Here is a 67495-nt window from a genome sequence, read left to right on the forward strand (position 1 = left end):
TCCCATCTGGTATCACTGGCAGGGAGCAGGGGCCCGCACAGAGAGACAAGCCGCAGGATGGAATCGCGAGGGTCCTGCGATGGCGGCGCCCTTGCCAGCAGAGCTGGGCTGGGGATGGACCCACGGCCAGCGCTCACAGGACAGGCACTGGCCCCAGCGTGGGGAAGGAACGGGCTCCTGCCCCGCAGGTGCCGAATCCCTCCAGAAGGGCTTGTGGCAGTAGGACTCTGCCCCAACGCATTCCTGTGTTTAAGCACAAAGGTCCGTTGAATTTGCCTCAAGGGGCACAGGAAAAACTCCCACACGCTGGTCCCCCCTGTAGCTGGTTTTGAGGACACACACCGTTCCCGCCCCACTGGCTAGAGGCCCGGGCCCCCCCTGGGTCCAGTAGCAGCACTGGGACCCCCACTGGCTCCAGGACCTGACACCACAGAGCCCACGGTGCCCACACCCCTGCTCTCATTCCCGTTGCGGCCCCCAAATCCACGCACACTGCTCTTGGCAGCAGCTGACACTTAATCCTTGCAAAACAAATGCACGCACTCCCCTCCCCACAGCCCCCAAGAGAGTGAGTTACACGGAGCGAGCGTTAAGAGAGGATCTGTTACACTACTATTATTATTATTACTATGACTCGTATTATTATTAGGGTTTATTTCCGTATTCTTAGGAAGGTTAATGGGATCGCCAGGAGTGGTTAACACAATGGCCACGAGGTGACTGTCGGTACCTCCTGGAGCTTGTGCTTGCAAAGGACCCAAGGCCTTTGCCAGGCCAGGCCAAGGGCTCCCTTCCCCCGCCACTCCTCCACCAGTTTGCACAGTCCCACCCACCCCCTCCTACATCCCAGACCCTCCAGTCTGCATCCTGACTAAACCTGACCAGTTGCCAAGTCTGGCTTTGCCTGCAGCCCCTTGACAGCCCATCAGTCAGTGCCACTGCTGAGGTGTGGCCTCCTTACTGCCTCCCTCACCACTTGTGCTCAGGGCAGTGGCTCCGCACCTTCTTCCTGATGACTTCTTACTTTCCCTATTACCTGCTTCTGCATCTGGGCAGATGCCCTTAAAGGAACAGGCACTCTCTCCTTCCACGTGCCCCTACACGCACCACCAAGGAGGACAAACGGGACAGCGACAGGAGGGTCTCTGCAGAGACCCTGTGGAGGGGAGACCCCTTCCCCTGTGGCGCAGGACAGGAGGTGCAGCTGGAGACCACTCCCAGAGGAGCACTGGACCCACGGCAAGCCCCCCAGCCCCGGAGGGAGGGGATGGAAACTGGTGACTTCTGGCACAGGAGGAAGGCTCCTTTTGCTCCTGCAAAGCTGCGGGTACATGGGAAGCGCAGCCCCTGGAAAGAGGCGAGGAGGAGCCAGGCCCACCACGGAGACACGGGCGCCAGCTGAGCCTGAAGACCCATGGCACAGGACAGGCTGGGGGTGACTGTGCCGCAGAAGCAGCTTTGCTGAAAAGGACCTGGAGGCCTGGGATGGTTCTGGCTGAGAAGGGGTTAATTCTCTTCACTGCGGTGCCTGTGGCGGTCGGGGACCTTTCCAGCTTCCCGCGCTCTGCCGCATGGCGGGAGGCTGGGTGGGGCGGGGCCACGCCCGGGGCACCTGACCCCGACTGGCCAATGGCATGTTCATTCCTTACCACGTGACACCCCTCCCCCCCGGGTTTCGCGCCTCTCGTCGTTTTCCTTTCCATTGCATTTTTGTTGTTGCTGATTTTTTAATTTTAAATTACTAAACTGTTCTTATCCCAACCCACGAGCGTCACCCTTCTGATTCTCTCCCCCATCTACCGGTGGCAGAGTGAGCGAGCGACTGCGTGGGGCTGAGTTTCCGGCTAAACCACCACACCCTCACTTTCAGCATCCAAAATCCTCTTTTAACTCTCAAAGCCTCATTTTTATGTTCCAAACCTTCACTTTCAGGGTCCAAACTCCTCTGTTAAGGCACAAAGCCTCCTTTAGAGGTCCCAAACCCTCACTGTTAGGGTTCAAGCCTGTCTTTTTTACTGTCTAACCCTCATTTATATGTTGCAAATCCTCATGTTCAGGGCCTAAACCCGTTCTTTAAAGCTCAAAGCCTCATTTTTAGGTCGCAAACCCTCACTTTTAGATTGAATCCGATCTTTTAATCACCAAACCATCATTTTCTCATTCCAAACAGTGACGTTATAATACATATTATTTTAATATAGTAGTATTATAGTATTATATTTCAAAGTATAGATCGGCGACCAATGATTACAATATTCAGTTAACTGCTTCCTTGTGAGGGGATCGAACCCACCCCCAGCCCCCTTCCAATGCTTCAGTCAACGCCCTAGAGGTGACCTCTTTAAGACGGTGCCTTTAGACGATTCCCCACCCATATTAAATGTGACTTCCAAAACAACTATCTGATCCAAACATGCAAAAATAAATCCATATTCTGATAACCACGCCAAAATTCAGAGACCAGTCAAGACAAGTGGCCAAAGTGGGGACTCAAACCCCATTCAGTGGGACTCTAACCCGCTTGGTCAGCTTCGGGGACTCGAAGCCCTTTCCAAACCGGGCAGGGGACTCGGACCCCCCCAACAAGAAAACATCCTTGGCAAAATTCTTCTTCTCTTAATAACTGACCAAAAGAGCTATGACAAGCACCCGTACTTCAAACCCAATTAGCACTACAATTTCCCATTAAACCAGCTTTCCCCTCCTGCGCGGGCAGCCCTGTGGCTGGTACGTGAGGCATTCACGCCAGCAAGCGCCTCATTCCTTGACCTCGCCGGGCCTCGAAGCCAGCGGCGGGACTCGAACCCGCGGCCCTGGCTGGCGCTCCGGGCGCGCCCGTAGCAACGTGCTCGTCCGCTGGCACGCGGCCGCAGCGGGGCGGGGCCAGAGAAGGGGCGCTGCGGTGGTTGGCGGGGGGCCCTGCCTGTCCCCGCCTGGCGGGCGCCATTGGCTGAGAAGCCGGGAAGAGGGTGGGCGGGCGCCTGGGGGAGCTCCTGCAGAGCCCGCGCGGGCCGGCGGGCGGGGCCAGCCTCCCTCTTGTGAACTGAAGCCGGGCCCTTCGGCCTGCCCTGGGCTGGGGCCGCTTGCGGAGCCTCCGGGGGCGGCGGGAGGAGCGCTGACAGGCTGGGCCTCCCCTCTCTAGGTTCAGTCTTGGCAATGCTTCCCATCTTCCTCGTTTTTAAGAAAAAAATTGCATACAAGCTCTAACATTTTCCACACGCTCCCGAATTCCCCTCCCGCAGTGTGGAACGTCTTGAGCACCCCGCTTTGGAGACAAATCTTCTACAGTTCTACAGCCATCTCAATTGCCACATCTTTTAGATTTATTTGTTCTTCCTCCCCTTCTTCTTCTTTCTCATGTTGGACTTTTTTTCCTCTCTGGTTTCACCTGGGGCTCTCTGGTTGCGCCATCTTCCCATGAACCTGCACTCGATAAATGCAGGTGTACGCTGGGTTTCCCCAGTTGCTCTCCACAAGCAGTTTGACAGACGGAAAGGCTCTGGGAAGCGGCGCGTTCTGTGAAGAAGAGTGGGAAAAGGAAACGGGGGTGTTAAGAGCGGCAGTGCCATCACCCCGTCTTTGCACGCCGGCCCGGCTGGGGCTCGGTCTCCCTTCCCTCCGCCCCTTCCCGCTGCCCCTTGCTCTGTGCTGACAGTGAGGCCGGGGAGGCGCCCCTGCGCGTGGGGCACCTGGTGTGCAACCCCGCCGAGCTGCCGCTGCCTGCTGTGCCTGCTCTCCCCCTGGCAGGCGTGAGAGCGCCGCGGGAGAAGGGCCGTGCTGTGGTGGGAGGAGAGGACACTGTCCAGCCTGCCAGCAGGCCGCAGCATGGAGCGACGCTGCTGCCCGACGCCTCTCGCCACCAGGCCGCCCTGTTTCTCCACGGCACAAAGACGCTGCTTGCGTGGAGTGGGCGCGTGTGCAGCTGCCTCTGCTGAAGGCACCGGGCGCAGCCAGGGATCTCTCGGGACTCGTGCTCCTACGGGCCTGACCCTGCCCTTGCTACCCTCTTGCTACCACCACCGCGTGCTACTCAGCCCTCCCAAGCCCGCAGGTCTCTCTCTCGTGACGGTGGCCCGGGCCCCTCTGCCCAGGGAGAAAGCACGTGCCCTTCCTCCATGGACCTCCAGGCAAACCTGCTGTGCTCCCTGGCATCTCGTCCCCGTGCGTGGAGCGTACCTTCAGAGGGAAGGTCTGAATAGACTCTTTTGCCACGTCGTACGTGAACGTCCCAAGGAGAGTTTCCTCTTCTCCGTCCGCATCCACTCCCTCAGGGGCAAAGCACAAGGAGAGCCGCTCAGAGTCATCCCGACAGAGAGGCAAGGTACGCGCTGGCTCAGCCCTGTTATCCACCCACCCTCTCCTGGGGCTCGAGCAGCAGCCTAGCACCGGCTATGGCGGAGCTCAGTCTCCGCTTTGAGATTTGGTCAAGAACCCAGAGGTGCTTGGCCAGAACAAACCTCAAGAGGGATGAAACCTCTCGAGCCCCTGAAGCGTCCCGCGAGGGCACTGCAGTGCTCGCGAGAGATCAGGACACAAGCCCCAGAAGATGCACAAAAGCAAGCAGGGCCCTGTCCTGGCTTTGCCCCAGGGCCAGATGCCCGCCAGAAGCGCCCAGCAGAGACTTACAAAGACAGCGACGTCTCTGGGGGCGCTGAGGACGGTCCCAGATGGAGACACGTCTTTGGAGATGTGCTGCACAGTTATGGCAGTCAGATGGACTCGTGCTGGCAACCTGATGACCACCTGGCCCTGATGCCCTTGGAAAGGCCAGCAGTTTCCTGGGGAAACATCCGCCTGCAACCAGAACGCGACAGCAATGAAGTGTGAGAGAGCACTGGGGCCAACACCACTGCCCACGTAGCTCGAAGCATAGGCGCCGGCGTGTCTGTGGGGCCTATTTCAGCTTGAAAATGAGGCGCCTGTGAGGAAGTGGAGAGAAGCAGGAGGCCCCCTGCCCTGCCTGACAAAGGGGGTCTCGGTATTAGGGAGCAGAGGAGAAGAGCGGTTACGAAAGCATCCTAGTCAGGCCCGTGCAGAAACACGTCCCTGCCCAGCGGCTCTGCAGGGCACCCGCCACCTCCCGCCTCCCGCCCGCAAAAAGGCACCGTTAGGGGTGAGTGTGGAACCAGGGTCGCCAGGGAGGAAGGCTTTCACCCAGCTGTGGCAGAGGACTGCGGGCAAGATGCAGCAGTTCACCTCTGTTCACCTCCCCAGGGCAACCACGGATCTCTAGCAAGCCCAGCCCTGTGTGAGAGCTTTGGTGTCCGGAACCTGAGCAGCACGGTGGGCTTGACCAGTACCACTGGCCTGAGGGGAGAGCCCCTGAGGTCAGTCCCCAACTTCTCGGGAAGGAAGGACACCTTCCCTGAAGATTTCTGCTACGATACCTGCAAAATAGTCTCAGGAGGCTTGGCAGCGCGGAAGAACCATAAAACCCTGCAGCCCCAATTCTCTTGGCAGTCGTAGGTCTCGGAAGTTCTCTGCGTGTCAATGGTGGCACCTGTAAGGAAGGGAGAGCAGATGACTGCTAGAGGCCGCAGACTAGGAGGGAGCTGGTGCTCAGGCAGTATTTGTGACGCCGCCGTCCAGCTCCACGTCTGTCAGTCCTGTCCTCATCACCACACTGGGGGCGGGGGGGTGCCCAGCTGCACAGAGCAATGACGGCAGCCCCATCCCTGGTGAGTGCTTCTCCCACAGCACCACGAGGAGAAGGTGGGAGGGCTCTGGGAGCCTGCAGGCGCCCACGAGCATGACAGCAGACCAAAGCTGAGGGCTCGGAGCATGAGCAGCAAAGGACAGCCCAGCCATTCCCTTTGCAAATGCAGCGCAGAGGAGCAGAGCCCCTCCATCAGCACAGGAAGACGTGCGGGGGCAGCGCCAGGGGCACCTGTGTGGAGGCCGAGGGCTTGAGTGGGAGGGAGTCTGAGCGACCCGCTCTGCCACAGCCTTGCTCTTGGACCCCGTGAAGGATTTAAGCTGCCCCATTTTGGAGAGCAGCGCCTGGAGCACGGGCTGCTTTGGGGAGTGCTAGGGGCAAGCGCAGGGCAAGGACTGGGCTGCTTGTGTCCATACCAGAGCTTTCCAGGGCCCAGTCAGACATCTCGATGTAGGCACCCAAAGCCTTCTTGGACGCTGCCTGGTTCACTTCCTGAGCTTCCTGGGAACGCCAGAAATCAACACAGAAAAGGACCACATCAGCAGGCAGTGCAGCGTGGCTCCTAGCGCCCGCAGAGGCAAAGGGTCAGTGTCAGGAAGGCAAGGCAAGGCAAGCCTTGTCCACAGAGCTGCAAGACTCTCTGCTGCTGGCGTGAGCCGTGAGGACTAGGAAGATTATTATCTGTGGCCATAGCCACGGCCATGACCCCAAGGTGTGCTGATGTGGGTCCCCACACCACCGTCCACACCCTCTGTGCTCTCCATGTCAGCTGGGAGAGAGGCTCAGGCCCTGTAAGCCATGGCTGGCGCTGTACGTGTGCCTGGGTCCCACCACTGCCTCAGGAGCCCGCTCAGAGGAGCCAGAGGCACCGGCGCGCCTAGGAAAGGCTCTCAGGAGTCCTCTGCTGCCTGAAGCGGCCTTGTTACACTGGGGCTGGAGAGGGGCCTGTGCAGTGCAGAAGCTCACCCAGCAAGCCCCTGGGGCAAAGGCTGGGTTGCTGCAGTCAGCAGTCTGACCCCACCAAGAACCCTGAAGAAAATGTCCTCAGGGGTTCTGCCCAGCCAAGCCTCCCTCCCCAAAATGCAGGATCACCTTCAAACTGCGGATCTGTGCCCTCAGCTGAGCCACCTCCTCCAGCAGAGAGCGTGTCTTTTGGGTTTCCTCCGCCACCAAAACGGGCAAGTTCCTGCACGACAGGAAAGCCGATCCGGTCAGAGAGTGGCCCATCGCCTCTGGGGAGCGTCTGAGCTCAGCAAGAGGAGAGAGAGACACGTGTGCTTCCCCTGCTTTGCCAGTGCTTCCCTTCCGCACCAGGCTGAGCAAAAGGCAAAGGCAGGAGGGAAGTACGGGAGCCCTGGCTGTTAGGAAAGTGAGCGCAGGTAGCACGAGGTCGGCTGACGCTTCTGCACAGAACCAGTTCCAGCTCAGGAAACCTCTCTTACCACAGCATCTTCAGGTTTGCCGACGACACGCGTGTCAGCTCCTGGCAGGGAAAAATGGTCCATTATGGCATTCACTACCAGAGTTGCCGGGGCTTCCCAGGAGAGGCTTCCCTAGGAAGGCACAAGCTGCCGCTTCTTTGGGTCAGCCTGCGTGGCAGCAGCGCAGCCTCTGATTCCTCCAGCCACTGCCAGCAACGAGTCACTGACCTCTATCAGTCCCTTTGCCTGCGTTGTCCACACCGGCAGCGAGGTCGCGCAGTAAGCACCAGCTGCAATTCACATCACCGAGAGACAGCTATTTTAGCGGAGTTGCTAGCCATCCCTGCAGCTGCGTTGCCTCCTGCCTGGTGCCCTGGGGCTGGGCAGCAGGTGAGCCGAGGAGGTGGGGAACGTGGGGTGCAGAGAGAGGACGCGCCTCTGACCGGGAGCCATCAGCCCAGGCTGGAGGGGACTGCGTAGCCGTGGCCTTCAGGTGTGCTCGGTGCCCCAGAGCTACTCCCCATTTCCCCTCACTGCTTCGGTGAGCACCGAGGCTGGGCTGCATGGGCTAGGAGAGGTACCTCTCCATGGGTCCCCCTGCACGGCCCCTCCCGTCTGGGAATCCCCAGCTCAGGCTTGCAAAGAGCTACGCCCTTCTCTCGCAGACTTGCAGACTAAGCAAGCCATTTGGCCCAGTGGCCAGAGCAGCAGCACGGCTGGGAGGCTACCAGTCTTACCGGTAGTCCAAATGCCAGTGCCAGTCAAGGACCTCCTCAGGACGCACCCGCACCACGGGCGTTTCACACATACTGGCCCAAAAGGAAAGCTGGCATCCAGCACAGCCAGGCTGTGTTTGCTCATGAAAACTCACCCAGAGCCACTGGGAGCCACAGGAAGACGACTTTCAAGAACCTCTTGCTCTGCGGGCCCATCTTTTGCCTGGAAAAGAGGGAGTCCTGTGGCTGTCAGTGCTGCAAGTCTTGGGCAAACCCCCTCACCCGTGGATTTCCCTCTTCAGGCCCTAAAGCCATTGCTTTGCAAGCCTGCTACTGACAGAGAGCTGACAGATTGGCGCCCAGCACAAACACGATTTCTGTCCACGCCGTTCAACGCTGCCGGCAGATCTTCCCCAAACGAAGGGCTCCAGGAGCACCTTCCGAAAGGGAATGAAAATCGTGCAGGGAAGTAGAGAGGTTGAGCAGATGAGGACTGCTTTTCAGTAGTCCTTCTGGTGTGGACCTTGCTCCCTCTCTTTGGCTGAGAGAGCAGGCCTGTTCTCACTTGCAGGCACACACATTGCTCTTAGGGGTGTTTCTCCGCGCAGCTGGGAAGCGCAGGGGCCTTGTCTGGCTTTCCTCCCAGACCTGTGTGGTCTCTTGCCAGAGCTGGGGAAGACCCTTGCCCTGCGGAGGCTTGGCTGTGCTCCTGAGCTTCTGGCTACACGGCGGTTTGTCCTACCACAGCTCTGGGAGGGTTCTGGGGCTCCGGTAAATGCGTGGGAGTGGGGCTGCCGAGGGGCTTTGCTCTTGGCTCTCCCCGAGAACGGGCACCGCACAAGCTTTGGTGCACGAGCGGGAGCCCCGGGCTGCTGGGTGGGGAACACCCTCTGCTCTCCCCCTTGCTTGGGGGAAGGGACATCCCCCTTCTCCCCCCGCCCCCCACCACGGCAGAAACAGGTAGTACGTACCTGGCAAAGATGCGTGTGCTCAGCAGGTGTCTCCACAGGGAGACAAGGGCACCTGCCAGATGCCAAGCCAGGCTGAGGACCGCCCCTGGGCAAAAAAGCCAGAGAAAAGTTAGGCCTGTCTCTTGAGGTCTCTTCTCTAGGATGCCCAGCCACACGTGTTTGAGCTCCCTGCGGGAAGGCGGGCACCCAGTCCTACGCACTCCCTCCCTCCCTGGGGCAGCCTGCACTTCTCCTGCCCCTCGTGACATTTGGCCAGAGCTCTGGCACAGCGCAGCTCTCCAAGTTCACCCCAGGGGACTTCACAGCAAGCAGCAGTGCTGAGCTTACTTGCAATTCCTGTGGCCTTGCTGCGCCACTTGGCAGGCCCTTGCGTGGCAGAGCAGGGAGCCGAGGTGGAAGGGACCATCACCAGCTCCACCTCCACGCACGGGTTCCTGTGGGAGGAAAAAGACAAATGCCGGTTGCCCACCATCCCCACGCCACGGGAGCCGAGGCGGGCAGGAGCAGCCTGAGCAGAGGCCCTCGACAGAGGACGGGCTGTCCCAGCAGCAGCGAGAGAGGGCAGCACAGCCGGGCTACTTCCAGGCCCTCGTCCCTCTCCTTTCCCCATCCTTTGCTTCACAGGCCTGCAGTGGGAGAAGAGGAAGCAAGCTGGCTGCAGCAGTCCCCGCCTCGGGACGCCCACCCGGCAGGACAGCCCTATTCTGAGCCTGTCACTCCCTGCTCCCTGGCACCAACTGCCCCTTCGCAGACACCTCTCGGTGGCTGTTTGGGGAGAGGGCACAGGCTGCTGTCCCCCATCGTGGGCCACCCCCCTCCTCCCTGGTCACTGGCGTTCTCCCGACCCCTCTCCTCCCCACACAGCTGCCCCACCTCAGCCAGGCAGGACCCCGCCTCAGCATCCCAAGGGGGGGCAGTGTCAGGTCCCAGGGGCTTGGCCTCCCTGTGCAGCAACATCTCCCTGCGCAGCAGGGCTGGGCTCTGGACCCTGCAGCATGAGGCTACCCCCTCCCCAAAGGCCCCTGCTGCACACTGGCTTCTGACGCCACTGACTATATTGGGCCACTGCCCTGCTCCCCCCCACAACCTGACGCCCCAGGCAGGAGCAGCCCACTTCGTACCCGCTGGCCTGGCAGCAGCTCGGCCCCGCTGCCTCCCCTGCCAGCTCTTGTCTGGCATTAATCCCAACGGAGCCTTTGGAGGCCCCTTGGTGTCTTCCCTGGGGGGCCTTTCTCCTCGCCATCTCTGGGCCAAGGCAGGCTCCCCGCTCAGCTCTTCCCCCTCAGCCCCAGCAAGCGTGGCCTGCCCAGGCAAAACCAGCTCCAGCAGCAGCCACGCGCCGCCTCTCAGCAGGAGCGCACCTGCCCGGGCAACAGCCACACGCATCTGTGGGCTCCTGCCCCACGCGCCACAGGGCTGTGCGGGTGGCCAGCTCTGAGCTCACAGTGGCGGCTCTGACGTCACACTGGGGCTCCCCAGGGCTGAGCCGGGAGGGGCAGAGCGGCTGCTGCCGTCCCAGGCGCTGGGAGCCCGTGCCTGCGGGCGCGCTGAACCCTGCCACGCTCCCGTGCCAGGCGGCTGCCTGGCCTGGCCTGGCCTGCCGGGCAGGGTTCCATCTCTCCTGGGCACCCCCGGGAAACCAGGAAGGGTGCTGGAAAGGGGGCTTTGCTCTTGCCCCACGAGACAGCCGCTTCCAGCAGCGGTTCTCCTCTCGGAACCCTTTTGTGGGCCAAGAAGAAAAAGGGCCAGTAGACCAGAATGTGCTGTCAGGCGCCCAGCGGTACATCTGGTTAACAAGGACTGTTTGTTTCCTTGCCCCTGCTGGTTCTGCCTGGGACATCCCAAATCCAACAAAAGTGGGACAAGGCTGCTGATGACCTTGTCAGCTCCACAGCCACTGCCAGGATGGCTAGCCCTGCTTTCAGCCTGGGCAGCTCTTCCTTCTTTACCGTGGTAAAGGCCTGTGGCAGTGACCTGCTCCCAGCACAGACCAGTCCCTCAGCAGGCCCCGTGCTCCACCAGACTCACTCTGGCCAGCCCTCGAAGGTGGAGACAGTGAAAAGCGACATCATGGCTGAGAAGACGTTGTCGAAGTGGAAGTTGCTGTGCAACCAGACACGCTTCTGTAGCTCAGTCTGTGTGGGGTCCCCGTCCACGTAGCTGATGAAATAACCCCTGCGGCAGAAGCGATGCAGTGGTCACCAGGCAGGGCCACCGTCAGCCCACCCGCTGCCGCACTGGCCCAGGGCTCCTTGGTCCCTGGGAGTGGGAGATTGCCCTGTGCTTGTTTCTGATTTGGTGAGGGAGAACAGCATGAGGCCTCGGCTCCACTTTCTGGATGCAGCATCCCCATGCAGGAACACAAATGGCCCCCTCCCATCCCTGGCCACTGCTCTGCTGGGGCTGAGCTGCAGACAGCTCTTACCTGCACTCCTTCTCCGTCACCTTGGATGGATCTGTGCATCTATAGAACTTGCCCTGCATTTACCAGAGATCAGAAGAGGCTACGATTTTGCTGTGACTTGAGAAGCCCTGGGGAGTTCTGACTTTTTCACAGCCCACAGTCAGTCCCTACGCTGCCTCTGTGCCAACTCTGGCCCCTGCCTCTCACCACCGCTGGCTTCCCTGCTTTGCATGCCAATGCAACCCAGTTCACAGGGTGTTGCAGGAGCCATGGCAGACCTTGGGGTCAATCCCAGGCTGAGACAAGTAAATGTTGCCTAGTGTTGGGAACAAATCTTCCAGAGCCCTGAGCTGAGACCTACCTAGTTCATCCTATCTGGGAGCCAACTATTTGGAAAATAGGGAAGAAAGCGGTAACCCTAGAATTAACTAAAAATTAAGGTATGCTGACAAGTCTGCTCAGTCTGCAGGGTGTCCTGAAAGCTCTCCCCATGCCAGCCGGGAATTTAAGCTCAATTATTAGAACAAAGCTGAGCTCAGCCAGAGCCAGCTCTGCCTTGGAACAGCCAAGGCCCCGAGAGCAAGAGCGGTGCTGTGAAAAAAGGAAACAGTTTGCATCCAAAGCGCAGGGGAAGTCAGAAGCACTTGCTGCCTTCAAAAGGGGAAACTGAGGCACTAAGTGGGCTGAGGCAGCCAGACCCCTTACATGTGCTGTCTGGACCTGACAGTATCCTGGGTGTTTCCTGCCCTCCTCCCACTGCAGGGTCTTCTGCCAGGAGGTCTAGTGCAGGCAGGTCTTCTTGCGGAGCACAGATAGTACAGCCTGTGCTGACCTCAACACTGGGAGACACCATCCCCAAGGGCTATGTCTAGGATACACCTGAGCAGAACATCTCTCCTGCCCTCCTTAGACACGTCTCACCTTGAAGAGCTGGACCCCGATGCAGGCAAACATGAACTGCAGCAACGTTGTGACGACCACAACGTTACCGATAGTCTTGATGGCCACGAACACGCACTGGACCACGTGCTGCAGAGGTCGATGATAGTGCACACATGAGCGTGCCTGCTGCAAGCCCCTGCTGCGTGTCCCACACCCTATCACCGCACAGATGGGCCCCAGGAAGAGCGGAAGCCTGCTGCGAGCAGTGGGATGGGGCGGACCCCTTCCACGGATGGGGAGTGGGAATTGGTTTCCTGGCACCGCAAACCCCACAGGGCATGATTCATGCCACATAACCTCTCATGAGGACTCCCACGGACCGAGGACCCTAGCCTCAGGCTCCCTCTTACCTTCAGCCCCTTTGCCCTGTTAATGGCTCGCAGAGGCCTCAGTACCCTCAGCACCCGGAGAATCTTCACCACTGAGATGGCACTGGACCTGAGGAGGAAGGTAGAGCTGCGATGGGGCGGTTCCCCTGCCCAGGCCAGCCTGGCACAGCCCCACCAAGCAGCCATGGAGGCCAGGCCGGGACCAGGGGGTGAGGCGCAAGGGATGGCAGAGACACGCGTAAATCACTAAGCCACCACCCCACATAAGGCCAAGGGACACAGGCAGCTGGAGAAAGCAGCTCCAAGTTGAATTCCTACCCAGATCTTCCCTTTTGACACTCAAGAAGTTTGCCTCCCTGCCTCCCAGTTGTCCGTGCCCTGTCCCCCTAAGCATGACCTCATGGACACTAACACATGGGCTAATGTCCAGCCCGTGGGCTGGCTGCTCCTGCTCTATCCAGCACAGAGAGCTGCAGCACCCCAGCTGCCCTGCCAGGCTAAACAGGCCAGTGCCCACCCTGCGAAGTGTGGAGGTGCTTACTCGATTCCCATGGAGATGAGGGAGACAGCGACCACCAGCAAATCGAGGATATTGAAAGAGTTCCTGCAGAAGGAGCCTTTGTGCAGGAAAGCACCATAGGCTGTCATCTGGGGAGCAGAAGGAGTTAGGAGAGAGGCCAGGCAGGGCTTGGGGACATGGTCCCTCCACAGCCCTGGGGCGGACAAGGCATGAGGGGCTTCTCACAGCTCCATGGCCTGAGCGCCCTATCCTGCTCAGGCCTCTGCCTCTGCGGCCAGGCAGGAAGCTGAATCCTCTATACCGTACTGGCCGGAGACAAAACACTTCCCAGTCATTCAGAGGTCATAAAGAGGAGAAGAGTAAAGAGCCTTGGAGCGGGAGCAACATGCAGCAGCTGCTTGAATTACTGTTTTACTCCACAGACTTCCATTGCTTCCTCTTTCTCAAAGTTTTTGTTAAGGGCATGTCAGAACTGAAATGCTGGTGCCATGGCCCATCTGTCCCTGTGCCACAGCACAGCTGACTTGGCTGCCTGACCTCACTGGAGGGGACACGTGGCCGCTGGGGCAGGTGATGCACCACCTAGACTGCATGAACTCTGGGGACGCGAGGATCAGCCAGCACGTTCGCCTCACTGGGACCTCAAGCTTGTGCTGAAAGAGCATGAATGCCCATGGCCAGACCAGTCTATACCCATGTGCTGGGTCACGCACACAGCCAGGACCACGGGGCAGAGGGACTCACCTTCAAGATTTTTTCAACTGTGAAGACAGAGGTGAAACCAATGTCAAAGTATCCAAGAATCTGGGGACAGAAGCACCAGAGCCAGATGAGATTTGGGTGACATGAAATGCTCCAGTGTGTTCAAACAACCTGGCACTGTGGTTTTGCCCCCACTCTGTGGACTGGGGAGCCCATCTAGCTCAACAGAGCCTGCAAACCCAGTGCCAAGAAGAATCCTGAACTTTCCTCAGCTTTGCTGATTCTCCCCAGCGCCTGACCCAGCCTGCAGCCTGCGACCACGCTCTCCGTTTCCAAGTGAGCGAGGCTTGACCTGATTCACTCGAAAGCATCTGATGCCCCAAAACAATGAGTGCCCTGGGAAGACCCCCCAGTCCCTGCCAGACACTGCACGGGTGCAGAACCATTTGTGCCTTGTGTGGCTAGACCTGTGGCTCCCACTGCTCCATGCCAGCAGCATTTCAGGGTGCTGCACACACCAGCGGTCCAGACTGGAATCTCACACGACATCCCTATCCCCAGTAAGCCTTGAACCAAGGTAATCTCGCACTCCCTGTCAGGTGGATCTCTTCACCCAGAAGTAAACCGAGACATGGAGGAGTAAAAACTTGTCCCAGCTGTGCCCTGAACGGACAACAGAACCAGGCTCTCCTCCCAGAGTGTATTGCCCTCGCAGAGGCAGGCGTGAAATCACAGCTACCTGCCTAGGCAAGACATCTGGCAAGCGGATCTCTGCCTACCAGGGAGCTGGGTGTCTCCATGAGGTCTCCCCCACCCATCCCAGCCCTTCACAGCTACTTGGGCACCTGGTTGCGGAAGGACTCGGCCCGGATGGGATCCTCAGCTGCCAGCGAGATGCTGCTGAGCAGAATGAAGAGCAGAATGAAGTTGGTGAACCAGGTGGCATTGACAATTCTGTGGCACAGCATCCGAAACCTGCCAGGGACAGAAACGGCATGAGATGTTGTGAGGGGCCAGAGGGCCATGGGAGCCTGGAAGAGGGTTATGGCTAAACCTTGAGGACAGGAAGGCCCAAGGCATGAAGGGCTGTCTGTGCCAGCCCTTCCACAGAGAAGACCTTTCCCAGTGAGCTGGCTCCCTTCAGAGCCAGCTGTTACACACCAGCAGGACCCCACTGGGAAGGGTTGGTGCCAGAAGTACCTGGGCCAGGCCTGGCTCCACAAGGCAGGGAGAAGGGTCAGTGCCTACTTATTGGTTGGGCTGAAGATGAAGAAGGAGCTGGCTTCAGGCATGGGCACGGCCTTCTCTTTCAGCTGTAGTTCTGCGAGTGGACGTGGCCGAGGACTCAGGGGGATTTCAGGCTCATCTTCCTCATCATCACCTGCAGGGTGGCCACGAGGAGGGAAAAGGAAAGAACCCCCCAGAGACAGAGAGGGAATGTGACCTTATGGACAATCCTCTGATCCTGTGATCCTTATTTGGCATCTGTGCCAGAAGGACCTCAGTACCCCGAGGCAGGCAGAGGGTCACCACATCCTTTGCTCCTCACACAGCCAGGGTGCTGGAACCGTCCCTCCCTAGTGCCTCCCCAGCTTTCCCTGACAGGGACACATCTTACCTGGGAAGTCTGCAGAAGGGTAGGGGTCTTTGATCTCATTGACATTGGATTCAAATTCGTCCACTTTCAACTGAAACAAGGGAGAGACAGAGAGGAGGACATGCAACCGCCTGTGCCAGTATTGCTGCCAAACGTTGCATGTTGGCCAGACCCTGTCATCTTGGAAGTCATGTGGGCAAGCAGCGTCTCTGCATTTGCCCTGTACAGCACCCAGCACATGGAGTCCTGGCAGGGTGAGGGGAAACACCTCAGGGATGCTGCAATCTGAGCAAAGAGCAATACCGAGAGGATGGGACAGGGGAATGTGTGCTGGCCAAGAACCTGGGGCCAGGCACCTATACCATGGGTGGAATAAGACATGGGGTGACTCCTGGGTGAGTTCCCATGGGCATCTCTGGAAAATGAACAGGGAAGTAGCTGCTGGCCAGATGCTTATAAGAGGCAGCTCAGCGCACAGTCAGCACAGCTGTATAGAGGGTTTTGCATTCAGGGGCTGCTGGTGTGGACGTAACGGAGGTATGGGGTGCTGCTGACCTGCTCTGCTCCCCTCCACACTGGTGTGCACCAGTGCCCGTCTCAACCACTGACAACTGGCTGTGGCCAAGGAAATGAGTCAGAGGAAGAGAATCCCCAGCAATGGACCTTTTTTACCAGGCAACATGTCCTGCCTGGGCCCAGAGAACCCCCATCACCAGAGGATGCTAGAGTGAGGAGCGATTCTGGCCCAGAAGAGTCCAGACGCAGGCTGGCTCCAGGCCTTTGTCAGTTCTGGATGGGGGGAGGAGGAGCCTGGTCCCCCACCAGGAGCTCCCCAAGGCTCAGCCCCACCAGCACTGACCTTGGCTGTTGTGGGAATCCCTTCTCCCTTCATTTTCTGCTCAAGCTTCTTTGCCAGCATCTGCTTGTCATCTTCAGATTTCTCTGGGTAACCTCTGAATGGAGAGGAGGGGAGAGCAGGAACTGAACTCTGGGCAGGGTCACGGGTAATGCCGTTCTGTGCCCTTGCACCAAAGCACCTGATCTGGGAGCTCCTGCTGCCAGGGACGGCAGCACTCACCTGGACATCTTCCGCCGCTTGCGTTCCTCTGCTTTGGCCTTCTGGGCTAAGGTCAGGCTCTCGGCCTCAGCCAGGTTATCAACTGCAATGGCCAGGAAGACATTGAGGAGGATATCTGGAGGGACAGCGCTAAGGGCATTAACTCTGTTCATGTTTGGAGGATGTGGCCAGAGCTGCCCATGGTCTCCAGGGTGCCCTGAGAAACCTTCCTGGAGTTGAGCCCTTGAGACAACCCTGGCTGGTGATCCCTAACCCTGCACCCACCCTTGCGAGTACCGAGCTCTGGGCTGGCCGCCCTCTCTCTGCCTTAGCTCAGTCCATCCAGCTCAGTCCTGTTACTGCATCGACCGATGGCTGAATCTATGCCTGACAGTCATCCAGACCTGCCCCGTGGGGTGCTTTCCTCCAGACCCCGGACCTCAGCCACTACCAGTGCCAGCCCCGAAGCCTGTGGTACGATCCCCTGCTGTTCAGGACTGAAAAGCTTAAGGCAAGCACTGAAAAGCTTAAGGAGGCTCCCCTTCCCTCCCTGCATAGCCCCATTTAGCTGATGCTATGGGGCTGGGTACAGGGAGCCTGGGCCTGGCTTCGCAGGCAGAGGATACAGTTCCCACAAACAAAGAGGATGATAAAGTAGATGCAGACCAGCATGCCGGGAAAGGATGGGCCCCCGTAGGCCATGATCCCATCGTACATGATTGAATTCCAGTCCTCTCCAGTCAGGATCTGTGATCAGAGCACAAACAGGGACCCAAGAGCCCCTGCAGCAGAGCACGGCAGAAGCCCACAGCTCAATCCTGCCCTCGCGGCTCCAGCCCCAAACCCTCACGGCCCCTAGAGCCCCCTGGCCAAAACCCACCTCCCTGCTCCAGCCCTGCACCTGCACTAGTGTTCGTGACCCCCGTTGCACTTACCTGCTCCTGCCTCAAAGCCATATCACCTCTCACAGCCCCACATCCCTCTGAGCCCCAGCTCGTGCCAGGAGACCCACAGCGCAGGCGAGACTCCCCGCACGCCGTCCCCCAGCCCCCTGCTGCACTTCCCACAGCCCCATACCTGGAACACACTGATGAGGGCCTGGGGGAAGTTGTCGAACGTGCTGCGCCGCACTTCCATGTCCTCAAAGTCAAACTTGCCCCCAAAAAGCTGCATGCCCAGCAGTGCAAAGACAATGATGAAGAGGAAGAGGAGGAGGAGCAGCGAGGCAATGGAGCGGACTGAGTTGAGCAGGGAGGCCACCAGGTTGCTCAGGGACGTCCAATACCTGGGGAGAAGAAAGTCAGGAGTGTGTGGGAGGTGAAGGGAGGGTGAAGGCTGTGGGCAGCATCAGGTAGGGGTAGGTAGGTGCAGGGAACAGACTGTCTGGTCCAGGGGAACGTGCCAGCAACCCAGCAACGGGGGCTCTGAACCAGCACCGCTCACAGGCTGGGCACTTGGACTGCTCCAGGCAGGCCCCAGGAGGTAGAAATGAAGATCCAGGAGTGGTGTGACAGGCAAGACACCCTGCTGCCTGCACGGGGCACCAGCAGGCAGGATGGGGAAGGGGCATGAGCACACAGCAGGTTGGTGCCGGAAAGAGAAACCGGGAGTACTGGCCCACAGCACCTCTGTTTACAACACCCCGGAACCCAGAGCAAGAGAGGGACCCCAGGAGACTTCCAGCAAGCCCTGCTCTGTCCCCCTTACCATCCCAGACCATGTCCTGGAGACAGAAATCCCCAGCTTGGCCTTGTTTCTCCATCCAGGAGAAACCAGCTCTGCTCACGCTGCAGCCCTCCCCAGGGACACGGCCAGGGATGCCTAGGGACCGCAAGCCCCCAGTACCCACAGAGCTCCGTCCCCAACCTGGTGATCTTGAAGATGCGGAGGAGACGGATGCAACGCAGCACGGAGATGCCCAGGGGTGACAGGCTGCCGAGCTCCACCAGGATGGCCTCCAAGATCCCCGCGCACACCACAAAGCAGTCGAAGCGGTTGAAGAGCGACATGAAGTACTGGCGCAGGCCCAGTGCGTACATCTTCAGCAGCATCTCAGCCACAAAGAGTGCTAGCAGCACCCAGTTGGCATTGTCTGGGGTGGGAGATCCAGTCCATCAGAGCATGGACCTCTTAATCTCAGCACGGCACAGCAGGAGGGGAAGGAGGGCAGTGCTGCTCACCTCCCTTCTCTGCCCACCACCGAGCACTGAGCTGCAGCTGCAGCAAATGCTGTTTTTCAGGGAGCATCACAGGAGAGGAAGATGAGGAGAAGGGTGATGTGCAACTGTGTGCTTGTACGTGTGAGAGTGCGGCTGTACTGTGCGTGTGACTCCATGCAGTGCGTGCATGTATACGGTGCATAGCTGTACTCCGTGTGTCTGCGGGTAGTGTGGCTGCACGCATAAATACGTGTGGCTGTACCGCGTGAGTGCAGGCAATGTGCGTTTGTGTGCGCTATGCACGTTCAGGTGTGAATGTACACACTCTACCTCTGTTCACCGTGCTCACCCATGTGCCTAAGAATCTATATGCTGTGCTTATATTATTATCATCATTATTATTTTTATATATAATAATAAACATGATTTATTATTATACACACGTACTATGTACATAATAACAAAAACTGTATGCACCACACGCTCAGTGTGCAGCTGTGTGACAGTGCAGTGGGGATGGTGTACACACACTTGTGTGCAGGCTGTGTTTGTGTGCGTGAGCAAGCCTGCATGTGTCTAACAGCTCCGGCACCATGTCTGTGTGGCTGCGCACGCACAGTAAGCGTTCACGCATGTCTCCAGGGCAGCAAGGTGTCCCGGGCCCTCCTGCTCCCTCAGCCTCTTTGCTCACCTTGCACCCGTGTCAGCCATTCTGGCTGGAAGTGGTGCTCAGAAGCGATGGAGAGGGTGTTCAGGGCCACCAGCAGGATGACAAGCCAGTAGAAGAACTTGGACTTCACCACGTCCCTGCACTTCCTACGAAACATTCGGTTCCAACGCCTCCACTGACGGCTGGAGAGATGGCCAAAGGGTCAGCAGAGCCAGCCAGTGGGTCCTGCCCGGCCCAGGGCTGTGCCTGCAGACTGCAGAGCAAAGCCACCCCTGCTCCCTGCTCCCTGCTCCAGGGGCCTTTCCTGGAAAGGGCTGAGGAACGTAACCCTGCCCCTGCCGCTTGGTGCATTCACTCAGGCGTTGCTGTTCACAAACCCCTCCTGGCTCCTTTTTGGCCTACAGTCACCTCTGGCTGGCTGCTACAGGCCCAGCTCCTAAAGCACAAGACATGCTGCGTGGGCCACGAGAGGATGCTCGGAGCCTCGTCCCAAAGTGAAGGGGTTGTTCACCTTGACGTGGCTTTTTGCCAGCACCAGAGCAAAATTCCCTGTTTGCTGCCCGCAATGTTTGCACCTCCTCCTCAGCACACAGCCCCTGGCTCTCCCCCAGAAACCAGTGGCTGACAAGAAAGCCTGGCCCAGCCAGGACGGCAAGTGAGAGACTGGGCAAGCCCACGTGCAGAGCAGCAGATGGTTCAGCCAGTACATACTCACAAGTAGAGAATCCACTTGTTCATGCCTTCAATTTCATACAAGCTCTCCGTCTCTGACCCTCCTTCATCCGATGGCATCATACCTATGGAGGGGACAAGATCCTGGGCTTTCCTTGGAGCCCTTGGGAGGAACATGTGGGAGGGAACCTCTCCCTGGAGCACATCGTGAAGAGCTTCCCCATCAGAGATGGAATCAAGAAATGCCACCCCAGGGAGAGAGCAGTGAGAGGTTGGGCAGAAGGTTTTAAGTGTCAGGTGCAAACCAAGTAGGAGGCACCAGGAACACCTGCCCTGCAGCAAGAGCAGCAGCAACCCAGAGAGGCAGCCTGAACAGACAGCGGTGTGCACGTAGGCTCCCCCAGCGCAAGGCACTCCCAGCACGGAGGAAACTGGGGTCAGTTGTGACCTGAGCAAATGCTGAACCGCAGGAGGTTTGTAAGAGCACTGCTCACAGGTGTGGAAGAGGCGTTTTGTCTTTCCACTGTTTCCCAAGGCTCTTTGCACACATGTATCGGCTCAGCTTGAGGCATCAAAAGTTATTTCACTGGGCAGGGTGGCCTAGCACATACAGCGGCTCAGTGGCAGAGCATCCCAGGCCTTGCTGAGCCTTTGGCTAGACGCTTGCATATTCGCCTCCCTCCCTGAGCCACTTCTCATCCCTCAAAACGGTCAAACAATGGCAAGAAATTCATGCATCTGTCAGTGTGCGAGCTAGTAACCCTGCACTCTGCCCCTACACACAAAAGTGCACGTTCCTCATGGATTCTCACGGCCATTTCAAATGTATTTTGCCAAAGGAGTCCTAGGCCTTGCTAGCAGTCTGCAAATTTTAAAGACAGTGGTTGAGGTGGAGATTTAGCATGAGGGCCAAGTTACAGCTAGTTTGGGTGAGAGTCAATAAAATGATTCAGGAAAGAAAAAAAAAAAGAGGAAGGTAGCTGTTCTGCAGAAGTCAAAGCTTTTTGTTTCATAGGTTTCCAAGCAAAAGAAGTCTTTGTGACTTCTCCAAAGGTCTCCACCCTGCCTCTCTAGGATGCTCAGTGTTAGGAACCCAACCCTGATACTAAGGGTCTTTGACCAAGCAGAGCTGGTACCTTCTCCCCTGGTCCGGTCACTGTCCATGACCTCCGCGTGGGTGATCCAGTCCATGTAGCCCTTCAGATCCTCCTCCAGCTGCTGCTTCTCCCTCAGCTTCTGAAACGTGCCCCGTGACTTGGCCTTCTCACGCTCTTTGGTGAACTCGCTGGGACAAGGCAAGCAGCAGAGTGAGACTCAGGAGGGGGATGGCGCAGGGGTCAGGTGCCACAGCCCTGTGCCAGGCCAGTCCTTGTAGAAAGACAAAAGCCTGAAATACCTTATCACTCAGTGCTACCACTAGATTGCTCCAGTGAATTTCTTCTTTCTTGGCCCTGTTCCGTGACGCAAGACCATGGGGACCATCCCCCGATGCCTGATGGCAGGCAGGGTTTCTTCCCCACCACTGGCTGCTCACTGGGAGCTCCTTGCTGCAGGGTGCTGTGGTTGGACAGGCCAACTAACACCAGAAGTTGGAGGCTGTGGGAGTTCTCTAGCCCTGCTAAGGATCAGGGCAAGTGGGGTCTCACCCATCTGAGGGGCAGAAGGCTGACCCAGCCTCTGCAGCTCTCCCTGTGGGGCAGGTGAGCTCCTCACATGGCAAGCGAACAGGACACTCTTTTCACGGTAACATGGAAAAGACAGGTCTGCCAGTGCAGGGGGTCCCGCTCTTCTCAGTCTTTTTTAATGAATTTCTTTTCTCTCCTGGTATCTGGCTGGACTGTAGATCTGCTGCCCAGCCAGTCTGGCGTTGCCATGTGTTCGTAATAGGTCTCAGGCATTATAACAATAATTAGACATACTGAGCCTCAGGAATTGTCAGGCCTTGTCTGGATTTTCCTTACCTCAAGCATATTTTAGCTATATTTGCAAAAATATTTCAGAAACTTTTGCTGTGCCTGCAACTCACTCTACGATCAGATGACTACAGTCCTGCTGTTACTTCAGCCAACTTCATGCAAGGGTCGGGTGCCTGTGAGCTGTCTCGCGGTTTTGAGCTTGTTCTAGTTATATTAATACCCAGTTTGGTTTAACCTTGTGCAGGTGTATGGTTCTCGCCACAGAAGGCGGCTAACAAATCCAAGTAATACAGGGTATAACTAACCCTGTGAACCAACAGAGACGATGAGTGTGAGCCACTTCACACGCACAGGACTGAAACATATAAAAACCACCCTGAGCCTACACAGAACTGAGGAGAAAAGCTACCCTCACTCACCAGAACAACGCACGCTTCCCAGCACCAAAACCAGGATGCTGGCACCCCACCACAGCAATGCACAGTAGGCTGAGCGTGGCACCAGGGATTTTGCACGTGGCAGCTTCAACTGCACTACTATGGGAACTAGCACCGACTGAGTCATTTGGCACAGAAGTGTCAGGATCACTGTAACCAGACTGATGATAGCTCGTTGTGGTACTTGGGTAAGACTGTTGAAGCATTAATTAGAGTAACTGAAATTCTCTTGGATCCCCTGCATTCTTAACAAAGGTGGTTTCCTTAGGTTGGCCATGAGGAAATCATGTGTGCTCACAAGAGGACAGCAGTGCTGTGGGTACCCGTGAGAATGAGTGTCTCGACCCACAGCCATGGTGTAAAGACTGCTGCTTTGAGCTCCCTGCTCAGCTTCTTTTGCTGTGAGTGCTGGCAGACCACACTACAAACACCTAATATCGTGCTCCACGGCTGTGTTTGCTGACCGCTGCTTGTGCTACAGGGAAGAGATTTCTGTGTTAGGCGTTGAGCTAAAACCTCAGAGAGTCATGGACACTAGCACAAAAAGTAACTCAAGGCTCAGGGCTTCCAAGCATGCAAAAGCAGGGGAGAGGAACAGCAGAGGAAAAGGAACAGAAACTTTTCCAGGCCTCCTTCTTGTATAATTAAAACCAGCCAATGTCCACGCTCTGGTAACGCTCACTGATCTGCCGGCAAAGAGAAAGGACGGCGTGGCACTTACCCACTGAGCACCCCCAGCACCAGGTTGAGGACGAAGAAGGAGCCAAGCAAGATAAGGCTGACAAAGTAGATCCAGGGCCATTCATTCCCAATGGCATCATTCACCTGGCAAGGAGAGAGGCAGATGAAGCATCCTGAACACAGTGTCTGCTGTCTGTCTCCCCTTAGGGCTCCCTCAACAGCCTCTGGGAGCTTTGCTCCCCCCTAAAATGAGTGCTTGGGATGGTAGCAGCTAAACCTGGCTCTGAGCTCTGCCGCCTTATGACTTTGCATCAGGTTTTTGTGGAGGTAAAGCGAGACCCAAGCATTTTGGGGGCAGATATAAACATCAGCCCCATGCCTAAGCCTCAGCAAGACAGTCTCCCAAGGACTGCAAAACACGGGGTTTTGCCGAAGCACCCACCAGCCAGCCGTTGTTGTGCTCGGCCTGTACCCCTTCACAAAGGTGGGAGCTGGAGCACCCTCCTGTCTACCTGGAGAGCAAGGACAGCTTGAGCAGTGCCTGCAAAGATGCAGAAGAGGTGCCTGGTGCACCATGGGATGTGCATCACCGCATGAAGCTTGGTGGGGGCAGGATGTCTTTCACCGGCTGGGAGGCCTGGCCCTGCTATGGGGACCTGTGTCCTGGAGGGAATTCCTCGCTCTTTAGAGGGGTTCAGATTGGCTATGAGGGAAAAAGTCTTCACTGCAAGAGCGGTCAGGCATGGGCACAGGCTGCCCAGAGAGGTGGGGGAGTCACCGTCCCTGGGGCGGTTCAAAAAAACGTGTAGAAGTGACGCTTGGGGACATGGCTTAGGAGGCCTGGGGGTGTTGGGTTTGGGGTTGGACTAGATGATCTCAGAGGTCTTTTCCAACCTTAATGATTCTATCATTTTATGATTCTCTGAGGCAGGACCAGCAGTGACCTCTGCGAGCTGGGCACCAAGCCGAAGCTGCTGGAGCCTACCCAGTAGAGGACTTCGGTCCAGCCCTCCATGGTGATGCACTGATAGACAGTCAGCATGGCAAAGCCGAAGTTGTCGAAGTGAGTAATGCCGTCGTTGGGCCCCGGCCAGCCGCTTCGGCATTCAGTGCCATTGATGGTGCAGTGTCGCCCGTGGCCAGAGCTGGTGCATGGGGCTGGCTTCTCTGATGCCACCGTGGCAATCACATCTGAGGGGGAAAGCCGTGGTGTGAGCAGCAGGTCAGGCCAAGTAGGGCAGGTTCCAGCACTTCCCAGCCTCCTGCAGCAGCTTTCCAAAAGGGGCTTTTCCTTTCACCACCTCCTCACACCACGTACATCACCAAGCTGTGTGCTGTACCAAACATCCTCCAGGCCTGCCACGCTCCCAGGCCTGACGCTGGCAAGACCAGACATTCTGCCACCCGCAGAACCTCTGTGGTCCCCACAGCAGCCACACAGAGCCATCTCTGCCGTATCACCCCCCCGCCACAGCCCCACCTGTCCCGAGATAGTAGCAGGTCTTGTGCATCTTGCCCTTGAAGAGCTCTTGCCCAACTATGGCATAGATGATGATCATGAAGAGGACCAGCAGGGCGATGTGGAGCAGGGGCACCATGGCCTTGATGATGGAGTTCAGGACGACCTGAAGGCCTGCACCCAGGAGAAGGGAGAGGAGGTCAACCACTTCATAAACAGCTTTGGGTGCACCTTGCGTTCCTGTCAGCCCCTCTGACAAGCAGCCTCTGAAATGCCCCGTGCCAAGGGAAGAGGGGCACAGGTTGGTTGGGAATGAAATCGCTGAAGCAAAAGTTCCTTTCTCTACCCACCATAGAGCATGTGGAAGGCCCCAGCAGAGCCACGCACCAGGCAGTGCTGGAGGCTGCTTCACGCCCCTCCATTTGTTCTGGTGCCCTCATCCTGAGCTCTGGGAGAAGGAGATCCCTGCCCTGAGAAACCAGAGCGAGGTCCCAGCCCCTTTCACCCTGGCCACCCACAGGTGCTGACACTGACCCACGCAGGGAGCTACATTTGCGCTGACCTGCAGATCCCCAGTGCTGACAGTTGCAAGCTGTGGGGATGAGCAAGAACCTGTGGCTCCTCCACGCCCACCCTGTGGCTGGGCTTGACCCAGCAGCACCAAGAAACCTGCCCCATGGCCCCCCACCCTGGCCAGGCACAGGGGTTCAATCCACCCGTCAACTCTTCACGGTGGCAGGGTGCCCAGCACCCACTCGGCACTCCGGACACCAGGCGCAGGGGTCTCAGCACACGAAACGCTCGCAGGGCCTTCACGTCAAAGCCGCCTTTTCCCCCTGAAGTCCCTCCCTGCTTCGCATTGACCTGCTCCAAGGTCATGGTGATAAGCCTGAAAGAGCCGGGGCACAGAGCAGGGAAGAAAGGGGGAGAAGCAGAAGGAAGGACAGGGAGAAAGAGAAGGGCGTGAGGATGGAGACCAAGAAACCTGTGCTAAGGACTCAGTGCTCTGCAGGCAGGGAAGAGAGGGACAGGACTCTGCCAGCCACGCTCAGCCTGACCCAGGGAACAGCTCTTGCTAAGTCCAACTCCTGGGCGCACTCGTGGCTGGGCACCCCTCTGCGCACTCACTGCTGACCAGCCGGGGGCCCTCCCACCCCTCGTGCCCAGTGGACCCTCTCCCCGTGTGCCAAACCCCAGATGACTCCATGGCACTCCCGTTCTCCAGGGCAAGGAGACCTGAAAGGCGTTAAGGAGTCAGACAGGAAGAAACAGGAGTGAGGGAGGATCCCCGGGGATATCAGGGCATGAGAAAGGGGCCCGTGGGAGCAGGGCATGAACTGAGACCGCAGGTTGCCCCCAAACCCACTGCAGTCGCTAGAAAAATCAATGTAGCTGATAGGCTGTGGACCAGGCCTTGGCACAAGCTGGGCACCAGCAGCTTCCCATCCTTGCGTTACCCCAGGGACACGATGGAGAAGTCGAGCACGTTCCAGCCGTTTCGGAGATAGGCATCCGTGTGGAAAAGAAACCCGTAGGCAATTATCTTGAGCATTGCCTCAATGGCAAAGAAGATCAGGAAGGCGTATTCGATCTTCTCCTGGGGATTGGAAAGGCAAGCAGGAGAGGATGCTCCGTTAGAGCAGACTGTCACCTCCCTTGGCATCACCACCATGCACGGCTGCCCCCCCGTGTGTCTCTGGGTTCGGCCCCAGCTGCCAACCCATCTGTGATCTCCCACGCGCATCGGGCAGCGCTGAGGCTACCCTGGGCAGGAAGGGGTGGCATGCTGAGCCGCCACATGCCACCCTCTGGCCCGCGGCGTGATCCCCTGCGTCCCTTCAATGGCACGCTGCCAGGACCACGTCCCCGGGCTACGGGAACCCGCTCTTACAAACTACACCAGCAAAGCCACCACTCACTTCCCAACCCAGCGCCCAAAAGTGCCTGGCCCAGGGCACTGCACATCTCTGGCTCTCCTCCCTGCTGCCCCACCCTCCCATACTCCCATAGCCTTCCTCCCGCAGGCAGCACTGATGCCTCCTCCTCATCCTCTCCAGCTGAGGCTTGCTGGGTTTGTCCTGGAGACACCACACAGTCACCATGGGACAAGCCAGCTGCACTGTGGCTTCCCGCTGCCCTGGGCTCCCAGGGAAGTGAGGCTTTGGGCTCAAGACCTTCTGCCTAATGCCATATGTCCGCCTGGCAGAGTGAGCTGCTAGAAGCTGGCCTGCCTGGGGTCTCTGCTAGGCAGAGGTGTTGTGCCCACTCCCAGGTGGGACCTGGCACCCCACTGCAAGGGCTTGGCACAGCCCTGCAGCCACATGGCCCAGAATAGCTCATCTTTCTCCAGAGCACATCCAAGAGCCCACCTGGTTCTGCCTGTCACTGTGATCACTGCCCTTGCTGCTGACACCCTGTTCCAGACTGGGATTAAAATCCCTCCGAGGCACCCAGATGGATTGGGGTATTTACATTTCTGCTCTTCCATGGCCCCTCTCCTCCATCTGCACCCCATGAAGGGCAAAGAGCATCCCTGCTTGGGCTCTGCAAGGAATTGCACCCAGAAAGGCAGAAACGTCTCTCTGAGGCCAAACTGGGGAAGGCTGCAGTGCTGCAAGCATACCTTCCTCCCAGGGTCCCTCAAGCAACCAGGGCCAGGGCTCAGACAGAAGCATTGCTTGCTCAATTACCGTGTCCAGCAGCAGTGGCTGTGCCAAGTCTCCCTGTATGTCTGTCACCCATACAAGTGCCAGTTCCTTGTTGGATCTGAGGGCAGCAATGGTAAGAGCAGAGACCTAAGCATTGTGTTTACTGGTGTTATCAGGGTTCTGTCTTCAAGGTTTTAGCTAAGGCAACTCGATGCCACTCACCTTCCTGTCTTATCAGTGACAGATCCCCCCTAGTCTGTCCCCAAAAGCCTGTCCTTGGAATCCCAGACATACAGATACAACTATCCTGAGGATTATTTCAGGTATGGAGGGACTGCAGAGTTGCACCAGCAGCCAGTGGTGTGGTGGGGGATCTTCCCTGCTGCAAATGGAGGAGAAATGGGGAGCCCACTGCAAGCTACAGCAGCTCTGCAGCTGCCAAGGCTGGTGAGGGTCAGGATCCAATCTGGAACCCCAGCACTGCAAAAGCTAATCTCTTGCCCTGCTTCATCCAACAGGACAGAGTCAGGCTCCAGGGTCTCTGGCTGGCAGGGATGCCCCTCTAAAAGCACTTGCCCAGAATCAAAAGGTGACTTGCTGTTCCCTGGAGGTCCCTTTCAGAAGCCCAGACCAGGTGAGTGCTTTGGCCGGCTCCAATGGTGTTTGCCCACCATGCGCAGTCAGTGAGCAGCAGGTTTCAAACCTGGCCCATGGCAGGAGGCTGCTTAGGAGAGGGTGGCCGGGCTGCCTGGCAGAGCTGGGATTGGGTGTATGAAGAGCCCAGCCTTCAAAAAGCCACTATAAAAAGATAGAGGTCTTTATAACACACCAGGCTGCTACGCACACACATGCTTCAACCATGTTAGGGGACACAGAGTAACCCGACCTGCGGCTGCCGAATGAGCCACAGAGCAGCAGGAATAACAGCGTGCACCACGCCGATGCAGTGCAACATGACACAGCTCCAGCCTGCTCAGCAATGTCGGCTCCCGGCCCCTACGGCCACGCAGGGCTCTCCAGAATGAGCACCAGCCCCTTGTCCCTGGTGTCTCCTCCCAGGGAACGGGGGGGCAGGGCTTGGCACCTGGCTGGTCAAAGTGGGGGATAGATGGTGAGGGGACAGCGTGACCGTAACAAATCCAGATAGCTACCTCTGCTTCCCTGCAGAGACATCCGTGTGGAGCAGGACTCCCAGCAGTCACATTCCTCCCTGACCCCTCCAAACCGTCCCCAGCCTCCTGCCCTCCTCCGTGCCCTCTGTTCCTGCTCCTGCACCATCAGCCCCTGCACCTCCCCCTGAGCCTCTCAGTCCCAGCCAGGCCCTTGCTCCGCTTTGCCCTGCAGCCCCAGCCCCCGTCACCTCTGCTGCCAGGCTGAGGGGTGGCCCCTGCTCTGGCTGAGGCAGTTGTCACAGATCACAGGTTTGAGGCTGGCCAGGATGTCTGGAGATCACCTAGTCTAAGCCCTCGCTGCTCAAAGCAGGGCCAGCTTGTAACGGGGTGCTCAGAAATTAGTCCTTGCAGGTTTTGAATGACTCCAAAGATCCCACACCCAGCCTGGACAACCTATGCCAGTGTTTGACCACCCTCCCCAGTAGAAATGGTCTTTGTACGTGCACCAGTGGGTTGACCGGGATGCGTGCGTGGACTGCCTGCACCAGTACATGCAGGGCACGTAGCTGTGCTGCTGAAGTCTTTCATAAGGGCTTTTTAAACACAAAACACCCTTGCAGCAACCATGCTTTGCAGAAGAGAGTAGCTGTGCCTTTCTTCCATTCCCCTGAATGTAGTGAGACAAGCCCTGCAGCTCTGAGAGGGAAAAGGGGACAGGACAGTTAATGAATGCATGGGAACACAGTTACAGCAATCTCATAGGCTCCCCTTCCTTTGGAAATCAAGATAAAAATGAGGGCTGGAGCAGAGGAAGGCTCCTTTGAGTACATGGTGGGAACCCCTGGTACCCTGCATGTCCGGGAAGAGACATTGAGAGAAACGCTTCTGTTTCTCACAGTGGCCTCTGTCAGAGCGTGGGGAGTGCTTGGGATGGCAAGAGGTGCAGGAAAGAATTTGGCAGAGTTTTTGAATCGTCTGCAAAAAAATTTTAGAGCAAGGGATTGGACTAGATGATCTCCAGAGGCCTCTCCACCCTCAGCTACTCTGTGATGCTGTGATTTTCTTGCCATGGCCCCCAGCCACCGCTCCTTCTTCCCCATAAACACGTGACAGACCTGGGCTTGACAAACCCCAGGGCCGCAGAGATAGGGACCGAAAAAGCAATAAACCATTCCAGCAGCTCTGCAAGCATGGAGGAGCCAGGCCCTACGAGTTGTTCCCCATTGCGTCTCCCTCACTCACTGTCCAGAGCTCCTCGTTGCTCCATGTCCCTTCCCCGCACACCAGCTGCACCACGGCTGGTCGGGTGTCTGTGGGACTCATTGGTGGCATTCCTGAGGGTTGTCCCTGGACTAGATGCCCTAGATCTGCTCAGTTTGAAAAGGCTTTGCTGGATGCTGCCACCTCAGCCAGCAAAACCATGGACAGGAGAATGATTTGGAGACAGCACAGACAGGGGCTCAGCTGCTGCCTGTCAGACCCAGGGTGTAGAGAACCCAACTAGAGGAAAAGAAATCCAGGGGAGCTGCCGCTGTTCCGCCCTTCTCCAGGGCTGGGAGCAGATGGTCAGCAAGGTCCCTTCAGAGGAAGCCTTGCTGCAGAGCTGGAGACCACGGGGCATCCTGCTTGATGGGGCAGGCTTTGGAAGCTGCTGTATTTTTTACTGGCATTCAGGACAAGTGGTCAGCTCTGCTGGCCAAACTGGAGGGTGAGAGCTGTGTATCGGTAACGTGCAGCAAAAGTCACAGCTGGGCTCTGTGCAAAGGGGAGGTGAAATCCTCTCGCCAGCTCTGTCCACGGGGGAAGGAGCCTGAAAGAAGGCAACCTTGTGATGGCAGGTCTGTATGTGAAAAGGCTGCTGGGGTGGCCGAGTGCCCGTGAGTAGGGCCAGGACGGGACAGCAAGAGGGACATCAGAGGGGCCTGGCTTAGCTGCCTACCCAAAACCCCAGGCTGAGCCATGGAGGCCGCTAGGCCAGCCAAGCCACAAGCTGGGCAGGGTGCCGGTCCTTGACAGCAGCCCCAGCCCAGAGCAAAGGGGAGGATTGAGGCAGGGGACACTTGTACAGCTGCATCTTTATGTGCCTCTCTCAAGATGCTGGGTAAAAGCAGCTGCAGTTTCTGAAGTCCCATGCACCGAGTCTGTGCGTGGAGATGTGCGGGCGTGTGGTCTATTCTCACAGCTATTAGAGGACCCCAGGAGATCAAGGGTGACCCAAGGCTCTAGGAAAACCCCATGCAGAGGCCTTTCCTGCAGTGAGTGACCCATGCCAGCCTCAGGGGACACCCAACTGCAGGTACTCACGCTTCAAAACCAGCACTGGATCAGCAATCTCTGCTCAAGGACTGCTAGACACAGGTCAGCTGCCTGAACACAGCTGTTTTCAGTGCTACTGGAGATTCCCTGGGCTACATGAGACAATCCTCGAGCAGATGACGTTACACAGGACCCACAAGCAAGTCACAGGCCTCCAGAGCCACAGATGGAGGTCTGGGACACCTGCAACAGCATCAGACACCCATATTCCTGTAACCGAATTGTGCCTGGAGCTGTGTTCAGGTCACTGACCCCTGTGGCTGAGGTACAACCCAATGCAACCCAAAATGGCAGGATTTTTGGAAGCATATTCCTCTATATGAAACACCTGTTCTACTTAAACATAGAGCCATTATCTGGGATACTAGCAGACTGCCTACACATAGGCCGTCACCTGTGTTATTAAAAGTGTCTTCTGTACAGCCTGAGCTCCAGCTCCGTCCCCCACTCACCAGGCCCCATGCTCTACCTGATAGTTTTACAAAGCACACGGGACTCAGCCCAGCTGCTTTTGGATGCTCTGAAAGGGTGGCCTCCCTCTGAGCCCTTGGGTCCCACTGGTGGGGAAAAGCAGGCACGTTAGTGTGTGCAGCATGTCAGCCGCCACCCATCAGAACTGCAGGAGCAGACCAACTGCCCTACAAGACAAACCCTACTCTAAATTTGCCTTTATTTCTCCGTTGACCGTAAATGGAGTCCAGGCAGCCAGCTCACGTGCAGACATCTGTATTTTCTTGGGTGAATCCCTTTGAGTAACCTGCCTTGCTAAACACATTTCTGAACTTGCCTGCTCCTGGGGCAAGGCCTCTAATGAAGGACAGCGTGATTTGGAGCTCACCGACGATTTTGAAAACTCAAGTCAAAGTGAAAATAAACACTTTGAATTTTTGATTGAGTTGGAAAGTCAAAATCACTTCATCAGCATCAAAGACGGTATTTTGATTTCATTAGAATTAGACAAAATTAGACAAAAACAGCATCACAAAAAAATCTTCTGGATTAGAAGAACTCTAATCTAAAAAGAATAGGAATGAAAGATGTTTAGTTTCAACAACTGTATTTTTTCCAGGATAAAGTGAAATGGATTCGTAGAAGATTTGCAGGTTATTAAATACACTTTTGTCACCTCCCAGGATGAGTTCTGGTTAACAAAGCTTTCATGAGACTAATTCTAAATCTAGTGTAAATGCTGTCTGCAAATCTTCACTGGGTGGTCCTGGAAAGACAGAGTCAGAAGCCTGGCTGCTTTCCAGGTTTTCCAACCTTGCGGGACGAAAGTGGCAGCAGAGGCGTCACAGGAGATCCTCCCTTCCCAAGCCTCTCCTCACTGGAGACCCCCAGCATTAGAGCAGGGTGGCTTTCACTGCATCAAGTGCCTGGGATGCAGGAGGCTTCTCTGAAGGGAACCCGGGCTGGTCAGGCTCCTGCACATCCATTAGCAGTGAGCTCTCTAGGCTGAGCCTAGATCCTGCCTCCACAAATAATGTGGGGCACTGTCCTTGCTGCTCTGACTCAGCTCCCCTCATACATTTTGCCTCCTCAACAATTTCAAGGTCTTAGATAAACAAAATCCTCTCTGAAGCAGACTGGGCAATGAAGAGAGGGAGTTTAAAAAGTGACAGGGAGAGAATTAATGCATTGCAGCATCTCTCTGCTGCAGGAAAACACCTCCAACAAGCCTTTGTTGCACCACCTGCGGGTCCCATAGAGAGCACGGCCTGATACGCAAGATGGTACGGGTCTGGCTCAGCTCCTAGCTGGGACTGCTCCTACAAAGCTACCAGAACATGATGACAAAGGGACATGCAGAGCATGGATGAAGGAGAGGCCTGGGGCTGCCAGGCTCCCGATACAGAGAGCTGTTGGCATGGCAACAGGCTGAAAAATCCCCCAATAGGACATAGCATAAGTAATCTAACATAGAGTAAACACAAACAGATGACATCTCATTTGTAGAGGACGTCACTACCTGCCTGCCTGCCTCCCATTAACGGGGAAGGCTGTTGGTCCTTCCTGAGCAGCATCAGTGCCTGCGCCGGAGCACTGCGAGGTGCATTGCTGCCAGGTTGTCCCCCCCGATCGTGCCACACTGCCACATGCTGCTGGCCTTTCTCCAGCTCTGCCCTTGCAGGTGTCCTGCTCTCAGCCAAATCCCCAAACCCCTTCCAGCGGGAAGCCCCCATCCCTGCTGCCCCCACCTCCTGCTTTCCACGCTCAACCTGCCCCAGTTTCGCTTTCTCTTTGATCTCTCAGCTGAGATAACTGCACCTTTCAAATCCTATTGTGCCCCCTTGGCCAGGGAAGAAACAAAAATCAGCGTCTTGAGCGTAACTCTGCCCCAAGCTTGCAGCACACTGGGAGGCTGAACAAGCACCCCAGGAATTAACTCTCCATGGGTTTTTCTAATTCTCCTCCTCTGTGGGCCTACCTCGGACTTATTTTTAAAAGATGTAATAACACATTGCCAATATGACCCCTTTTCTTCTTTTCCCAAGGAAATTACAAGTAAACGCTATCTTCAGTGCCACTAAAAGCCTGTTGAGGAGGAGAGAGACAAAAGCATTTCAAGGAACTAAAAATTGCACAAGTAAAAGCTTACTTTGTATTCTGTATCTCAGATTCTTTGACTGCTTTAATATTTTCCTCTGCAGAGTCTCTAATGAACAGGTAAAAACCAGAGAGGTGCTTTTTTAAGTCACAAGTTGCCAGCAATACCTGCACACAACACACCCCAACCCGACGCTGAGGAGTCCTGAAGTTAGCAGAAGAGAACATTTCTTTTAAAAAGGGCATATTTAGATGCTTTGATTCAGTCACCAAACTCAGACTCTCAATGGAAATCGATGTGGACTGAACCGCAAGGGGGATCTGAAGAGGGGAAAAGGGTGGCAAACTAAAAATAGTGCAAACTATCGATTTAGCTCCTATCAAAATGCCTTATTCCAGGCAAAATGGAGTGACTGGGGAAAAAAAACAACAAAAGGAATAACTGATTGGAAAGGAGCAAAGTCTCTGCTTAACAGAGATGGGTTTTTTCCCCCCTCTTAAATAAAAAGTACCAAAATTAAAATACAGTTTTGAAATGAAAGGTCAGAAAATGTTATTCCAAAAATGCTGAAACAAAACATTCCAGCCTTTCTGGAACAGGACGTTTCCTTTTGGAAGTGTCATGATAAAAAAATTGAGGGAATTTGTTCTTTTTTTGGCATCAGTTCCTCCTTCCTGTGTACTTCACACACTAATCTGCTGCCTTTGATCTCAACCTAGGGGTGGTTTCAGCCCTTCTGAAAACCCATTTTGCAGCGGTCTCTCCGCCACCCTGCCTGCCTCTGCCTTTGCAGCATCTCTCAGTGGACCAGCGACGTCTGACTGCATCCCCAGGGCAGCACCAGATCCCCCCACTACAGGTATTACCCTCTTGCACCCCCACCACAGAGGGACCAGCTCCGCAGAGCCCTCGAAGCCGAGCACCTGGCTGCCCAGTCAGGAGGGTCAGCAGGACAGCGGGAAGGGCTGCGCCTTACCAGGCTGGAGTTGGCAACGTTGGTGTCGTCCTCAGGCATTGGCAGGTAGATGGCCAGTGCAACACAGTTGGCAAAGATGGTCAGGAGGATGATGATCTCGAAGGGTCTGAGAGAAAGTGTTAAGGAGCGAAGGCAAGAACAAAAAAGCAGGTACAGCCGTGCATGGGTATGTGTGGGGAAACCCCACTGGCTATGGGGGAACAACCTCTCACTGGGGCAGAGAACCAGAGCGAGCGGTCAGCCTTCACCCTCTGCGCATCCTCAGTTGCTGCCCATTTCTTGGGTGGCCGGGGAAGGGGGGAATGGGCCAGGATGAGATGCAGGGCCTGGACGCTCAGGGCATGTCTGCTGGAGAGGGGAAGCTTTGGCACAGCACATATGGGGCAGGGGCACAAATTAAAAGGCTGCAGTGGAGCAATAACAAGGGCATGGGAGAGCTGATTGTTTCCCCCTGATCATCCTTCAGCGAATCATCCTGAAGGGTCAGGACCCTCTTGCATAATGTAGACGCTTAACCAAAGCATCACCCTTTGGAACGTGCTGCCCCTGGCTCCATCTGTACTCAGCATCCGTGAGGGAGACGCTGCTGAGCAGCGGATCTCAGGTGGGCATGTCTCCCTGACTAGAAGGTATCTAGGGGCAAGACAGCTCAGCCAGGGTCTCCTCTAGCAGAACATCCAGCTGCTAACATCCCTGGGTGTCCTACAGCCTCAGTGCCCCGGTGCAGGCAGCACGCCTGTGACTGTCCCCAGGAGTGCCATGGGCTGGGAGTAACTGGAGTGCTCAGCTTGAGCTCCATCTCACTCCCTAGAAGGCGGAATTGTGCTGTTTGGGACTGTGACATCTCTTGAACAAATACGGTGAATTTATATTTCCCCTGAAGGCCCTAGCACAGGCTCCTGCTGCTGTCACTAATCTGCTGGGCCACTGAAACCTCATGGTCAAGCTTCAGCTACCACATTCCTGAAGCTCCAAAAGAGCTCAAACTCTGGCTCTGGGACCTTGGAGGCAGAACTCTCTGTTCCTCCCAGCGTGGTCCAAATCTGCCACCCTGTGGTACCCTGGCAGTGCACCACACATCTGGTCAGAAGAAGACAGCATCGTCTTTTGCTGCCCCTCTGCTGGTCACATCCAGGCCCTGCTGCAGCTCTAAAGTGCTTGTGCCTAGCCACGGCACCATGCAGCTAGGCACATACCTCAAAGCAAGGGGGTCTCCTCCACTCACCTAGTGGCCTCGGGCTGCCAGAAGACAGCTGGGTACAGCACGATGCAAAAACCTACAAGAAACATTTTTGGTCATAACGCTAATCTCAAAGTTTTCTGCCCAATAGTGTTTCTTGATGAGTACGTCTCAGTTGTCCCCGATCCACTTGCCTTGCCTGTATCCCTGGAAGCCTCTGAAACTAAAAGCAGGTGGAGGAAATGAAAATGTTGGTCTGGCTGTCCCCTGGGACGGACCCGCCTACAGTGTAAATCAGCAGTGACAACTCACCACACTCCCCACCAGCCCCTTCCCCTCTCCATCGTCCTACCAGCCAACATCCACACTTATGACCACAGCCAGCGCCTACCCCCATAAGCTGTTTTGAGATCTTTCATCCCCATCCCCAGCTGTAAATTCCAACCCGCCATCACGGGCAAACTGGTAAATCTCATCCAGTAGGTACAGAGGTTCCAGTACAAGACAGGATTTCCCAGCATCCCCATCTCACTTTGGGTAGACCTTCCAAAGGAGAACAGCTCCCAGGAACACGCTCAGTGGGGACAGACAGCACAGCCATGCAGACTGCTGCCACTACAGCACAGCCCTCGAAACTCAGTACCCCAGCAGAGAGGCCCTGCAACCATACTGACACCCCTATGCCACAGTTAATCAACTGACTAGCTCAGCTTTCCAGCTAATTGTGCTGAGGCCTGCCTTGGGCTGTGGTGGCCATGCCACTGTCCAATCCAGCATCGTGGGACAAGGGGCACCTAGGGAGCATTCTTTCCATACTGGCCTGCTGAGCTGGCTGAGTGCTGTCAGTTGTGTCCTGTGCACACCACAGGTTATTTTGCCTTTTCTGGACCCTTCTGTCCATCAATCTGATGCCACTTTAAAAACTAAAGTCAGCTGGAAAAGCTGTTCCCCTCTGTGTTCCAGGTAACTGGGCAGAGCCCAGGGGTTAGAGGCTTCCCTACCTACTCTGACAGTGAGAGATGAATGTTGCCAGCACTCATCCCAGTTTCCACGTGGCTGCAACGGTGAAGGGTGCAGGGACCATTCAGCATCACGGAGCAAGTTGGAGAGAGCTGTGGAAAGAGGAGCAGGAATCACGGCTCAGGTCCTGCCACATTAGCCACTGATGTGCAGAAGGGGAAGAGCCTTTGCCCATCCCCCTGCTCTGGGAAAACAGCCACATACTTATTTCCTCCTCCTTCAAGTGTGACCTGCCTTGTAACTGGAGCTGGAATCAGCTTGCCGCTTGCAATTCTGCGAGTCTGGCACTGTTATTAGGTAGAAATGCAGTGGGACAGATCTAACCAAAAGAAGAGGCATGTAGTGTCACTGGACACAGCGTCTCTGCCTCCTGCCACTGAGCCAGAGCCTCAACGTCCTCCTCAGCTCCTTGCCCTGCAATCTCACTTCTTTCTCTCCGGCAACCTCCTGTCACACAGCATCCAAGGGCCCCAGCGCCTCCCTTGCAGCAGGAATCAGGCCCTTAGTACCCTACAGCTGTGTGGTCCTCCACGGTCCCCAGTCTCCTCACCCACCTGCCTTGAAGTCCTCCTGGCTGCAAAATAATCCTGGAATACCTGGGTGTCATCACACAGCTAGACGTGTCCCAACAACCACCAACCTGCCGGGCTAGCTGTTGAGCACAATACCCAGCAATTCACAAGTACCCAGATTTCCTTGTGCTGACAAACGCGTTTTTTGAAATGTGAGTGAACTTCAGCATAAAAACCCCTCTGCCTCAAGCCAACCAGGCTTTCACCCGCCCTAGACTGAGTGCAGTGATGCTCCCTACTCTCCAACTGCCTCAAAAAGACCCCGTCCCACTCCTGTGGCTCAGCTTTGTTCTCTGACAGCAGAAGCTGTATAGCAGAGGTGGGCCCAAGGAACAGGAACGCGTACTGCCGTACTGAACCCAGACGCCAGGTATCCCACAGAAAATGGTCACAGCTAATCTACCCTTGGCAGCTTGCCTGGCCCTGAAGCCCGTAAGAACTCACAGGACCCGGAATGATCCTGCAATGCCTTGCAAACCCTGATCCCTGAACGAGGGCAGCCAGGTGCATTGCAGTATAAATACAGCCAGGCACAAGAGAAGCGCTGCAGAAACCCAATGCCCTGGATCATTTGTCCTGCACAGGTCAGAACCACCTGCAGCTTTCCTAGTGGGACACCCACCTCTCCCCTCCACACTCCCCTTCCAGGGCACCGACGGGGGAAGGACCCCCATTGTGCTACGCACTCTCTCTGGCACACGTTGGCCCAGGAGGAGGAATGTGTTTGAGTATGTTGGAAGATATAAGTCCTATTTCCAGCTCTTCCCCTGCCACTAGGGTGTACGCATAAGCTTCTTCCATACTCAGTGCCTATTTAAGACACTGACACAGTTCCCTTCCCTGGCAGAACAACCCAGTCCTCATGGCAGAGGAGCAGAAACGGAGAATTCCCCAATGACGGCTCTTCTTCCTCGCCTTGAAGGACAGAGAGCCCCTTTGCAGTGAAGGAACAGCAGCTCAAAATCCGTGGCCAGCACAGCACCACCAGAGCATGCCCTGAGCACCTGCAAACGGGCACCCTGGGCTTTGAAAAAGATGGCCTCTCTGGCAGCGTGGGGCATGGGTTTGGTGTCCCCATGGCACTACATGTACAGCAACACAGCCAGCCTTTCCCAAGGGCAGGGCCTGGCCCCCAGCCCTTAGGCAACCAAGCCCCCTCCAAGAAGAGCAAAGCCTGGCCAGGGCTGGGATGATCCTGCCAAGGCCAGGAACATGCAGATCAGTTCAGCAACTGAAATAAGAAAAGTTGGGGTGGATCTGCTGGAAACATCCCCAAATTCCACCGTGTTTCCTTGAGCCCAAATGTTTTGCTGAAGCCAAAGTGAAATATTTCATCTCCCATCCTCTTCCCTTCCATATAATACAGGTGAACAAGGCAATATCTAATGGCCTAAAATAGTTCCTGGATGGGTGGCAGAAACATGAAATTTTGGAATTCCTGAGCTATAACGCCCCAGTGAAGAGATGCCTAACCAAAGAGCAACCACCCAAACCCATCCCTGCATTAGGCCAGAGGCACAGAGATACTGTCCCTCTAAACAGTATCACTCACAAAAGCCTTCACCTGTGACAGCAGGGATGGGAAAGGGGAGACGAGAGGACAATGGTGCCAGCAGGATTCGGGGGGTGCCAGCCAGCCCCCACCCCCGGGGCAGGGAGCAGCTGTGCGATCAGGCAAGTGGTGACACACACACAGAATCATCCCAAGCAGCTCGTTATGGTCTTGCTACACACCCCCAAACCTCTGCCCTGGGGCAGCGTGATGTCCCCAGCTCCACGCTCAGCTCCCACGCCCCCCGCCTGGCCCTCCTCTGCCCATCCCCATCCCCACCCTGGGATGGGCACTGTGCCCCCTCCTCGCATGCCAGACCCTCTGCCCTCCCAGCAGACATTCCCGTATTCTACCCAGCACAGCTCCTGCCAGTGCAAAACATGTTCGCTCCTACAAGGCCCTTGTCACCCAGGCTGCCCCTGCCTGCCCCCGCACCACTCCACCGAAGGTCCCCATGGCCTGAGCCACTTGTCAGCCCCAGCTTCCCCCATAAGCCTATTCATGCTCCCAGTTTGCACAGTCATTGCCAATGCATCCCACTGGGGCACCCCAAAACACCTCGCTGCCTTTTACAGACCGAATTAGACAGCCTGTGCTGAACTGGGCTGGCAGCTCTCCTGCCTGCATCCCACAGGGTCCCGCGCCCCAGCACCCCTGCTCACAGGCACGCACACGGGCACTGCCAAGCCCGCGCAGCCAGAAGGATACTTCCACTCCACGATGCTGATGCACGCCTTCCGCAGTGGGTTTTCCAGGGTTAAGCACAACAGAGCCCTGGCTGGCCGGGGAGCTGCTGGCGGTACCGGCTTCTTGGACTTGTCCTTCTGTTGCCTCTTCTTCACATCATCCTGGGGAGAAGTAGGCTCCATGGTGTTTCTCCCCCTCCTGCCCCACGGCCGAGCCCCCCTTCCCCAGGGTCCCAGCCAGCTGAAGCTCTTCTGGATGTCCCTTCTTGCAGAGCCCGTCTCCTCCACGCACTGAGGGAGGCGATGGGGCAGTTGGGGCTGGAGCCTGCACTCGCATGTACAAACACACAAAGCATGAGTTTAAATTTAGATCCCAGCCTGGCTCCCGGGTGCTGTCACAGCTCCTGAGGCAGCAAAAGGGCCCCTGCAGCTGTTGCTTCTTTACCCAGCACATCGGGAGGCAGGCGAGTGCTTCGCATGCCACTGACAGGGGCTGGGGGTGGGAACAGGCTGCGTGCTGGGCACACGGTCTCTGAAAGGAAAGTGCCTTGTCCCAGTCAGCTCTTTCCCCTGCTCCCCCAGCCTCCCTTACCCAAACTGCAAGATGGGCTGCCTGGGGCAATGTGTGCAGCGCCCGGCTGAATCGGGGTGAGGTGGAGAACCCAATTCTGGCCAAAGGTGGCTAACGCACAAACTGATCAGTCCCCTCTCTCTGCAGGATTTTACCTTCATTTGGTGCAAACTGCTCAGCTGAGCCCTGGACCCTGTGATGCTGGGGCTGTGGAGCCTCTGGGGCTGGGTCCATCTCACTGACAGGCACTTTGACCCCAACCTCAGCGCTCCAGAGAAGCATGGTAGGTCCAAAAAGTGCTCCAGCTTGCTCTTCTGGAGGGGCAGAGGAAACCCTTGCCTGGCACCGGTCACTCAACCCCTTGCTCAGCCTCACCTCCCCAGTCTTGCTTGCAGGGTTTGGATGCAGGAACCCAACAAGCCCAGGCTGGATTGTGTCCTGGCCAGTCCGGCTGGGCTAGGGAAAGCCCAACTGGATGAGTGGTATGAACAGTCCTGAGCTGGAAGGCAGGCAGGGCGAGAGGCAGGTTATCAGCATCTCTTCGCAGCAGGGAAAACTGAGGCACCGGGAAGGGCTTTCCTGGTGTTTCCCGGACTGAGCCAGCAAAATAATTGCAGCGATCTTATTACTTATAGTCCTATCCCACAGCAAATAGCATCCCCGTCCTACAGGGATGCTACAGCCTTGCGCGACTGACCAGCTGTGCCCCAGCCAACCCCATGCATCCCAGGGAGCTGCTCTACCCAACTGCACCAGCTGCCTTGCTCAAAGCTTCCTCTCCTTTGCTTTGCAGGGTGATTCCACCATGGAGGGAAATTACTTTGCAGCTGTGCAGCAGGCTGTGTCGAGGGCCAGGAGGGCCACAGCGCTGGCAGGGAGGTAGCATGGAAGAACAACTCCTGCAGCTGCTCCAGTTTTGATGCACTTTGGAGGAGGGGACCTTTGATTGTAAAGGGGTTAAATAAGTAACCTGCCCCCTCCTACACCACTCTGCCACATTTTGTGCAAACCAAAGTCAAATCATTCCCACTGAGGGCTGCAGCCCTGTCTCCATGTGAGGCAGGTCTAAGCATGTTCCCTTTTCTCATTTAGTCCTTGTTCTTCCCCCTAAACCCTGGGGAAAGCCGGGAGCTGTATTTCTGCTGCTGCCTGTGCAGGAGAACCTGTCCCAGGGACAGCAAGGATGTGGGGCCCATCTAACGGTGAGCCTGGGAAGAAACATCGGCCCCCTTTGACTCATCCTGGAAAAGTCTCAGAGGAAGAGGGCAGGGTGTGCGAGGTGTGTGTGCAGCCTGGTGCAGGCTGGGGCCCGTGGAGAGGACACTCAAGGCCTCTCTGATCTCCTCCACAGCCCTTTGCTCACAGCCCCATGTGCACCTGCTGGCAACTGCTCAGCACCTTGCTGCGCTCACCATTTCGCACAGGGCTGTGCTGGCAGCCACCAGCCAACGTGGCTGTAACAAACCACGCTGCAGCGGTCTGCCTGATGGAGAGGTTCCTACCTGCCTGGCAGGGAAAGACTCCTTCCTCACAAAACCTTTTCACATCCATCCTTGTCTTCCTTGCATGCTTCGTGAGCCTTCATGCTCATCTCCTGCTTTGTCACTGCACAAAGACATGGCCTTAGGAAGGGGCCCAAAGGCAGCGAGCCCACGATGGAGCCTGCCCCACTGGGTGGGCTTCTCCCATCGCTGTGAAGAGCGGGGATGGAAATGCTGCCTGTGCGGCCCCTTCTCCAGCAGCGACCGCGCCTACGAACACCTCACACCTCCTGGCACGCTCTGACCCGCGTTCCTTCACCTCCCCAGCGCTTCCCCTTTCCCCAGCCCAGGCACCTCCCTGCCTCGCCGCCCGGCTCCTGCAGGGTCTTGGCCCGCCCGTCCCTCGGGGCTGCCTGAGCCGGACAGACAGCCGGCCGCAGGCAGCCTGCCCCTCTCTGGGCCCACCACGGTCTCTCTCTCCCGCACGCACTGGCCGAAGGCCTCAGTGCCCGGGGCAGGGCGAGGCAGCCGGTGGCGGGCGGGAGCGGAGCGGGACGCCGCTGCGGGCGGCAGTACCGCAACTGGCCCTGCCTGGGCTCTCCCCTCAGCCGGGCCCAGCCCAGCCCAGCCCAGCCCAGCCCAGCCCAGCCGAGCGCAGCCGAGTCCAGCCGAGCGCAGCCGAGTCCAGCCGAGCCCTGCCGAGTCCAGCCGAGCCCTGCCGAGCACAGCGCAGCCGAGCCGAGCCCAGCGCATCCGAGCCCTGCCGAGCGCAGCCGAGCCCTGCCGAGCGCAGCCGAGCCGAGCACAGCCCAGCCCAGCCGAGCACAGCCCAGCCCAGCCGAGCGCAGCCGAGTCCAGCCGAGCGCAGCCGAGTCCAGCCGAGCCCTGCCGAGTCCAGCCGAGCCCTGCCGAGTCCAGCCGAGCGCATCCGAGCCCTGCCGAGCGCTGCCGAGCCGAGCACAGCCCAGCCCAGCCGAGCCCAGCGCAGCCGAGCCCAGCGCAGCCGAGCCGAGCCCAGCGCATCCGAGCCCTGCCGAGCGCAGCCGAGCCCAGCGCAGCCGAGCCCAGCGCAGCCGAGCCCTGCCGAGCCGAGCCGAGCCCAGCGGAGCCGAGCCGAGCCCAGCCGAGCCGAGCCGAGCCCAGCGCAGCCGAGCCCAGCCGCCGGCAGCCGGGCGGCAGCGGGAAGGGGCGGCTGCCCCGCTCCCGGCCCCGCGGCCCCGGCGGGGGCTGCAGAGCCCACCATTGCCCCGGGAGCGGGAGCCGCACTCCGGGCCGCCTTTGGGATGCGGGGTCAGCGCCCAGGCGACGCTGGGGACGCAGGCGGCTGCTGGAGGGACCACGGAAGTTCGCGGGGTGCCGTGGGGGCAGCTGAGACCCGCGCGTGTGTGCGAGAGAGGGGTGTCTGCCAGCATGGAGTGGGGCGGCCTCGGGGGCTGGCGTGCCCAGGTGCTGGGAGCACTGGGTGGGATCCAGGGGCTGCCACCGGGCAGAGAGAGGGTCTGACCAGCTGCTGGGGGGAGCTGCGTTATACGCCTCTGTGTGTGTACGTATATATACATATGTGTGTGTATATATATATTTTTCCCCCACTCAAGGACTAAGGGACCTTCACTCTGATCAGCCAGAGAGGGGAACGGGATGGGGGCGCTGGTGCTGTTTGTGGTCTTGTGAGTGCTGAGTGTGTATGTCTTAACCTGCGTGCCCAGTCATATGTATATATGTGTGTGTATATGCACATACCTGTGTGTATATAGCTGCTTCGGCACCTCTGTGTGTGGGAGTGCGTGTACGTTTGTGCCTACTGGGACCCCGTGCTCAGCCTTGCTCCGGGCTGGACCCGGTGTTAGGGAGCTGTGGCAGGGTTCAGCAGCCCCTAGCAGGGACGTGGTTCATCTGCGCTGAGTTTACTGCCACAACCCCTGATCTTTTCTTGCTGAGTATGTCCCTTGGAAATGTATGCATGGTCTTAATTTTTAGGTAGACAGAAAACATCCCTTTACCAGGGTTGAACCCACAAGCCAAAACCCCAGATGAGAAGTTTTGTTTAAACCCCCAAATAGAGGGAAAGTACCTGCACTGAAGACAATGAGAAGCTAATGCTTTGACCCTAGGGTTTTTTTGAGTTTTCCCAAAAACCTCATGGACACCAGCACATAAAATAGCTCTGCCATGAGTTACTTAATGAGAGAATGAAGTCTCCTGCGGCATAGGAGGGGAAAGAGCCACCATCTGCCCCGTAGCTGGGAAGAGGGATTTCTGGCAAGGCTACTTTGAGACTTTTTTTTTTTTTTTTTTTTTACTTCAGCTATCTAAAACATGCCTTTTGAGCTGGTTTATACATTCACAAAAAGACAAAAGTTAAAGCATCCATTTATTGCATAAACATAAAAGCAGCCACTGCATAGCGAGGAGCAGAATAAAGCACGTGAAGAAGCTGTGGTGGTTTGGCCGCCAGCTCAGCCCCACGCAGTGACTCACTCACTCCCCACCGGTGGGATGGGGGAGAGAATCAGAAGGGTAACGCTCGTGGGCCGAGATAAGAACAGGTTAATAATTAAAATGAAAACAACAACAAAAACGCAATGGAAAGGAAAACAACGAGACGCGTGAAACGTCGGGATGGGGGGGAAAGAACCACCAAAACAAACCACATGCAACACCACACCTCCCCGAGCTGCAACTGCCCCCTTAATATACTGGTCATGGTGTCACATGGTATGGAATGAACATGCCATTGGCCAGTCGGGGTCAGCTGCCCCGGGCGTGGCCCCGCTGACACACCCACGTGTGTCTCTGGGTTCGGCCCCAGCTGCCAACCCATCTGTGATCTCCCACGCGCATCGGGCAGCGCTGAGGCTACCCTGGGCAGGAAGGGGTGGCATGCTGAGCCGCCACATGCCACCCTCTGGCCCGCGGCGTGATCCCCTGCGTCCCTTCAATGGCACGCTGCCAGGACCACATCCCCGGGCTACGGGAACCTGCTCTTACAAACTACACCAGCAAAGCCACCACTCACTTCCCAACCCAGCGCCCAAAAGTGCCTGGCCCAGGGCACTGCACATCTCTGGCTCTCCTCCCTGCTGCCCCACCCTCCCATACTCCCATAGCCTTCCTCCCGCAGGCAGCACTGATGCCTCCTCCTCATCCTCTCCAGCTGAGGCTTGCTGGGTTTGTCCTGGAGACACCACACAGCCAGAGGGTTGGCAGCAGGGGCCGACCCAGAGACACACGGGGGGGCAGCCGTGCATGGTGGTGATGCCAAGGGAGGTGACAGTCTGCTCTAACGGAGCATCCTCTCCTGCTTGCCTTTCCAATCCCCAGGAGAAGATCGAATACGCCTTCCTGATCTTCTTTGCCATTGAGGCAATGCTCAAGATAATTGCCTACGGGTTTCTTTTCCACACGGATGCCTATCTCCGAAACGGCTGGAACGTGCTCGACTTCTCCATCGTGTCCCTGGGGTAATGCAAGGATGGGAAGCTGCTGGTGCCCAGCTTGTGCCAAGGCCTGGTCCACAGCCTATCAGCTACACTGATTTTTCTAGTGACTGCAGTGGGTTTGGGGGCAACCTGCGGTCTCAGTTCATGCCCTGCTCCCACGGGCCCCTTTCTCATGCCCTGATATCCCCGGGGATCCTCCCTCACTCCTGTTTCTTCCTGTCTGACTCCTTAACGCCTTTCAGGTCTCCTTGCCCTGGAGAACGGGAGTGCCATGGAGTCATCTGGGGTTTGGGACACGGGGAGAGGGTCCACTGGGCACGAGGGGTGGGAGGGCCCCCGGCTGGTCAGCAGTGAGTGCGCAGAGGGGTGCCCAGCCACGAGTGCGCCCAGGAGTTGGACTTAGCAAGAGCTGTTCCCTGGGTCAGGCTGAGCGTGGCTGGCAGAGTCCTGTCCCTCTCTTCCCTGCCTGCAGAGCACTGAGTCCTTAGCACAGGTTTCTTGGTCTCCATCCTCACGCCCTTCTCTTTCTCCCTGTCCTTCCTTCTGCTTCTCCCCCTTTCTTCCCTGCTCTGTGCCCCGGCTCTTTCAGGCTTATCACCATGACCTTGGAGCAGGTCAATGCGAAGCAGGGAGGGACTTCAGGGGGAAAAGGCGGCTTTGACGTGAAGGCCCTGCGAGCGTTTCGTGTGCTGAGACCCCTGCGCCTGGTGTCCGGAGTGCCGAGTGGGTGCTGGGCACCCTGCCACCGTGAAGAGTTGGCGGGTGGATTGAACCCCTGTGCCTGGCCAGGGTGGGGGGCCATGGGGCAGGTTTCTTGGTGCTGCTGGGTCAAGCCCAGCCACAGGGTGGGCGTGGAGGAGCCACAGGTTCTTGCTCATCCCCACAGCTTGCAACTGTCAGCACTGGGGATCTGCAGGTCAGCGCAAATGTAGCTCCCTGCGTGGGTCAGTGTCAGCACCTGTGGGTGGCCAGGGTGAAAGGGGCTGGGACCTCGCTCTGGTTTCTCAGGGCAGGGATCTCCTTCTCCCAGAGCTCAGGATGAGGGCACCAGAACAAATGGAGGGGCGTGAAGCAGCCTCCAGCACTGCCTGGTGCGTGGCTCTGCTGGGGCCTTCCACATGCTCTATGGTGGGTAGAGAAAGGAACTTTTGCTTCAGCGATTTCATTCCCAACCAACCTGTGCCCCTCTTCCCTTGGCACGGGGCATTTCAGAGGCTGCTTGTCAGAGGGGCTGACAGGAACGCAAGGTGCACCCAAAGCTGTTTATGAAGTGGTTGACCTCCTCTCCCTTCTCCTCGGTGCAGGCCTTCAGGTCGTCCTGAACTCCATCATCAAGGCCATGGTGCCCCTGCTCCACATCGCCCTGCTGGTCCTCTTCATGATCATCATCTATGCCATAGTTGGGCAAGAGCTCTTCAAGGGCAAGATGCACAAGACCTGCTACTATCTCGGGACAGGTGGGGCTGTGGCGGGGGGGTGATACGGCAGAGATGGCTCTGTGTGGCTGCTGTGGGGACCACAGAGGTTCTGCGGGTGGCAGAATGTCTGGTCTTGCCAGCGTCAGGCCTGGGAGCGTGGCAGGCCTGGAGGATGTTTGGTACAGCACACAGCTTGGTGATGTACGTGGTGTGAGGAGGTGGTGAAAGGAAAAGCCCCTTTTGGAAAGCTGCTGCAGGAGGCTGGGAAGTGCTGGAACCTGCCCTACTTGGCCTGACCTGCTGCTCACACCACGGCTTTCCCCCTCAGATGTGATTGCCACGGTGGCGTCAGAGAAGCCAGCCCCATGCACCAGCTCTGGCCACGGGCGACACTGCACCATCAATGGCACTGAATGCCGAAGCGGCTGGCCGGGGCCCAACGACGGCATTACTCACTTCGACAACTTCGGCTTTGCCATGCTGACTGTCTATCAGTGCATCACCATGGAGGGCTGGACCGAAGTCCTCTACTGGGTAGGCTCCAGCAGCTTCGGCTTGGTGCCCAGCTCGCAGAGGTCACTGCTGGTCCTGCCTCAGAGAATCATAAAATGATAGAATCATTAAGGTTGGAAAAGACCTCTGAGATCATCTAGTCCAACCCCAAACCCAACACCCCCAGGCCTCCTAAACCATGTCCCCAAGCGTCACTTCTACACGTTTTTTTGAACCCCCCCAGGGACGGTGACTCCCCCACCTCTCTGGGCAGCCTGTGCCCATGCCTGACCGCTCTTGCAGTGAAGACTTTTTCCCTCATAGCCAATCTGAACCCCTCTAAAGAGCGAGGAATTCCCTCCAGGACACAGGTCCCCATAGCAGGGCCAGGCCTCCCAGCCGGTGAAAGACATCCTGCCCCCACCAAGCTTCATGCGGTGATGCACATCCCATGGTGCACCAGGCACCTCTTCTGCATCTTTGCAGGCACTGCTCAAGCTGTCCTTGCTCTCCAGGTAGACAGGAGGGTGCTCCAGCTCCCACCTTTGTGAAGGGGTACAGGCCGAGCACAACAACGGCTGGCTGGTGGGTGCTTCGGCAAAACCCCGTGTTTTGCAGTCCTTGGGAGACTGTCTTGCTGAGGCTTAGGCATGGGGCTGATGTTTATATCTGCCCCCAAAATGCTTGGGTCTCGCTTTACCTCCACAAAAACCTGATGCAAAGTCATAAGGCGGCAGAGCTCAGAGTCAGGTTTAGCTGCTACCATCCCAAGCACTCATTTTGGGGGGGGGCAAAGCTCCCAGAGGCTGTTGAGGGAGCCCTAAGGGGAGACAGACAGCAGACACTGTGTTCAGGATGCTTCATCTGCCTCTCTCCTTGCCAGGTGAATGATGCCATTGGGAATGAATGGCCCTGGATCTACTTTGTCAGCCTTATCTTGCTTGGCTCCTTCTTCGTCCTCAACCTGGTGCTGGGGGTGCTCAGTGGGTAAGTGCCACGCCGTCCTTTCTCTTTGCCGGCAGATCAGGGAGCGTTATCAGAGCGTGGACATTGGCTGGCTTTAATTATACAAGAAGGAGGCCTGGAAAAGTTTCTGTTCCTTTTCCTCTGCTGTTCCTCTCCCCTGCTTTTGCATGCTTAGAAACCCTGAGCCTTGAACACACTGGAGCGTTTCATGTCACCCAAATCTCATCTGGCTCTGGTGCTTCTGTCCCCAGATTCTTGGATACTTTGACATTGGTTTCACCTCTGTCTTCACAGTTGAAATAATCTTGAAGGTGAGTCCCTCTGCCCCGTGGTCCTGGCTGTGTGCGTGACCCAGCACATGGGTATAGACTGGTCTGGCCATGGGCATTCATGCTCTTTCAGCACAAGCTTGAGGTCCCAGTGAGGCGAACGTGCTGGCTGATCCTCGCGTCCCCAGAGTTCATGCAGTCTAGGTGGTGCATCACCTGCCCCAGCGGCCACGTGTCCCCTCCAGTGAGGTCAGGCAGCCAAGTCAGCTGTGCTGTGGCACAGGGACAGATGGGCCATGGCACCAGCATTTCAGTTCTGACATGCCCTTAACAAAAACTTTGAGAAAGAGGAAGCAATGGAAGTCTGTGGAGTAAAACAGTAATTCAAGCAGCTGCTGCATGTTGCTCCCACTCCAAGGCTCTTTACTCTTCTCCTCTTTATGACCTCTGAATGACTGGGAAGTGTTTTGTCTCCGGCCAGTACGGTATAGAGGATTCAGCTTCCTGCCTGGCCGCAGAGGCAGAGGCCTGAGCAGGATAGGGCGCCCAGGCCATGGAGCTGTGAGAAGCCCCTCATGCCTTGTCCGCCCCAGGGCTGTGGAGGGACCATGTCCCCAAGCCCTGCCTGGCCTCTCTCCTAACTCCTTCTGCTCCCCAGATGACAGCCTATGGTGCTTTCCTGCACAAAGGCTCCTTCTGCAGGAACTCTTTCAATATCCTCGATTTACTGGTGGTCGCTGTCTCCCTCATCTCCATGGGAATCGAGTAAGCACCTCCACACTTCGCAGGGTGGGCACTGGCCTGTTTAGCCTGGCAGGGCAGCTGGGGTGCTGCAGCTCTCTGTGCTGGATAGAGCAGGAGCAGCCAGCCCACGGGCTGGACATTAGCCCATGTGTTAGTGTCCATGAGGTCATGCTTAGGGGGACAGGGCACGGACAACTGGGAGGCAGGGAGGCAAACTTCTTGAGTGTCAAAAGGGAAGATCTGGGTAGGAATTCAACTTGGAGCTGCTTTCTCCAGCTGCCTGTGTCCCTTGGCCTTATGTGGGGTGGTGGCTTAGTGATTTACGCGTGTCTCTGCCATCCCTTGCGCCTCACCCCCTGGTCCCGGCCTGGCCTCCATGGCTGCTTGGTGGGGCTGTGCCAGGCTGGCCTGGGCAGGGGAACCGCCCCATCGCAGCTCTACCTTCCTCCTCAGGTCCAGTGCCATCTCAGTGGTGAAGATTCTCCGGGTGCTGAGGGTACTGAGGCCTCTGCGAGCCATTAACAGGGCAAAGGGGCTGAAGGTAAGAGGGAGCCTGAGGCTGGGGTCCTCGGTCCGTGGGAGTCCTCATGAGAGGTTATGTGGCATGAATCATGCCCTGTGGGGTTTGCGGTGCCAGGAAACCAATTCCCACTCCCCATCCGTGGAAGGGGTCCGCCCCATCCCACTGCTCGCAGCAGGCTTCCGCTCTTCCTGGGGCCCATCTGTGCGGTGATAGGGTGTGGGACACGCAGCAGGGGCTTGCAGCAGGCACGCTCATGTGTGCACTATCATCGACCTCTGCAGCACGTGGTCCAGTGCGTGTTCGTGGCCATCAAGACTATCGGTAACATTGTGGTCGTCACAACGTTGCTGCAGTTCATGTTTGCCTGCATCGGGGTCCAGCTCTTCAAGGTGAGACGTGTCTAAGGAGGGCAGGAGAGATGTTCTGCTCAGGTGTATCCTAGACATAGCCCTTGGGGATGGTGTCTCCCAGTGTTGAGGTCAGCACAGGCTGTACTATCTGTGCTCCGCAAGAAGACCTGCCTGCACTAGACCTCCTGGCAGAAGACCCTGCAGTGGGAGGAGGGCAGGAAACACCCAGGATACTGTCAGGTCCAGACAGCACATGTAAGGGGTCTGGCTGCCTCAGCCCACTTAGTGCCTCAGTTTCCCCTTTTGAAGGCAGCAAGTGCTTCTGACTTCCCCTGCGCTTTGGATGCAGACTGTTTCCTTTTTTCACAGCACCGCTCTTGCTCTCGGGGCCTTGGCTGTTCCAAGGCAGAGCTGGCTCTGGCTGAGCTCAGCTTTGTTCTAATAATTGAGCTTAAATTCCCGGCTGGCATGGGGAGAGCTTTCAGGACACCCTGCAGGCTGAGCAGACTTGTCAGCATACCTTAATTTTTAGTTAATTCTAGGGTTACCGCTTTCTTCCCTATTTTCCAAATAGTTGGCTCCCAGATAGGATGAACTAGGTAGGTCTCAGCTCAGGGCTCTGGAAGATTTGTTCCCAACACTAGGCAACATTTACTTGTCTCAGCCTGGGATTGACCCCAAGGTCTGCCATGGCTCCTGCAACACCCTGTGAACTGGGTTGCATTGGCATGCAAAGCAGGGAAGCCAGCGGTGGTGAGAGGCAGGGGCCAGAGTTAGCACAGAGGCAGCGTAGGGACTGACTGTGGGCTGTGAAAAAGTCAGAACTCCCCAGGGCTTCTCAAGTCACAGCAAAATCGTAGCCTCTTCTGATCTCTGTTAAATGCAGGGCAAGTTCTGTAGATGCACAGATCCATCCAAGGTGACGGAGAAGGAGTGCAGGTAAGAGCTGTCTGCAGCTCAGCCCCAGCAGAGCAGGGGCCAGGGATGGGAGGGGGCCATTTGTGTTCCTGCATGGGGATGCTGCATCCAGAAAGTGGAGCCGAGGCCTCATGCTGTTCTCCCTCACCAAATCAGAAACAAGCACAGGGCAATCTCCCACTCCCAGGGACCAAGGAGCCCTGGGCCAGTGCGGCAGCGGGTGGGCTGACGGTGGCCCTGCCTGGTGACCACTGCATCGCTTCTGCCGCAGGGGTTATTTCATCAGCTACGTGGACGGGGACCCCACACAGATTTAGCTAGAGAAGCGTGTCTGGTTGCACAGCAACTTCCACTTCGACAGCGTCTTCTCAGCCATGATGTGGCTTTTCACTGTCTCCACCTTCGAGGGCTGGCCAGAGTGAGTCTGGTGGAGCACGGGGCCTGCTGAGGGACTGGTCTGTGCTGGGAGCAGGTCACTGCCACAGGCCTTTACCACGGTAAAGAAGGAAGAGCCGCCCAGGCTGAAAGCAGGGCTAGCCATCCTGGCAGTGGCTGTGGAGCTGACAAGGTCGTCAGCAGCCTTCTCCCACTTTTGTTGGATTTGGGATGTCCCAGGCAGAACCAGCAGGGGCAAGGAAACAAACAGTCCTTGTTAACCAGATGTACCGCTGGGCGCCTGACAGCACATTCTGGTCTACTGGCCCTTTTTCTTCTTGGCCCACAAAAGGGTTCCGAGAGGAGAACCGCTGCTGGAAGCGGCTGTCTCGTGGGGCAAGAGCAAAGCCCCCTTTCCAGCACCCTTCCTGGTTTCCCGGGGGTGCCCAGGAGAGATGGAACCCTGCCCGGCAGGCCAGGCCAGGCCAGGCAGCCGCCTGGCACGGGAGCGTGGCAGGGTTCAGCGCGCCCGCAGGCACGGGCTCCCAGCGCCTGGGACGGCAGCAGCCGCTCTGCCCCTCCCGGCTCAGCCCTGGGGAGCCCCAGTGTGACGTCAGAGCCGCCACTGTGAGCTCAGAGCTGGCCACCCGCACAGCCCTGTGGCGCGTGGGGCAGGAGCCCACAGATGCGTGTGGCTGTTGCCCGGGCAGGTGCGCTCCTGCTGAGAGGCGGCGCGTGGCTGCTGCTGGAGCTGGTTTTGCCTGGGCAGGCCACGCTTGCTGGGGCTGAGGGGGAAGAGCTGAGCGGGGAGCCTGCCTTGGCCCAGAGATGGCGAGGAGAAAGGCCCCCCAGGGAAGACACCAAGGGGCCTCCAAAGGCTCCGTTGGGATTAATGCCAGACAAGAGCTGGCAGGGGAGGCAGCGGGGCCGAGCTGCTGCCAGGCCAGCGGGTACGAAGTGGGCTGCTCCTGCCTGGGGCGTCAGGTTGGGGGGGGTAGCAGGGCAGTGGCCCAATATAGTCAGTGGCGTCAGAAGCCAGTGTGCAGCAGGGGCCTTTGGGGAGGGGGTAGCCTCATGCTGCAGGGTCCAGAGCCCAGCCCTGCTGCGCAGGGAGATGTTGCTGCACAGGGAGGCCAAGCCCCTGGGACCTGACGCTGCCCCCCTGCTTGGGATACTGAGGCGGGGTCCTGCCTGGCTGAGGTGGGGCAGCTGTGTGGGGAGGAGAGGGGTCGGGAGAACGCCAGTGACCAGGGAGGAGGGGGGTGGCCCACGATGGGGGACAGCAGCCTGTGCCCTCTCCCCAAACAGCCACCGAGAGGTGTCTGCGAAGGGGCAGTTGGTGCCAGGGAGCAGGGAGTGACGGGCTCAGAATAGGGCTGTCCTGCCGGGTGGGCGTCCCGAGGCGGGGACTGCTGCAGCCAGCTTGCTTCCTCTTCTCCCAGTGCAGGCCTGTGAAGCAAAGGATGGGGAAAGGAGAGGGACGAGGGCCTGGAAGTAGCCCGGCTGTGCTGCCCTCTCTCGCTGCTGCTGGGACAGCCCGTCCTCTGTCAAGGGCCTCTGCTCAGGCTGCTCCTGCCCGCCTCGGCTCCCGTGGCGTGGGGATGGTGGGCAACCGGCATTTGTCTTTTTCCTCCCACAGGAACCCGTGCGTGGAGGTGGAGCTGGTGATGGTCCCCTCCACCTCGGCTCCCTGCTCTGCCACGCAAGGGCCTGCCAAGTGGCGCAGCAAGGCCACAGGAATTGCAAGTAAGCTCAGCACTGCTGCTTGCTGTGAAGTCCCCTGGGATGAACTTGGAGAGCTGCGCTGTGCCAGAGCTCTGGCCAAATGTCACGAGGGGCAGGAGAAGTGCAGGCTGCCCCAGGGAGGGAGGGAGTGCGTAGGACTGGGTGCCCGCCTTCCCGCAGGGAGCTCAAACACGTGTGGCTGGGCATCCTAGAGAAGAGACCTCAAGAGACAGGCCTAACTTTTCTCTGGCTTTTTTGCCCAGGGGCGGTCCTCAGCCTGGCTTGGCATCTGGCAGGTGCCCTTGTCTCCCTGTGGAGACACCTGCTGAGCACACGCGTCTTTGCCAGGTACGTACTACCTGTTTCTGCCGTGGTGGGGGGCGGGGGGAGAAGGGGGATGTCCCTTCCCCCAAGCAAGGGGGAGAGTAGAGGGTGTTCCCCAGCCAGCAGCCCGGGGCTCCCGCTCGTGCGCCAAAGCTTGTGCGGTGCCCGTTCTCGGGGAGAGCCAAGAGCAAAGCCCCTCGGCAGCCCCACTCCCACGCATTTGCCGGAGCCCCAGAACCCTCCCAGAGCTGTGGTAGGACAAACCGCCGTGTAGCCAGAAGCTCAGGAGCACAGCCAAGCCTCCGCAGGGCAAGGGTCTTCCCCAGCTCTGGCAAGAGACCACACAGGTCTGGAAGGAAAGCCAGACAAGGCCCCTGCGCTTCCCAGCTGCGCGGAGAAACACCCCTAAGAGCAATGTGTGTGCCTGCAAGTGAGAACAGGCCTGCTCTCTCAGCCAAAGAGAGGGAGCAAGGTCCACACCAGAAGGACTACTGAAAAGCAGTCTTCATTTCCTCAACCTCTCTACTTCCCTGCACGATTTTCATTCCCTTTCGGAAGGTGCTCCTGGAGCCCTTCGTTTGGGGAAGATCTGCCGGCAGCGTTGAACGGCGTGGACAGAAATCGTGTTTGTGCTGGGCGCCAATCTGTCAGCTCTCTGTCAGTAGCAGGCTTGCAAAGCAATGGCTTTAGGGCCTGAAGAGGGAAATCCACGGGTGAGGGGGTTTGCCCAAGACTTGCAGCACTGACAGCCACAGGACTCCCTCTTTTCCAGGCAAAAGATGGGCCCGCAGAGCAAGAGGTTCTTGAAAGTCGTCTTCCTGTGGCTCCCAGTGGCTCTGGGTGAGTTTTCATGAGCAAACACAGCCTGGCTGTGCTGGATGCCAGCTTTCCTTTTGGGCCAGTATGTGTGAAACGCCCGTGGTGCGGGTGCGTCCTGAGGAGGTCCTTGACTGGCACTGGCATTTGGACTACCGGTAAGACTGGTAGCCTCCCAGCCGTGCTGCTGCTCTGGCCACTGGGCCAAATGGCTTGCTTAGTCTGCAAGTCTGCGAGAGAAGGGCGTAGCTCTTTCCAAGCCTGAGCTGGGGATTCCCAGACGGGAGGGGCCGTGCAGGGGGACCCATGGAGAGGTACCTCTCCTAGCCCATGCAGCCCAGCCTCGGTGCTCACCGAAGCAGTGAGGGGAAATGGGGAGTAGCTCTGGGGCACCGAGCACACCTGAAGGCCACGGCTACGCAGCCCCCTCCAGCCTGGGCTGATGGCTCCCGGTCAGAGGCGCGTCCTCTCTCTGCACCCCACGTTCCCCACCTCCTCGGCTCACCTGCTGCCCAGCCCCAGGGCACCAGGCAGGAGGCAACGCAGCTGCAGGGATGGCTAGCAACTCCGCTAAAATAGCTGTCTCTCGGTGATGTGAATTGCAGCTGGTGCTTACTGCGCGACCTCGCTGCCGGTGTGGACAACGCAGGCAAAGGGACTGATAGAGGTCAGTGACTCGTTGCTGGCAGTGGCTGGAGGAATCAGAGGCTGCGCTGCTGCCACGCAGGCTGACCCAAAGAAGCGGCAGCTTGTGCCTTCCTAGGGAAGCCTCTCCTGGGAAGCCCCGGCAACTCTGGTAGCAGATGCTCTAACGGAGCATTTTTCCCTGCCAGGAGCTGACACGCGTGTCGTCGGCAAACCTGAAGATGCTGTGGTAAGAGAGGTTTCCTGAGCTGGAACTGGTTCTGTGCAGAAGCGTCAGCCGACCTCGTGCTACCTGCGCTCACTTTCCTAACAGCCAGGGCTCCCGTACTTCCCTCCTGCCTTTGCCTTTTGCTCAGCCTGGTGCGGAAGGGAAGCACTGGCAAAGCAGGGAAAGCACACGTGTCTCTCTCTCCTCTTGCTGAGCTCAGACGCTCCCCAGAGGCGATGGGCCACTCTCTGACCGGATCGGCTTTCCTGTCGTGCAGGAACTTGCCCGTTTTGGTGGCGGAGGAAACCCAAAAGACACGCTCTCTGCTGGAGGAGGTGGCTCAGCTGAGGGCACAGATCCGCAGTTTGAAGGTGATCCTGCATTTTGGGGAGGGAGGCTTGGCTGGGCAGAACCCCTGAGGACATTTTCTTCAGGGTTCTTGGTGGGGTCAGACTGCTGACTGCAGCAACCCAGCCTTTGCCCCAGGGGCTTGCTGGGTGAGCTTCTGCACTGCACAGGCCCCTCTCCAGCCCCAGTGTAACAAGGCCGCTTCAGGCAGCAGAGGACTCCTGAGAGCCTTTCCTAGGCGCGCCGGTGCCTCTGGCTCCTCTGAGCGGGCTCCTGAGGCAGTGGTGGGACCCAGGCACACGTACAGCGCCAGCCATGGCTTACAGGGCCTGAGCCTCTCCCCCTCCTGACTTGGAGAGCACAGAGGGTGTGGACGGTGGTGTGGGGACCCACATCAGCACACCTTGGGGTCATGGCCATGGCCATGGCCACAGATAATAATCTTCCTAGTCCTCACGGCTCACGCCAGCAGCAGAGAGTCTTGCAGCTCTGTGGACAAGGCTTGCCTTGCCTTGCCTTCCTGACACTGACCCTTTGCCTCTGCGGGCGCTAGGAGCCACGCTGCACTGCCTGCTGACGTGGTCCTTTTCTGTGTTGATTTCTGGCGTTCCCAGGAAGCTCAGGAAGTGAACCAGGCAGCTTCCAAGAAGGCTTTGGGTGCCTACATCGAGATGTCTGACTGGGCCCTGGAAAGCTCTGGTATGGACACAAGCAGCCCAGTCCTTGCCCTGCGCTTGCCCCTAGCACTCCCCAAAGCAGCCCGTGCTCCAGGCGCTGCGCTCCAAAATGGGGCAGCTTAAATCCTTCACGGGGTCCAAGAGCAAGGCTGTGGCAGAGCGGGTCGCTCAGACTCCCTCCCACTCAAGCCCTCGGCCTCCACACAGGTGCCCCTGGCGCTGCCCCCGCACGTCTTCCTGTGCTGATGGAGGGGCTCTGCTCCTCTGCGCTGCATTTGCAAAGGGAATGGCTGGGCTGTCCTTTGCTGATCATGCTCCAAGCCCTCAGCTTTGGTCTGCTGTCATGCTCGTGGGCGCCTGCAGGCTCCCAGAGCCCTCAGACCTTCTCCTCGTGGTGCTGTGAGAGAAGCACTCACCAGGGATGGGGCTGCCGTCATTGCTCTGTGCAGCTGGGCACCCCCCCGCCCCCAGTGTGGTGACGAGGACAGGACTGACAGACGTGGAGCTGGACGGCGGCGTCACAAATACTGCCTGAGCACCAGCTCCCTCCTAGTCTGCGCCTCTAGCAGTCATCTGCTCTCCCTTCCTTACAGGTGCCACCATTGACACGCAGAGAACTTCCGAGACCTACGACTGCCAAGAGAATTGGGGCTGCAGGGTTTTATGGTTCTTCCGCGCTGCCAAGCCTCCTGAGACTATTTTGCAGGTATCGTAGCAGAAATCTTCAGGGAAGGTGTCCTTCCTTCCTGAGAAGTTGGGGACTGACCTCAGGGGCTCTCCCCTCAGGCCAGTGGTACTGGTCAAGCCCACCGTGCTGCTCAGGTTCTGGAAACCAAAGCTCTCACACAGGGCTGGGCTTGCTAGAGATCCGTGGTTGCCCTGGGGAGGTGAACAGAGGTGAACTGCTGCATCTTGCCCGCAGTCCTCTGCCACAGCTGGGTGAAAGCCTTCCTCCCTGGCGACCCGGGTTCCACACTCACCCCTAACGGTGCCTTTTTGCGGGCGGGAGGCGGGAGGTGGCGGGTGCCCTGCAGAGCCGCTGGGCAGGGACGTGTTTCTGCGCGGGCCTGACTAGGATGCTTTCGTAACCGCTCTTCTCCTCTGCTCCCTAATACCGAGACCCCCTTTGTCAGGCAGGGCAGGGGGCCTCCTGCTTCTCTCCACTTCCTCACAGGCGCCTCATTTTCAAGCTGAAATAGGCCCCACAGACACGCCGGCGCCTATGCTTCGAGCTACGTGGGCAGTGGTGTTGGCCCCAGTGCTCTCTCACACTTCATTGCTGTCGCGTTCTGGTTGCAGGCGGATGTTTCCCCAGGAAACTGCTGGCCTTTCCAAGGGCATCAGGGCCAGGTGGTCATCAGGTTGCCAGCACGAGTCCATCTGACTGCCATCACTGTGCAGCACATCTCCAAAGACGTGTCTCCATCTGGGACCGTCCTCAGCGCCCCCAGAGACGTCGCTGTCTTTGTAAGTCTCTGCTGGGCGCTTCTGGCGGGCATCTGGCCCTGGGGCAAAGCCAGGACAGGGCCCTGCTTGCTTTTGTGCATCTTCTGGGGTTTGTGTCCTGATCTCTCGCGAGCACTGCAGTGCCCTCGCGGGACGCTTCAGGGGCTCGAGAGGTTTCATCCCTCTTGAGGTTTGTTCTGGCCAAGCACCTCTGGGTTCTTGACCAAATCTCAAAGCGGAGACTGAGCTCCGCCATAGCCGGTGCTAGGCTGCTGCTCGAGCCCCAGGAGAGGGTGGGTGGATAACAGGGCTGAGCCAGCGCGTACCTTGCCTCTCTGTCGGGATGACTCTGAGCGGCTCTCCTTGTGCTTTGCCCCTGAGGGAGTGGATGCGGACGGAGAAGAGGAAACTCTCCTTGGGACGTTCACGTACGACGTGGCAAAAGAGTCTATTCAGACCTTCCCTCTGAAGGTACGCTCCACGCACGGGGACGAGATGCCAGGGAGCACGGCAGGTTTGCCTGGAGGTCCATGGAGGAAGGGCACGTGCTTTCTCCCTGGGCAGAGGGGCCCGGGCCACCGTCACGAGAGAGAGACCTGCGGGCTTGGGAGGGCTGAGTAGCACGCGGTGGTGGTAGCAAGAGGGTAGCAAGGGCAGGGTCAGGCCCGTAGGAGCACGAGTCCCGAGAGATCCCTGGCTGCGCCCGGTGCCTTCAGCAGAGGCAGCTGCACACGCGCCCACTCCACGCAAGCAGCGTCTTTGTGCCGTGGAGAAACAGGGCGGCCTGGTGGCGAGAGGCGTCGGGCAGCAGCGTCGCTCCATGCTGCGGCCTGCTGGCAGGCTGGACAGTGTCCTCTCCTCCCACCACAGCACGGCCCTTCTCCCGCGGCGCTCTCACGCCTGCCAGGGGGAGAGCAGGCACAGCAGGCAGCGGCAGCTCGGCGGGGTTGCACACCAGGTGCCCCACGCGCAGGGGCGCCTCCCCGGCCTCACTGTCAGCACAGAGCAAGGGGCAGCGGGAAGGGGCGGAGGGAAGGGAGACCGAGCCCCAGCCGGGCCGGCGTGCAAAGACGGGGTGATGGCACTGCCGCTCTTAACACCCCCGTTTCCTTTTCCCACTCTTCTTCACAGAACGCGCCGCTTCCCAGAGCCTTTCCGTCTGTCAAACTGCTTGTGGAGAGCAACTGGGGAAACCCAGCGTACACCTGCATTTATCGAGTGCAGGTTCATGGGAAGATGGCGCAACCAGGGAGCCCCAGGTGAAACCAGAGAGGAAAAAAAGTCAAACGTGAGAAAGAAGAAGAAGGGGAGGAAGAACAAATAAATCTAAAAGATGTGGCAATTGAGATGGCTGTAGAACTGTAGAAGATTTGTCTCCAAAGCGGGGTGCTCAAGACGTTCCACACTGCGGGAGGGGAATTCGGGAGCGTGTGGAAAATGTTAGAGCTTGTATGCAATTTTTTTCTTAAAAACGAGGAAGATGGGAAGCATTGCCAAGACTGAACCTAGAGAGGGGAGGCCCAGCCTGTCAGCGCTCCTCCCGCCGCCCCCGGAGGCTCCGCAAGCGGCCCCAGCCCAGGGCAGGCCGAAGGGCCCGGCTTCAGTTCACAAGAGGGAGGCTGGCCCCGCCCGCCGGCCCGCGCGGGCTCTGCAGGAGCTCCCCCAGGCGCCCGCCCACCCTCTTCCCGGCTTCTCAGCCAATGGCGCCCGCCAGGCGGGGACAGGCAGGGCCCCCCGCCAACCACCGCAGCGCCCCTTCTCTGGCCCCGCCCCGCTGCGGCCGCGTGCCAGCGGACGAGCACGTTGCTACGGGCGCGCCCGGAGCGCCAGCCAGGGCCGCGGGTTCGAGTCCCGCCGCTGGCTTCGAGGCCCGGCGAGGTCAAGGAATGAGGCGCTTGCTGGCGTGAATGCCTCACGTACCAGCCACAGGGCTGCCCGCGCAGGAGGGGAAAGCTGGTTTAATGGGAAATTGTAGTGATAATTGGGTTTGAAGTACGGGTGCTTGTCATAGCTCTTTTGGTCAGTTATTAAGAGAAGAAGAATTTTGCCAAGGATGTTTTCTTGTTGGGGGGGTCCGAGTCCCCTGCCTGGTTTGGAAAGGGCTTCGAGTCCCCGAAGTTGACCAAGCGGGTTAGAGTCCCACTGAATGGGGTTTGAGTCCCCAGTTTGGCCACTTGTCTTGACTGGTCTCTGAATTTTGGCGTGGTTATCAGAATATGGATTTATTTTTGCATGTTTGGATCAGATAGTTGTTTTGGAAGTCACATTTAATATGGGTGGGGAATCGTCTAAAGGCACCGTCTTAAAGAAGTCACCTCTAGGGCGTTGACTGAAGCATTGGAAGGGGGGTGGGGGTGGGTTCGATCCCCTCACAAGGAAGCAGTTAACTGAATATTGTAATCATTGGTCGCCGATCTATACTTTGAAATATAATACTATAATACTACTATATTAAAATAATATGTATTATAACGTCACTGTTTGGAATGAGAAAATGATGGTTTGGTGATTAAAAGATCGGATTCAATCTAAAAGTGAGGGTTTGCGACCTAAAAATGAGGCTTTGAGCTTTAAAGAACGGGTTTAGGCCCTGAACATGAGGATTTGCAACATATAAATGAGGGTTAGACAGTAAAAAAGACAGGCTTGAACCCTAACAGTGAGGGTTTGGGACCTCTAAAGGAGGCTTTGTGCCTTAACAGAGGAGTTTGGACCCTGAAAGTGAAGGTTTGGAACATAAAAATGAGGCTTTGAGAGTTAAAAGAGGATTTTGGATGCTGAAAGTGAGGGTGTGGTGGTTTAGCCGGAAACTCAGCCCCACGCAGTCGCTCGCTCACTCTGCCACCGGTAGATGGGGGAGAGAATCAGAAGGGTGACGCTCGTGGGTTGGGATAAGAACAGTTTAGTAATTTAAAATTAAAAAATCAGCAACAACAAAAATGCAATGGAAAGGAAAACGACGAGAGGCGCGAAACCCGGGGGGGGAGGGGTGTCACATGGTAAGGAATGAACATGCCATTGGCCAGTCGGGGTCAGGTGCCCCGGGCGCGGCCCCGCCCCGCCCAGCCTCCCGCCACGCGGCAGAGCGCGGGAAGCTGGAAAGGTCCCCGACCGCCACAGGCACCGCAGTGAAGAGAATTAACCCCTTCTCAGCCAGAACCATCCCAGGCCTCCAGGTCCTTTTCAGCAAAGCTGCTTCTGCGGCACAGTCACCCCCAGCCTGTCCTGTGCCATGGGTCTTCAGGCTCAGCTGGCGCCCGTGTCTCCGTGGTGGGCCTGGCTCCTCCTCGCCTCTTTCCAGGGGCTGCGCTTCCCATGTACCCGCAGCTTTGCAGGAGCAAAAGGAGCCTTCCTCCTGTGCCAGAAGTCACCAGTTTCCATCCCCTCCCTCCGGGGCTGGGGGGCTTGCCGTGGGTCCAGTGCTCCTCTGGGAGTGGTCTCCAGCTGCACCTCCTGTCCTGCGCCACAGGGGAAGGGGTCTCCCCTCCACAGGGTCTCTGCAGAGACCCTCCTGTCGCTGTCCCGTTTGTCCTCCTTGGTGGTGCGTGTAGGGGCACGTGGAAGGAGAGAGTGCCTGTTCCTTTAAGGGCATCTGCCCAGATGCAGAAGCAGGTAATAGGGAAAGTAAGAAGTCATCAGGAAGAAGGTGCGGAGCCACTGCCCTGAGCACAAGTGGTGAGGGAGGCAGTAAGGAGGCCACACCTCAGCAGTGGCACTGACTGATGGGCTGTCAAGGGGCTGCAGGCAAAGCCAGACTTGGCAACTGGTCAGGTTTAGTCAGGATGCAGACTGGAGGGTCTGGGATGTAGGAGGGGGTGGGTGGGACTGTGCAAACTGGTGGAGGAGTGGCGGGGGAAGGGAGCCCTTGGCCTGGCCTGGCAAAGGCCTTGGGTCCTTTGCAAGCACAAGCTCCAGGAGGTACCGACAGTCACCTCGTGGCCATTGTGTTAACCACTCCTGGCGATCCCATTAACCTTCCTAAGAATAAGGAAATAAACCCTAATAATAATACGAGTCATAGTAATAATAATAATAGTAGTGTAACAGATCCTCTCTTAACGCTCGCTCCGTGTAACTCACTCTCTTGGGGGCTGTGGGGAGGGGAGTGCGTGCATTTGTTTTGCAAGGATTAAGTGTCAGCTGCTGCCAAGAGCAGTGTGCGTGGATTTGGGGGCCGCAACGGGAATGAGAGCAGGGGTGTGGGCACCGTGGGCTCTGTGGTGTCAGGTCCTGGAGCCAGTGGGGGTCCCAGTGCTGCTACTGGACCCAGGGGGGGCCCGGGCCTCTAGCCAGTGGGGCGGGAACGGTGTGTGTCCTCAAAACCAGCTACAGGGGGGACCAGCGTGTGGGAGTTTTTCCTGTGCCCCTTGAGGCAAATTCAACGGACCTTTGTGCTTAAACACAGGAATGCGTTGGGGCAGAGTCCTACTGCCACAAGCCCTTCTGGAGGGATTCGGCACCTGCGGGGCAGGAGCCCGTTCCTTCCCCACGCTGGGGCCAGTGCCTGTCCTGTGAGCGCTGGCCGTGGGTCCATCCCCAGCCCAGCTCTGCTGGCAAGGGCGCCGCCATCGCAGGACCCTCGCGATTCCATCCTGCGGCTTGTCTCTCTGTGCGGGCCCCTGCTCCCTGCCAGTGATACCAGATGGGACATCGGGGATGTGCAGGACATCTGGGCATCACTGATACCAGATGGAACACCTGGTCCCTGTCTAATCAAAATAACCAAAACTATAGTTACAAGTATGATAGGTAGGAGATACATTTACAAGCAAGATAAGGTTAGGAAGACATTTTTAGACAGCAGGAGGAGTATGGACATGATTTAAGTACTGTGTCCTTGGACAATATATCCTGGGTACGATGTAACACTGCACCTTGGTGGGATACGTTCCTTACTAATTGACGTGATTTAGCGTTACGGAAAAATAAATCCTGATTAGTAGATTTTTGTAAAATAAGCACATGGAATAACCTTGAAAACAAGCCAAAAGGGTACTGAGCACACCTGAAGATTGAGTTCAACTAGCGAACACGGTGAGGAAGACTATCGGTGACCACCAAAGGAATTTGGAAGACCGCCACTGATCTTGACTGCGCATGCGCCAAGGCCATTTGCATATATCAATGAGTAGCATGAATATGATACGTTCCCCAAAATCTAATGACTATGCAAACTTTTTGAGTATATAATCTCTGCAATACAAGAACCTGGCATGCACATTAGGTGGAGCGATCCCCTGTGTACCCAGTACTGCAATAAACGCCCACTTTCTAGAACTCTAAAGAACGAGCCTTAAAGAGTTTCTTTCACCAACTTTTACGGTATCACCAGCTTAAACCCTTGCTGCCCTCCCTGCCAAATCACTCCTTGGTCACCAGGTGCCTTTGCTGGGCAGTGGCAATTTGGGTTTCCCCTTCACAGGGTGAGTGAGGGGTTCTGCGCTGCGCTGGCGACTGGAGCTGCCCTTGCTGAGGGGACGAGGGTCTGCATCCCCCCCCCAGATGGGCTCTGCATGGGATGTGCGTGGGTTTTCACCAGAAGACTTCAGGCTGGACCAGGCAGGAGCAGGGGGAACTCGCATCTGGGCTGGGGAATCAGGTGGGCAGGGGTCGGTGCTGGTCCTCCTCGGGGGGGACCAGCGAGTGTGGGGTGCCCGTGGGATGGGTGTGCGAGTGCTGCATGTTTGTAGTGAGCACCGAGCTGGAGCAGCCATCGACCTGGGGACCCAGGGGTGGGTCAGAAGGCTGGGGTCCAGGCAGGGGTCACGGGCAGCAGAGGGGCCATGCTAGTGCTTGGGGGACCTGAGTGTGCGCGCGTGTGCCTGCACGAGTGATCGTCGGTCTGTGCCAGGCGCAGCGGAGGAGGGAACATGGCTGTGGGTGCAGATGTGTGATGGGGGTCCTGTGCATGGGGGCTGCTGGTGGCAGTGTCTTGGCTGTGGCAGGCTGTGTGATTGTCCGTCTGTGTGTCCTGTGCATGTGTCTGTGTGCGCATCTATGCGTCTCTGGGATACGTGCTCAGCTTCGCTGCTGGTCAAACCAGCTGTGTCAAACCACCCTGGGCAGAGACCCTGGGTCCCCAGGGGGGGCCTGGGACGGATTTGCTGGAGGCAGTGCCAGCTCCTGACATCCCTTGACGTTCCATTCTGCTGTGCAGCTTGAACATCTCCCTCCCCTCTGCCTGGCTGCCCAGACCCAGGTCCTGCCGGGGAGGATCATCTCCTCCGCAGCACCTTCCTGAGCAGAGTTTCTTGGCCCCTTTGCTCTCTGCTGCAGTGTTGGATGAAATCCATACGTGCTCTCCTCTGGGCACCAGTAGGGAGTGAAACAGCATGGACAGACCCGCAGCGAACATCCCTCTGCATCAGCTCCTTCCCGCTGAAAGGGCCAAGGTGGCATAGCGGTGTCAGCAGTGACTCCCCAGGGTCTAGCAGGGACAGCTACAGGCCATGACTTTGCGACTTCAGAGCAGTCCCAGCCCAGAGACGAGCAGGCATTTTTCCTCTCCAAATTCACATTCCTTTGCCATTCACGCACATCACACCGAGACGACTTGTGTGTTCTCCGTTCCCTCTGCACTGGACCACGGGCTCACAGCACAAACACCTCAACCGTTCCCAAACCCATACGCTAGCTACCCACCAGCCTGCACTGTCCATCCCAGCCACAGCCCCTCGCAGGCCCCTGCCCCTGCACAGCAGGAGAACATCCTGCTCATGCAGCTGTGAGTAGCCCCTCGGGTCCTCCTCTGGATCCGCCTGCAGGTGAGCATGGCTCTCCCAACAGGAGCTCGACCAGGGCGGTGACCCAGGACACCCCTCTCTCCCTCCGCAGTGAACCTCTCAGGCCAAGGGAGGTACTCAGACCGGCCAGGAGAGCAGCTCTCGTGCAACAGGAGCAGGAGACAGGCTGAGGGCCCGCGCTGATGCTCAGTCCTGACACCAAGCGCTTCTCTGCATTCCTAGGCAAAAGACTGAAACGTGTCCCGAGCTGGAGGCACCATGGGAACAGGTGGGGCCATGTGTGCTGGAGCAGGGGGAGATGGGAGGCAGGAGGGTCTCAGCCTGGGGGGAGCATGGCTGAAGGTTGAGGGCATGATGCTTGGTGCAGACCGAGAAGCAGGAAGGGGCAGGCTGACAGCGTGGAAAAGATTCCGTCTGGGAAGGAGGAGGAAGAGACAGAGGAAGCTGTTTCTTCAGCTGGGCAGGCGGGAGGCCGGCCGCCCTCCCCAGCATCGCCTGTCCTCCTGCTCCCACCAGCACTCGGGAAGCAGGGTTTTCCTGGCCACCCTCGCGCGATGGAGAGCAGCAGCCTGTGGAGTCAGGGCCCTGCCCTGCTCTCCTCCCACCCAAGGACAGGACTGGCCCCTGGGAAAGCGTTTCAAGATGGGTTGCAGGTGGCTGAAGAAGAAAGGACTCCTCTAGTGTTTGTTTCTCTCTCCAAAGGCAAGAGGCTGTCCTGCCTCTCATGGCATGTTGACACCAAGACACTTTTCACTGAGGGTCAATGCCTGCTCAAGCCGAGGTCCCATCCCTGAGTCAAGTGTGGCTGATCAGCAGCACTAGGACATGCCTTGGGCTTAGGCACGAGGGCCGGTTTCCCAGCACAGACAGCTCTGAATCTCCAGCAGCAGCAGCTCCAAGACCGTTTGGCCTGAACAAGCCCTGCAGAATCTCTCTGCATGTAGAGCTCAACAGCTTGCGAACGCTACAGCCCTGGGAGAAGAGCTGCCTCTGGGACTAGAGGGAGAGACCCAGTGAGTGCCAGCCCTGACAGCACATGCCCCTTCCCCCTCCTCGTCCACTGCTTTCCCTTCCCTTTCCCTTTCCCTTTCCCTTCCCTTTCCCTTTCCCTTTCCCTTTCCCTTTCCCTTCCCTTTCCCTTTCCCTTTCCCTTTCCCTTTCCCTTCCCTTTCCCTTTCCCTTTCCCTTTCCCTTTCCCTTTCCCTTTCCCTTTCCCTTTCCCTTTCCCTTTCCCTTTCCCTTTCCCTTTCCCTTTCCCTCCCGTAGTGGTTTTAGGATACACAGCGTTCCCACTCCTGTGGCTGGAAGTTAAAGACTCCCACTTGCTCCAAGTAGCTGCACTGGGACCCGAAACACTCCAGTAGCTGCACTGGGGCCCCACGCACTCCAGTAGCTGACACCACAGAGGAGGGGTGCCCACACCCCCCGTCTGACCCCAGTACCTGGCACCAGAAGGTGTGGCCCTGTTAGCCACTTCCAGCTCCGAGAGCACCACGGCTTCTACCTGCCTGGGCTTTTTGTGGGGGTACCAACTGAAGCTGGTGCCGAACCCCACTATGAGACATCAGAGAAGACCCACAGGGGCTCAGCGCCAGGGAACCCGCTTCTCCCACTCCCATGGTGACTGAGCTGGGCCACATGTCCCTGGGGGATTCTCTGCAGTGTCCGGTGGCCCCAACACGCCTTCCTGACTGGTGATGGGGGTTGCCCCAGTGAAGGGCGTGGGCTGGGGGTCCAGGAAGGCTCGTGGGCCCAGAGTGGGGCAGAGGACCCTGGGGTCCAGGCTGCCTGTCCACGCTCCTCTCCTGTCCTGACACCAGACTGTGCTGTTTGGGGATGGTGCTCGCCAGAGCCCCAGTAAGAACCTGTTTCCCGCTGTGCCTCTAAAACACCGGGTGCCCCAAGGGCTGGCACCACCTGCCCTTCCCCTCTCCCAGCCTCCCAGGGGGACACTCCACTTTGCCCTGATCTGCCCTTTTCTGGGGGCACACGGTGGGTGGGAAGGGATCGCCTTTACAGAGACACCCCAGGCACCCGGGCTTCCTCAGCCCCTCTGCTCATTGCGGTGGTGTGGCCAGAGAGGACCCAGGCATCCAGGCGCTGGCAGAGGAGCGGGAACACGGACACGGACGCGCACACACATGCAGAGCGTTCCTTTACTGAAGGGGTTTATTGATTGTGAGAGGGAAAGGGCCCAGGGCTCCCAGGGGATCAGGTGGGCTCATCGAGGGACAATCATCTCCGCATGCTGCAGCAGGGGGACAGGACACGGGTGTCACCACTGGCTCCAGTCCTGAAAGGCAGAGTCCAAAATATGACCCCCAGTGTCTGCCGGGACATGAGAGGGGCCTTGTCCCCATCGTCTCTCTCTGCAGAGACCTAGGGAAGGAGACGGGAATTGCAGCCCGCAATACACCCACGACAGGGTCTTGGCTTTCCTGAGACCCCTGTGGCACCCGGAGCTCCGTGCCCCATGTGTCATTAACCCGGGATGCCCCTAAATCTCACAGAGCCCAGCCCAGCCCTCATGGTGATCCTGGGGGTCTGTATGGCGCCTGTATGCCTGGCCTGCACGGCAACCCTCGGGGTCCACAGAGCCCCACTGAGTGCAAGGAAAGGCATGGGGCCAGCTCTGTCCAGCTCACCCTGGGACATGGCTCCTGGGCAGTCCCCTCTGTTTCCCTGTCCCCTACCCAAGTTCTGCCCACCCCTGAGGGCTCAGGATCCTTTGTGGGGCTCGAGATGCCCTGATGCTGCTCACCTAGACATCAACGTCTGCAGCCACAAGTTTCTGGCGCACAAGCTCCACCTGCTTGTCAGCCACAGGGGGCTGGGGAGAAAGGGAGGGTTAGGGATGTGCTTGGGTGCACTGGGGTGTACTGGGAGGCAGGGGAAAGCAATGGGGTCTTTGGGGAGGGTGCTGCCGGGGGAAAGCGGGGTACATGATTTTGTATGGTGCACACAGGAAGCAGTGGGGGGTCCTGGGGAAGGGGGCCTCCCTGGGCAAGCACTGGGGTGCAGGGTGCTTTCTGGGGTTGCCCTGGGGTGTACTGGGTCACGCTGGAGTGTCGTGGCCATAGGAGGCGAGGGGAGGAGGGCCTGGGGCCAGCCGAACTCGCGGTACCTACCTCAGCCCTCTTCACTCGCCCGAGCCTGAGTCTTCTCTGTTAAGAGACCATGAGGCCGCACTGGTCACTGGGATGTCCCCAGACCCAGCACGGGATGGGAGGACCAAATTGCCCTCCAGTTCCCCAGGCGTGTTGCCCTCCAGGTTCACCCCACTACTTACGTTCACGCAATAACCTCCACTTGCTTCAAATATTGCCTAGGGACAAAGAGCAAAGCGGTGGTCTGGATTGGGCCTTGGTGGGGCTGTGCGTGGGGCACAGGTGTCCCCAGTCCCTCCAGTCCAAGGGCTTCCCCCGGTGTGAGCAGGAAAATCCCTTCTGCTCCCCCCCAGCCCCATTCCTCTAAGCTTCACCCACGATACCCGCTCATGCAAGGACCAGGGGTGGGGCTGGAGACAAGGAGAGCGTGGGGAATTCAGGGCCTCCAAAGAGGACGGGGTGGGGGGGACCCAGAGACGGGGCGCTGGGGTGAATTAGCGCACCGCAAGGGACTGGGCCGGGGTGTTGAAGGGACAGGACTGCATGGGATGCGAGTGAGGGAATTCAAGCAGGGAGGCTACGGGGACTTCAAGTGCGGTGGTTGGAGGGGGCAGGAGGAAGAGGACTGCAGAGGACCGAAGCCAGGGGACTGGGAGCATGTTTGGCAGTGGGGGTTCAAGGAAGGGGATCTGGAGACTGTGCCGCAGTGGACTGGACGAAAGGCAAAGGACTGGGGGGACAGACGGAAGGAAAGGCATCGGGAACGCTTGAAGGGAGGGCATCTGGGGACCCCGGAGAGGACACGGCAGGGATCCCGGGCAGGAGATGCGTGAGGGAATCAAAAGGATGGGATGGGGAGGCCAAAAAGGGAGGGATGTGGGGCACCAAGACGAGAAACAGGTGTGGGCCCTTGTAGCAGTTTGTGGTGGCCCCTCCCGGGGAGGAGAGAGGTCTGACGATTCAGTGAGGAACCCGGTCTCTGGGCGTCAG

The 67495-nt window shown here is 57.8% G+C and overlaps 3 protein-coding genes, 1 long non-coding RNA gene and 1 pseudogene across 4 annotated transcripts in view; 3 read left to right on the top strand and 2 right to left on the bottom strand.

Moving 5' to 3' along the window:
• Window positions 1–3301: 3301 nt before the first annotated feature.
• LOC104053209 (voltage-dependent L-type calcium channel subunit alpha-1S-like) lies at window positions 3302–39117 on the bottom strand. Its single transcript, XM_064471719.1, has 35 exons — window positions 38942–39117; window positions 33910–34015; window positions 25767–25906; window positions 25065–25198; window positions 24331–24483; window positions 23836–24041; window positions 22891–22994; window positions 20953–21101; window positions 19860–19941; window positions 19166–19326; window positions 18182–18407; window positions 17393–17600; window positions 16942–17062; window positions 16337–16451; window positions 16118–16211; window positions 15280–15349; window positions 14910–15042; window positions 14507–14636; window positions 13704–13763; window positions 12981–13087; window positions 12461–12548; window positions 12090–12197; window positions 11190–11242; window positions 10793–10939; window positions 9092–9198; window positions 8765–8849; window positions 7949–8016; window positions 7306–7367; window positions 7099–7139; window positions 6749–6842; window positions 6073–6157; window positions 5388–5500; window positions 4627–4794; window positions 4177–4266; window positions 3302–3516 (listed from the first exon to the last, which is right to left on the bottom strand). Exons 1-35 carry the CDS (start codon window positions 39100–39102, stop codon window positions 3385–3387), a joined length of 4101 nt encoding a protein of 1366 aa, XP_064327789.1. The 5' UTR covers window positions 39103–39117; the 3' UTR covers window positions 3302–3384.
• Window positions 39118–43862: 4745 nt separating this feature from the next.
• On the top strand, window positions 43863–47312 carry LOC135316970 (voltage-dependent L-type calcium channel subunit alpha-1S-like). The gene is made up of 5 exons (XM_064472451.1): window positions 43863–44432; window positions 45001–45134; window positions 45716–45868; window positions 46158–46363; window positions 47205–47312. The coding sequence occupies exons 1-5, from the start codon at window positions 43867–43869 to the stop codon at window positions 47310–47312; spliced, it is 1167 nt and encodes a 388-aa protein (XP_064328521.1). The 5' UTR covers window positions 43863–43866.
• Window positions 47313–47512: 200 nt separating this feature from the next.
• Window positions 47513–50513, top strand: LOC135316878 (voltage-dependent L-type calcium channel subunit alpha-1S-like; annotated as a pseudogene).
• Window positions 50514–51914: 1401 nt separating this feature from the next.
• LOC135316885 (SUN domain-containing protein 5-like) lies at window positions 51915–59128 on the top strand. Its single transcript, XM_064471953.1, has 11 exons — window positions 51915–52212; window positions 52455–52539; window positions 53288–53355; window positions 53937–53998; window positions 54165–54205; window positions 54462–54555; window positions 55147–55231; window positions 55803–55915; window positions 56509–56676; window positions 57037–57126; window positions 57787–59128. Exons 1-11 carry the CDS (start codon window positions 51930–51932, stop codon window positions 57916–57918), a joined length of 1221 nt encoding a protein of 406 aa, XP_064328023.1. The 5' UTR covers window positions 51915–51929; the 3' UTR covers window positions 57919–59128.
• Window positions 59129–65549: 6421 nt separating this feature from the next.
• Window positions 65550–67495, bottom strand: part of LOC135316915 (uncharacterized) — a 2313-nt gene continuing 367 nt past the window's right edge. The window contains exons 2-5 of the long non-coding RNA XR_010376115.1: window positions 66688–66723; window positions 66527–66562; window positions 66160–66228; window positions 65550–65691 (exon numbers count right to left, since the gene is read on the bottom strand). This is a non-coding gene — a long non-coding RNA (uncharacterized LOC135316915). The remainder of the gene's footprint in view (window positions 65692–66159; window positions 66229–66526; window positions 66563–66687; window positions 66724–67495) is intronic.

This window comes from Phalacrocorax carbo, chromosome 23, assembly GCF_963921805.1.
Source record: "Phalacrocorax carbo chromosome 23, bPhaCar2.1, whole genome shotgun sequence".
Taxonomy (NCBI): Eukaryota; Metazoa; Chordata; class Aves; order Suliformes; family Phalacrocoracidae; genus Phalacrocorax; species Phalacrocorax carbo.

What these genes read in the sequence shown, in the direction of transcription:
- LOC104053209 (XM_064471719.1), bottom strand. Translation starts at nt 39,102, where the DNA reads ATGGAGCCTACTTCTCCCCAGGATGATGTGAAGAAGAGGCAACAGAAG. An exon ending in ATCAGCATCGTGGAGTGGAA is followed by an intron (nt 34,016 to 38,941) that starts GTATCCTTCTGG and finishes ACTTTCTCTCAG; the next exon opens with ACCCTTCGAGATCATCATCC. An exon ending in AGGCAAAGGGACTGATAGAG is followed by an intron (nt 7,140 to 7,305) that starts GTCAGTGACTCG and finishes TTTCCCTGCCAG; the next exon opens with GAGCTGACACGCGTGTCGTC.
- LOC135316970 (XM_064472451.1), top strand. Translation starts at nt 43,867, where the DNA reads ATGCCACCCTCTGGCCCGCGGCGTGATCCCCTGCGTCCCTTCAATGGC. An exon ending in CTGCTACTATCTCGGGACAG is followed by an intron (nt 45,869 to 46,157) that starts GTGGGGCTGTGG and finishes TTTCCCCCTCAG; the next exon opens with ATGTGATTGCCACGGTGGCG. An exon ending in GGACCGAAGTCCTCTACTGG is followed by an intron (nt 46,364 to 47,204) that starts GTAGGCTCCAGC and finishes TCTCCTTGCCAG; the next exon opens with GTGAATGATGCCATTGGGAA.
- LOC135316885 (XM_064471953.1), top strand. Translation starts at nt 51,930, where the DNA reads ATGGGGAAAGGAGAGGGACGAGGGCCTGGAAGTAGCCCGGCTGTGCTG. An exon ending in AGGCAAAGGGACTGATAGAG is followed by an intron (nt 53,999 to 54,164) that starts GTCAGTGACTCG and finishes TTTCCCTGCCAG; the next exon opens with GAGCTGACACGCGTGTCGTC. An exon ending in GCAAACCTGAAGATGCTGTG is followed by an intron (nt 54,206 to 54,461) that starts GTAAGAGAGGTT and finishes CCTGTCGTGCAG; the next exon opens with GAACTTGCCCGTTTTGGTGG.